Source organism: Chamaea fasciata, unplaced genomic scaffold (assembly GCF_029207755.1).
Source record: "Chamaea fasciata isolate MVZ Bird 193981 ecotype frontalis unplaced genomic scaffold, bChaFas1.0.hap1 SCAF_7, whole genome shotgun sequence".
Lineage (NCBI taxonomy): Eukaryota > Metazoa > Chordata > Aves > Passeriformes > Sylviidae > Chamaea > Chamaea fasciata.
Window position 1 is genome coordinate 52,822,473 of NW_027094092.1, and position 70,855 is coordinate 52,893,327.

General features: G+C 46.7%; 2 protein-coding genes across 2 annotated transcripts; both read left to right on the top strand.

Moving 5' to 3' along the window:
- The first annotated feature begins 2,314 nt into the window (after window positions 1-2,314).
- On the top strand, window positions 2,315-24,087 carry EXOC3L4 (exocyst complex component 3 like 4). Its single transcript, XM_066188864.1, has 12 exons — window positions 2,315-2,630; window positions 4,184-4,574; window positions 7,208-7,859; window positions 10,427-10,544; window positions 11,531-11,656; window positions 12,903-13,003; window positions 14,370-14,465; window positions 16,452-16,566; window positions 18,537-18,659; window positions 18,941-19,093; window positions 20,488-20,609; window positions 22,726-24,087. Exons 2-12 carry the CDS (start codon window positions 4,241-4,243, stop codon window positions 22,886-22,888), a joined length of 2,103 nt encoding a protein of 700 aa, XP_066044961.1. The 5' UTR covers window positions 2,315-2,630; window positions 4,184-4,240; the 3' UTR covers window positions 22,889-24,087.
- Window positions 24,088-38,416: 14,329 nt separating this feature from the next.
- Window positions 38,417-56,099, top strand: TNFAIP2 (TNF alpha induced protein 2). Its single transcript, XM_066188865.1, has 12 exons — window positions 38,417-38,495; window positions 44,230-44,578; window positions 46,214-46,841; window positions 48,134-48,248; window positions 49,488-49,613; window positions 50,335-50,435; window positions 50,524-50,622; window positions 50,804-50,927; window positions 51,890-52,012; window positions 52,886-53,041; window positions 54,118-54,239; window positions 54,658-56,099. Exons 2-12 carry the CDS (start codon window positions 44,242-44,244, stop codon window positions 54,797-54,799), a joined length of 2,073 nt encoding a protein of 690 aa, XP_066044962.1. The 5' UTR covers window positions 38,417-38,495; window positions 44,230-44,241; the 3' UTR covers window positions 54,800-56,099.
- The last annotated feature ends 14,756 nt before the right edge of the window (window positions 56,100-70,855 follow it).

Genomic DNA, 70,855 nt, shown 5'->3' on the forward strand with positions numbered 1-70,855 from the left:
TGTGCAGCCTCCGAGCAAGGCTTTGCCTCATCCATCATCGCCAATGCTGTTAAAAATATCAGGCCTCTCTGCTGCAATAAATCACTGCAGCTCTGGGGTCTCCTCCACCCACACAGGGTGAGATTTCAAATGAAACCTGCAGAAAGGGAGGGATCACAGCACACCCCACCAGGGCTGTGCCAGCTGGGCTGCCGAGACTGTGAGGGGGCATCCAGCACAGCTTTCTGAATCTGCATCATACCAGTATTCCTCTGGAGCCTCAGCAATATGTTTTTCTCCTGGCCTTTGGAGCTGATTAAAACCTCGGTGCTGTGGAGGTAATTGCAGGACCCCCCCAAACCACTCTCCCTGCCCCTCATCTCTGCCGAGGAGCACTGCACCTCTGGAGTCTTACACTGCTCCATGGGTGTTATTGCAGGAAAAGAAAAAAGAAAGAAGACAACAAATATGATCAAAAGACAGAGAGAAGAGATGAAGGATCAAATAAACCCCAAACCAAATATTCCAAAGGGTCAGAAGGCAAAGCAACAGCTGAAAGCCTCACAGAGGTTAGTGGGCACAGGGCACTAGGGAACTGTCTGACAGCAACACCCCTGCAGATTTTGATGCACCTACAACTTGACAGAACACTTTGCAAAAGCCATGATTGAAGAAAAATGGTAAACAACTGCAAAACCTAATGCATCTTCAAATTCCCATGACCTTCTGTGGACAGACACCTAGAAACAGCATTGCTCCGATGGCATTTCCAGGAACAGGAGCGCTCCTTGAGAGCTGCTGCTTGGAGAGAGCACCAGAAAGGGTTGAAGGGAGAGAGGTGACCTAGACTGTGGGATTCAGAGCTCCCTCGGGGTTGTGTTTATTAACATCCCAGCAGGCCCTGATGCTAGCTGTGTTTAGGGGTAGTTGACAGCCCCCAGAGAGGCCCAGATCAGACCCCATCCATGCTGGACTTGGTGCCTGCTCTGGCAGCACCCCAGTCTCAATGAGCCTGTCTGTACAAACCAACACCATATAAATATTTTGTGGATGAGGTAATTAAAACCTGGATGGAAAGAGGTTTAGTTGGAGTTTGTGTCCAAAGGGGCTTTCCACTTCTCAGCCTGTGCCTGAATAAATATCTCATTCCTTTGTTCACATTGTCAACCTGCCAGGTGGCAGAATCATTATCAGTAATGGTTTTCCCCAGTTACAGCAGGGCAGTCTGTGCCTTACACATGACTTTGAAGAGCCCAAGGACAGAAAACTCAGCACTGCACTTCCTGGCTGAGGGAGGCTTCAGGAAGGACTATGGGGCAGCCACAAATGACGCTCTGCCCAGATTTCTCACCATCAGGGCAATTTCACACCAAGTCTATGCTGCCACACTTCCTTGTTTAATAGGCTCATAATTATTCCCATCCCACATGCTTTTCATCTCCTGGACACACAGTCTCTCCCAGAAGTAGAGGAGATTGTTATCCTCTGTTCTCTCCTTCTGTTCTCTGCACAACACAAAGTCCAGATGTCATTTATTGCCTCTATCCATCACTAAACCCTCTGATGTCCCTTATCACACTGACAGGTGATATGCTGGCAGGCTCCTAAAGCAAAGAAGTGCACACTGCCCGTGGCATGGTGGCACCTCCTGATTTACCCCTGCTGCTTTGCACCAGGACCTTGGACACCTGGCAGCCTGACTTACCTCTGTCTGGGCACTAAAGGACCCCAGGGTTAAATCATTTTGCACAAGTCAGTGACAAACCAAGTGACTGTGTTTAATGTTGTTTAAACCTTCAAGGCCCATTTTCTCGTGCTATTTTGCTTTGAGTTCCCTCCAAGGTTCCCAAATGCTCTGAGAATGGAGGGATCCAGGGCTAGCAACCCCACGGAAATAAGTGCCCACAGGGCAAAGTGAGGATGTGAATATATAAATATTTAACCAGGGGACACATTACTCCCTGTCCCTCACCCAAGTCTGGCAATCATTACTGGGACCAAGCCACCCGTGACCTGCAGAAACAGGGCAGGAGGGGGTGAAATGCAGCCATCCCACACAGCAGCTCTGGCGCTGCTTTTGAACCCCCCTACCCAGATAAGTGGGGCTTCAGCCCACCAGGACAGGACCTCATCCTGAAATCCTCCTTCCACTCATTGCCCCAGGGCATCTCAAGGAAGCAGCTCACCCCATTGGAGAACCTCTGGTTCGAGGCCTCATTTCCACTTGTAGTGTAATAATTAACCTGGAATTTTTGCTCCACCTCTTCTTTTAAATGCTCAGACAATAGTGAAAGTGAAACAGTGCCTAGTCTTTTCCAGAGATCAAACAGGTGAAGGTGCTGCAGCTCCTGGGCAGGTGCAGACAGGCCTTTTTTTTCCACTTTGAACAGCCCTTTTCAGAGGGTAAAGGAGAATGGAGAGCAGCACCGTTCCCAGAGGGAGCCCCTCGGCCAGCGTATGTGTGAGGGACAGTGCCCCAGTCAGCTAAGTGGGTGAGCTGGCCTGGACCTCTGTCCTGTAGAGCTGCTCACCTGCCACTGCTCCTGCACTGGATTTCCTGTGGCACTGAGCTGTTTCTGTCTCAGTTTCTGTGGATCACACCTGTGCTATCCCAGCTTGCTGCAGAGGGGATCACTTCAACCACGACTGGGGTATGTATTCCTTTCCTTTCTCATGGGCTTACACCTTCTTTTCCTTTTCCCCTGGCTCTCTCCACCATGTAGGTCACCCCTTTGACCATTGCTGCTGCTCTGCTCTGTCTGCAGAACCCCCAGCCAGAGTCTGAGCTGAGATCTCAGCCTCCTTTCACTGAAATCCCTGGGCGGTGGTGGGGTGCCCTCCTCTCTCCCCCACCCTCTGTTTGGGCTGGGATGGGTGAGCTCCTGAGCAAGGCAGTGAATGGTTAAATACTCCCTCCTGTGAGAGTGTGTGAGGCAGGGGCTGAGCCCCACAGCTCAGCAAACCCATGGGAAGATTCTGTCCCTGCAGTTCACAGCCTGTGAAATAACCATGCACAAGGAAGCAAAACTGACTGAGGAAGGATGAGATCTATTTCCAGAGTCCCAACATGTCTATTGACTGCAATCATTTTTCAGTCTCTGGCTTCTGTGGGTTGGACAGACCCAAGACAGGCAGTTCCTTTGTCACCTCAAGCAACAGCTGTTTCTAATAATCTGAACTGCTCACTCAGCTGCCTTAAGCCTGATCAGAAGAAATGTGGCATTTTCCATCCTCAGGGCACTGCAATGTCCAATGGCTCTGTGAACAGGCTGTGTCAGCTGGTGGTTTGATGGGAGCCCTTTGCAAGGGAGAGAAGGCAAAACCTCCCTCTTCCCTCTTCCCAAACACCTGGGCTAGCTCTCAGGATGGGCAGAGGGGAGTTTGTCTTCAGCAGGGCAGGAGCTGAGCAAGTGCAGAGGCTTCGGCTGCAGCCCAGCAGCATTGACAGGAGCACTTCTGCTGAAATCTGGGATCTACTGCTGCAGCCCCTACAGCTTGTGCAGAGGTTTGTTTGACCTTGGAGATATCCATCCTTGGCATGTTGGGATGCAGTGCTCTGCAGGATGAGTGATGTGAACCCTTCCTGCCTTGTACTGCCTGCTGTGCTGTAACCATGACGATTCAGAATGCAGAGATATCTGTGGCTGTGGTGGAAGGGCCTGGAGCAGCTATCTGCTGAGAACCACTCACCCCTGGGCCACCTTCAGCAGCAGCAGCTCAGGGTTTGAGCAGGGCAGAAGTAGCAACAAAACCCAAAGTTGCCATATTCACATCAGAAAATGGAAACAATCCAGTGACATTCAGGAAGATTATTATTCCTGCATGGCTGGAGATCAGAATAGAAGATTGGAAATCCATAGAAGAATGGAAAGTAAAACCGTATCTGGTTACCCACTGAAACATTATGTTTACACAAATTTCAACATCTCTGACATCTCATGATTCCCTGGTGCTGGAGAAATAGTTGCCACTTGCCTGGTTTATGGAGTTAAGTGAAGCTTTCCAGAGCACTAGGTGCAGGCCAGCATCTGCTGTCTGTGGGGAAAGAGATTGTTTCAGCAGCTACAGGCTACAACATCTTGCTCTGTCCTTGTATTTAGGTGCAGGAAAGAACTGGGAAAGATTCTCAGTCCAGGACTGACTTTGGAGGCACAGTAATACCCTGTTAAGGACATCTCTAATTCTGTTGTTTTATGCATTTCAGTGATTGCCGTCAACCTGTTTGGTAAACCTCCTGTTTCAAGATAAGATAAATAGAAATATGGAGTTAGACACCAGGAGTGTGACCTTAGAACCAACCTCTCCAATGAACAGTCCAGGGGAGGAAAAGATGGAGGTCGCTTCTGAACTGAGCAGCCCAGATGCGCAGAGCGGGGACAGTGGGTTCTTTGAAAGAGGTATTAAAACAGTGCTCAGCATCCGGAAATCAAAACGAAGTCTGAAAAAAGAGAGAGGGAAGGAAGATACTGGCACTTGGAATGCAAAAAAACTTCTGAGAACACTCAGGAGCTATGAGGAGAACAAACCCACGACTTGTAATGGTGTTGAGAAGGTTGGTGAACTATGTGAGCCCATTGAAGCAAAACCTCTTTCAGGTAAGACATAAAACCACCAGTGCCATTTTCTTGGAGGATAAATGTAACATTAATTTACAGTGTGCAAGGCTTGGGGCCAACAGAGATGCTAAAGAACTGGGCGTCTCCTCACAAGGGAGAGATAACTGCACTCCTTGCGTGGACTCATTGGATGTTACCCGGCCCAGCCTGGCCAAGGCTCTGTCACTGAACATGCTGCTCTGTGGCCTCTTCTGCTTTAGTTTAGCCATATCAGCAGCCTACCTGTCAACCTGTCCGTGTGATATTGCCAATTACCCCTATCAGTCACCAAGCTGCTGAGCACAGTTTAGAAACTGCTGGTCTGACAATACCTACAAGTGCAGTGTGCTATTGCCTGCATTGCAGTCCTGGACAGTTTCTGCTCTTCAGTTCTCAGGCCAATGGTCCTCTGTGGCCAGGGACTCCACAGTCATCCCACTGTGCTCTGTAGGGTGCTGTAAGGCCCAGAGGGCAAGAAAGATGGTTTGGCTATGATCTGGTTTGGAAGCTCCACTTTGCTTCCTAATCTCAGAGACTGTCTTGCAAAGAAACTTCCACAGATATTTTGCTCTCTTGCATTGACTTTCTGCCTGTCCTCACAACAGCAGTGCTGCATTTGCTTTTTGTCTTCCTCAGGCTGGTTGCTCTCGTGTTTTGTCAGCATTTTATAGATAGGTCTCAGACAAATTATAACAATTCACTTTGGCATAGCTCTCATCTTTCCCCAGGTGTGAGCAAACTGCAATGACTTTGATCATGGTTTGAGCATTGCTGCCCTCCACCTTCTTAAGGCAGAGGTGCTACAATGCATTCACCTGGAGATAGACTGAGGTGAAACAACATGACTTGGCCTTTCCTCAGTCTAAATTTCTTGAAAGAAATTCTTGGTGCACTGCATAGGGTGCCACAGGGATCAGATGCATGGGCTGACACTGCCTGATACTGCCTGTAATGTGCTCTACTGTGCTGGGAAGTGATTTACTGCTTTGCATTGATACAGTGTGGGCTTGGTAAGCTGGATCTGAGCCCATCTCATAAACTTTGCTAGTCTGATATCCGAGGGTCATACATGAGGAGTGGCAGAAAATGTTATCACAATCTTTCTGATCTCCTGAAATAAACAAGCTGAGAAATTGCACGAATAAGGTCCAGTCTCTACCCAATAGCTTGTGTTTGGCCTGGACTAGAGCAGCTCTGTTGGAAACACATCCCATCCTGGGATAATGTGGCAAGTGATGGAGATTCCACCATGTGCACCATTAAGCAGTATAATGGTTAATTGCCTTTCAATTGTCTTCCTTCAACCACCAGCTGGCTGATCTTGTATTGCTGAATTAAAGATCCATTTAGCACCCAACATCACCTCCCTGAATAATTATCCTAGATGGTGATTAAATGGTGTTTTCTCACTTTGATAAACAGAACAGAATGTATTCCTCTAGTCTCTCAATGCAAGCATTTGTGTAAACACAGGTTTTATGTTACTTTATCTAGAAGAGACTAAGTTAATTGGTAGAATTTCCTTCTCTTCTGAGTGCAGAAGCAACTGTAGCACCATTTAGGCACTCAAATATCTGTGTGCTCCCTGATGCATCAACAGTTTGGTTATTTGGTATATTTTTGTCTTCATACAGATACTCTTATGCTACAGAGATTACTTGTTATATACGGTATAAAACCTGTGTGCAGACAAGCCTAAGGGCAGAAATTATGTGCTATGAACCAGTCCTTCTTTGAATGCTCTCCAATTTTTCCATACCGTTTGGTATGTGTGTGTCCCAGAAGCAGTGGCCACACATGCCTAAGGGTACCCTTTCCCTTCTCTTTAATATTTTTCTGATGCTCAGTGTCAGAGTGGGATCTCCTGTTCAGAGCATCTGTTACAACGCCGGAGGCAGTGAGAGGTTCCCATGGTCTCTCAAAAGCTAACAGTGCTCTTGGATCTCCTCAGCACATGGCAAATACTTCTTATCTTACTGGCAAATAGGCAGTGGTTCTCGCACGAGCAAGACTTTGCAAAACAAATGGGAAACTCAGTAGACCTCAGCCACTCTGGGGGTGGCAGTATTGGGTGACTTCCCCCCAGCCAACACCAGCCAGTTCTGGCAGTGGGTGCCAAAAGCAAAGGAGGTGGAGAAAACCCACATGAGACCTGAGTACCAGGAGCACCACAAATCCACAGGTTTAGATGCACCTACAATGCCCATACCTCCCCAGATTACTGAGGGACAGGAGTGCTCAGCACTTGGGAAAAAAGCATCACTGATGTGAGGCTGTGCTTGTCAGGTGGCACCTGTCTGTGGGCAGTCCCTCTGCTAAGCCTCACCAGCCACTGCTCGAGGCCTTCCTGCAGGGCTATCAGCAGGTTTTTTGATATTTTCTGTCTCTGTGACCAGCTGTTTAGGGATGTGGCTCAATTTGCAGTGATTGCTTTCCCACTGTTTTCCTCTCCTGTGTCAAACAGGAGCTGGAGAGATCAGGAAGGCCCCGAGTCAGTCTCAGAGGCACTGCTGGGACCTGACTATTCTGAACAGCTCCCTGCAAGACTCCCTGTTGGGCATCTTGTCCTGTTACCAACCTGTCAATAGCCTAATGCCTGCTCTATCCCAACCCCTTCCCCCATGTTTCTGCAGTAATGGAAATCAATGAACTCATTCAGAAAAGACAACTTTTGGAAGCATTTGCAAGTATCAAGTTAATGGAAGATGAGACTATCTCTGAACGGGATTCTGAGAAATACAGTGATAACCCCCAGGAGCTCGTACGGAAATCGAAGGATGTGGATTTGCTTTATAACTCCATGACAAATGCAATCCAATCCATAGTGGAGGAAACACTGGAGGATCCCACTTTACAGCATACCATGCTGACCACCATGGTGACTTTAATTGCCCGTGAAGAAGCAGCTCATCCCAACACTGACAATGCTGCTCATCCTGGGTCAGATTTTCTCGGCAGACCCAGAAAGTGGAGGGAGCAATGGAGGGAAGCTATCAAAGAGAGTGCAAGAAAAAGAGTCCTGAAGGCACCCACGCCATCAAGGAAAGAAGCAACTTCTTGGCTTGATCTCCATTTACATTTCCTCCAGGAACACCTGAGGAAAGATTTACTGAAAATCAAGTCATCAATAAAAAAATGCTATCCAGAGGACTACCAGGTGTGTGACACATATGTGGAAGCTTTTCACAATGCCATTGCCGCTCATTTGCAAGAGCTCTCCCAGGGACCACTGGACTTCCAAGAGCTGTACACCTTACTTGACTGGGTGGCCAACACCTACCACAGGTGAGCTGCTGTGTTTGCCACAGGGATGCCTCCTCCAGGGAGCCATGGGGCTGTGGGGTACTCCAAAAGTACCAAGCCATTCTCAGTTTTCCAAGCAAGCAAGAGAGATGCAGTGAGTACAGTGGAACCAGATAGCAAATCTGTCAATACGTGGGGACAATGGTCTGTGGATTGGTGCTTTTTACAGATATACATCACTCAATTTTCCCCTCCCTCTCCCACTTGCTGCTCCCACATGCCAGGAAGCTCCTCCCTGCATTTGATAAACCTGCTCTGATAAACCTCCTCCTTTCTGCATATATTTTGTGAGATCCAACAGCTGTTCAGTGACTTTTCCAGGCACAGGTGGGACCTGTGGGGGAGTTCTTCCTCCTGTTTAATTAAAATTATGATGTATTTGGAAATGGGCCACGTTAACCCCCATGCAGGGGGTCAGAGTCTTCTTAAAGAGGAGTCAAGACTTCATCGTGGGTAATTAGACACATGAAAACAAAAGGCTCTGTCTCAGATGAGTCTGCTGGTTGAATGGGAGGGGTTTAAGACGTAGCTCCTTGCAGTTCAGGGATCTGGAAAATAAGCATGTGAAAACAGTTATGTCAAAGCAAAATTGTGTCTGTCCTGGGTAGCTGGTCTCCAGGTATGGCCTGAATCAGATGTTCAAGGAAGGGACAAACACAAACCCACTGGCAGCCCTCAAATAAAACAAAGAAGGAGTGAAGGCAGGAGTACCAACACTGAGCCAAACAGTGGGTTAAAATGGTCAGAAAGGGGGCAGTGGCAGAGCAGGGCAAGCAGTAGCATACTGTTGCCCAGACACCCCTAGCCTGAGGTAGCTTTTGGGTAAGAAACACTTGCAAGTGGTCTTTGTTTTGAACAGCCCTCAACAGGTTTCTTCTGTGAACTTATGCAGTTGCTCATAAAACCCCACGTGGAATGTGATGACCGTAAAGATGTACGTAACCTCCTCAGCATCACAAATCCCCGCAGATCTCATCTGAAGGGAAATTCCTGCATGGCCCCACCCCAGCATTGCAGGAGAGCAGGGAAAGAAATAAGCTTCAGCAGTCAGGTTCTGTACCAAGGAAAAGTGCCCTTCTTCTATGTTTTTCTATGTTTCTCTAAATTGCTGTGAAAGGTTTTATTGAGAGCTTGCAGTTGTTTTGGGCACTGCTTGCAATCACCTGGCTATTCTGGGCTGTTTCCATTTGATTTTCCCATTCAAAAAAACTTCATTGTCTCTTGGAATAAATAATCAAAAAGGAAGAGATTGACTGACCCAAACTTATTATTGATGTTACAATTCAAACAAATGAAAAAAAAAGGGGGGGGGGGGGGGTTTGGGAATAAGCCCCTTGAGTATACACTTGAGACTGTCCTTTCAGTTATGGTAGAGAGTCCATATTTAAATTTGTGTTGTGCTTTAGAATGAGCAGCAGGCTCTGGCAGCAGCTGGGTTGTGCAATGCTCCTCATGTGGAGATGTTCCTTTCTGGGAAATCTGAACCATGACCAAGGAAGAATTGACTCCAGGACACTATCAGCAGGCTGAACTTACTTTCTGCTGAGCAGTCACTCTGCAGCAGCCTGACCATTACAGTCTTCACTTGTATCTGAACCCAACTGTGGGCACAGTGCTGGTGTGGCAATGGGAACCCATTTTGGTGGCTGAGCAAATGTTCAGGCTGTGTGTAGGACATTGCAGCTGTGTTCCCAGATTAACAAGATGACAGCTCAAAACTTAGGATTCACCTTCATGAAGTGCATGAATATTTTCTTCTTTCTCTTTTCCACCTTTACTGCCCTGCAAGATGCGGTGCCTCCACAGTCTGTGGCAGGTTGCAGGAGTAGCACATTCAGTTGTACAAGCTAATGACATTTTTCCTGCCCCAGAGAGAGGAACACAGACACTCCCTCCCTTCCCCTGTTTCTGTGCTAATCAGTTGGCCTGATTACATGTCAGTCCAGAGAAAAGTGAGCAGCAAAGTCATGTGTCAGCTGAGCCCTCTTTGGAGGCAGGCTCTGAAGCTGCACATCCACCCACCACTTCCATCTGCAAGGGAACACGGCTCGTGTCCCAGGCACGGGAGTGCTTCCAGGTCCTGCTCTGCCACTGCCCTGGATCAGGACAATGCACAGGGACAAATCACAGGCTGACATGAGCTGTGATGTGATGCTGTCGAGGAGGCAAGGAGATGGGCTAACTCCAAAGCAACGCCCTACTACAGGAATTACCCTGAAAGGCATTTTGCAAGCTTCTAGTCGAATGAATCAGCTTCATGTTGTTTATTTTAAAACGTAAATTCTCATAGCACTTTTCATGTCCAAACAACTCACAAGTCTCATGATTTCTGAAGTGGGCTGGAACTTTAGATCATTTTGGGTTTGAATAATTAGGATTCTGAATAGAAAGGAAAAATTTTCTTGTTAAACCTTGAAAACAAGCAGCACAATTTAGGCTTTAAGTATATTTCTCATGGCTTAATAATTATGTAGCTCATGCTGCATGAATATTCCATCAGTTTATTCACACTCTGAGGCATTGTAATTTGTTCATTTGATTCTTTCCAGTGAACACTTTCTGGGTCATCCTGAGCTCAAACCAGAGGTTAAGACAGAAAACCTGTCCTTGCTGTTGACACCAGCTAATTGGGATAAACTGAAAAACGACTACATTGCTTCTGCAAAGGTGAGAGTTTTGACCTAGTCCCCACGTGCCCCCCAGGGAAGGTACTGGAGGCCCAGCCTCCCAGACAGAGGTCTTGGATGACATTGTGGTTTCCAGCCCCACCAGGTGTTGAGTCCTACTGGCCCCACACAGAGTGGCCTGTACTCTAAAGCAAAAAATTTCTGAATACCATCTTGGGGACCCAAGCAGAGCCAACAGGACTGTACCAGACCCAGTCAGTATGGCAGACACTTACTGAAAGGTCATAGCTGAGCTTCAGAAGATTGTACACACTGCAAAGTTAGGGGCAAAGGCATTTTAGCAGCTACTGTCACTGTGTGGGATCTCCTCCAGCACATCTGATGTTTGCTATTGGCAGACTTTGGGCATCCCCACTAGAGGACACACTCATGGTCTGTGTACTCTGATGAAGCCACTTCCCGGTTGTCTTCCTGTGGTCCTTGTCTGGCATGCTGTGTAAGACTTTCCTGGCTCTTTGCTGGGCCCAGACATTTTCTTGCAAATCATTTCTGAATCAGGGCACAGCTCAAGGTGAGCTCAAGGTACCCAGCTGAATGAAATCAGTATTGCTCCACGGTGCTGGTGAAAGATTACTTTGTTTCACCTGCAACAAGATTGATTTATCAGCCAGGACTGAACAGTGCTCCTGCTTACCTGACCGGCTGTACCCTGGAAAGGACTGGTTTGATCTTTAATCCTGACCCGGTGCATTCCATGTGCTGGAGGACTTTGCAATCAAACAAACAGCTGATCCACTGTTTCCCTGCCAAGAGAATGACTCTCCTTTGATTTGGGAGTACTTTGCACACACATAGCACAGCTCTTGATTCCTCCTGAGGTCTGGAGCAAGGCCTGTGACTCTGCTTACCTTTTCATGCATGAGTGGTGCCCACACACACGTGCTGAGCAAAATGCAGCGAGGTGCTGTACTCGTGTTTGCTTCATTATCCTGAGCTGCATGTTTCCTTCCTGTGTTTAACATTTAGGGGAAAATCAAAAGTTATTTTGGAAACATCCTGAGACTAGAGGTCAAGGAGAAGTGGGAGAAGGAAGTTCATTCAGAAGAGAAGGAAAACCTCTACCACGCCTCACTCTCTTTTGATATTCAAACGGTATTTAATTAGCTGAGGGAAAGGGGAGGGGGTGGGGGGTCTCTCTGGCTCCAGGGGAACTGGATCGTTTCCTTCTGGGGTGGAGGTACCGCCTCCTGCGATAATTTATGTAAGTCACACACTGGCAGAATACATTAGAGCAGAAAATGACGTTTATTACAACTTTTAGCTCTCCCGCTTGCCTTCTAGCTGCAAATTAAACCTGCTGTCAATTGTGTCAGCAACATAATAGGCAACTGATTTTAAAGTCCCTAAACCTCTTTGATTAGGAAGAAGAAAGAGAATTGGAAAAAAGGTGGAAAGAAAAGGTTTCTTTGAAAAACCTTTGGCTTAAAGAGCAACTTTGTCCCAGGGCTGTGGAAGCTGGGGAAAGGCTGTAGGCAGTGACAGCCACTCCAATTTAAATAGTACAAAAAACAAAAGCCCCTACTAGCTTTAGGGACTACGGGGTAAAAAAGGCAGGATTAATTCTCATCACTCAATTGGTTGAGTCACTTCAATTAAATAATACTAACAGAAAAAGTGAGGGAGAGAGAAAGACAGAAAAATCAAAGTTTTGCCTGCTGATGTGACTCTTTTTCTATAGAGGAATATTACACATTATGTGATCACAGGGAAGGCAGGTCTCAATCGATTTAGCAGATGGATAGGATGCCATGGGAAGTACCAGAGTAGGACTGCAACACACCTCAGTCCTGAAGTGTAGCTGGGGTTGTGGGAATGGGAATCTGGGAGGAGTTCTAGTGCAAACAAGAGTTCAGGGTGATGCTTGACCCTCTGTGCTGCCCTGGTATCACTCCTGAGAAGAGGGCTTGTGTGGACCCTCAGGGATGGGGCTTATAGTCACCCTTATCATGGGGTCATACACAGGGACAGCTGAGCTCCCCTTGGGCTTTGGTTTGGGGGTTGATCCCTCCAGCAATTCCCCCCAAAAGAGGAGGATGACACCAGGACACCTTGGAGCTCCAGCCAACACTGCCTCTAACTCACACTCAGACAACAGAAGGGCATGAGGCCATTAGGGGTGAATGATTACATCACAAATCATTTGGTGCTTCTTGGCCCATTTCGCATTATAATTTTTTAAACTCACAGAGATTAATGCAAAGCTCCTGGCAACAAGTTAGCTGTTTGCTCCTTTGCTAGGTGAGCCATTCTTACTGACCAAAGCTGCATGAGATCCTTGTGAAGGATGTTTCACCAGTGCTTGTCCCACTCACTGGAGTTTCTTCATTCCCTTTTCTAGATCTTCGTGCAGCATGTGAAGTCATCTAGAGATATCAGCAGAAGCCTGGAAACAAAAATGCTTGAGTTGTGCATGGTAGAGCTGCTCGAATTCATACCAAGGTCATCACTGCTCTGGGCAGCACTTTCTTTCTAAATGAGTCCCATGCTGGTAAAAAAACAGGAAAAAGGACTGGACTGGACTAGACACTGGTCTGGTCAGACACTGGCACTGAGCAGACACAAGGCTGCTCCTGGGAGAATTAGAGATCACAATGAGCCCAGTAATAAGCAAGCTGCAAAACAACTTGGAGGGAGTAATAAACAGACCCAGATGGGACTCTGTGAGTCCAAAAATCTAATGTCAGAGTTCTGGGAAGTAGCTGCTATGTGGAAAGGGATGGGACCACTGCAGTTCCATCCACCCAGGACTTTTGTGACAATGGATGCTGGTCACTTGCAGCTTCAGTCATGAGCAAGCAGTGGTTATGGACCCCTCACACCAAAAGCCTGTTTGCCCAAAATATCATCTAGGTATCCTGGGATGAGTCCTGCTGAGTGGTTTTCTCTGGCATCCCATGGTAACAGGCATAAAAAATGGCTGATGAGACCCTCTCTGTTACACCCTGGCAAAACACACAGCTGGGCTGCCTCCTGAGTCCATTAAAATTTACTCAGTGTCCAAAGGAAATTGCTGAAATAATGTTTTTACTTTTTTTCTTTGTTCTTTCCCCACCCCCCCCAATCTTTTTTTTCCTTTTCTTTCTTTCTTTTTCTTTTTTTTTTCCTTTTATTTTTTTTTTTTTTTTAACTGCGTAACATGCAAGCTGGAGCAGCCAGGGTTCTCAGATTAAGGGAACATTGAAACTTAAGCTTTTACTTAAACAAACCTGAGATGCAAGTGGCTGGGGCCAGCTCAAGCAGGTTTCTTTACCCTGACAAAGAGTGGGACCACCAGAAAAAGCCTGCCTGAGCACACAGCCTCCTGCCTTCAGCATGGACCTGGCTGTGAAACAGCTGTCAACCCCATGAAATTGGTGCTACAACCACCTAACAGCCATGCTGAAGTTGTGCTGCCCTATTCCTATACATATTCTGTTATAAAATCAGCCCTGTGTGCTGAAAAGGCACATACTATTGCCCCAAAAGTCAGAGAAATGAAAGCTCAAACTTATAAGCCTGTTTGCCATACCTGCAATTAAACCCTCAGCATGAGGAAAAGTCGGAAATTTGGCCTCCCAACATCCCTGGCATCTCTCCAAAAGTGCTGCGTACCTGCTCAGGCAAGCACATCCTAAACCCATAATTATCTGCTATCTCTTCCCCTCCACTGCACACACATGTTATGGCAGCTGGAAAGAACTTGTCTGCATACAGAGAGGACAGGTTGGGCCAGCCATGGGTGTTTCCTGACACCACCATGTACACAGAAGATGAGGCATCCTCAGTGCCCCTACTGTTAGTGTTACCTGGGTGTATTTTCTTACAGGTTTGAGCAGGAGTTCATGGAGTGGAGCACTGCCCAGGACAGCCCCATCTTTGTGCCCTATCTTGTTGCCTACATCAACAGCTTCCATGACCTGGTGTAAGTCTGCTCCCCCCGAGCCGAACTACTGCATTTCTGGGGTCTGGGAGGGTGGCAGGATCTGGAAAGGAAAGATCAAGCTCTCCTGGAGGTGCCCTGGTGGGTGCTCAGTCTCCAGCCCTTCTAATCTCAGGGGAGGATTTCCCCCAAGGGATGCAAATAAAAGCCACAAGGGCGAAGAGACAGAAATATGGATAGATGCAGTTCTTGCATGAGTTTTGAACTCATTTTCAGAGCATCTTTTTCATCCTCAGGGGTGTTTTTTCCCCATTTTTTTTAGTTCTGGAGGTTAGCAGAATAAACTCAGAAACGTGGCCTCAAGGCTGCCTTTGGCACTGGGCTGGAGGAAACTCTATGAAAGCACTCAACCCAAGAATAAATGCCTACCATTGCTGCTGGCATCTGGAACTTCCAGGGCTTTGCATGAATTACTTACTTCAAGCCACGTGTTGGAAAGTGTCTCTGATGAACAGGTGTCATCAGGCTGACTGTCAAAGATCTATAACTCATCCCATAAGTAGGATGGTGCCAGTGAGTGCATGTCCCAGGGTCTGGTCCATCAGCCCCGTGCTGACGCCCAGTGGCTCATCAGCATCTGGGGACATCTTTGCCATGCAGATGTGGTGGGTTTTTTTTGTCAACCCGACAAAACACCACAGGACTACTGCGTGGGCTCTGGCTACCAGAGAGTTTGGGTTGTGATTTCCACCCCCTGCTGCTGCTCCGCTCCGGCGGGGATGCATGTGCCAAGTATTAATGCAGGGTATGCAGGGGATTTCGTGCTCGGTGTCTCGCAGGAGCGGGCGGCTCCAGCCGCAGCCAGCACTACCGCCAGCAAGTCTCTAGATGGCACGGTCTCTCCAGCAATGCTCGCCCCGCCGAGGAAATTGCATTCCCTGCCTCCTGCTGCCCCTGCGGGACATCGCTGCCCCTTCCCTGCTGGGCAATGAGAGGGGGTGAAGGGAGACGCCAGCCCCAGGCAGGGAGCTGGCAGTGTTTGGGTGCTGGGTTTATTCCTGAGCCAAGTTAAACACTCATCAGCCTGGGGTGATGAGTTGTGGGGCAGAGGTAGGTGTCCTAACAGCACGATTTTTGGATGCTGGACTCGGACTTCAGGTGTTCAACCACAGTTATAGTCCTGAGTTCCAGCCTGGGATGACAGGGATGGTGTTGGGTGCTTTATAGCTCTGCCAGAGCAGCCTCAGATATATAAATCTGAGCAGTGACAGAAACCTGCTGGTCTCCGTGTTTACAGCAGTGGATGTGGCACATCCAGGGATGCTCAGACATCACTGGTGATGCCTTTTTTTCGTGGTGGTGCTGCCTCAGTTCCCCCCTCACCAACACTGAGCATGTTACAGTGGGACAAGGATGGAAAGTGAGAAGAAAGCCAGGAGGTCACAATGCCCCTAAAGCACACACACTGGGAATTTCATTAACTTCTCAGAAGTTTTCTTTCTCATAAGGTAAAACAGTGCAGAAGTATGCACAGTCCTTAGGAAATTCCATAGGTTTCCATCCCCGCAGTTACCATCCCAGCTGCTGCTGATAGACATTGTGTGGAGTGAATCAGACAGGCTCTGGGGGACACAGGGTCAGCAGCTTTCCCTTCTCTGGCTTAATTATTCACTTTTCCCCCAGTGCCCTCAGTTCTCACCCAGGTGCCTGGAAATCATTTAGCAGAGGTGTTGCTTGAGTAAACAACTGGCCTACGCAACTGCTCCGCATGGCTGCACTGTCCCACCTGATGAGGAAATCTGAGGGGGTTTTTAACCACAATTACTCATCTATGATTAATTTTCAGTGTACAGGATTGTGCAAAAAGAGCCATTACTTCCACTCAGTAAGTGTTTCCAAGAGGAAGTAATAGAAACAGAAGTTTATTTAAAAATAATATCCAACATGCTGATTCAGATAACATGCTTAGGGCTGTGTAATAGTTAACATTTTAACATTAACTCGTTGGTGATCTCTGTCTCTCTGTAGGTCAGGGTTAGAAAAAACATTTCAAGTCAATACTGAGCAACTGCAGAAGATTTTGGCAGCTCTGACAAGGAACTTCACAACTATATTTTTAACAAAATTAAGAACAAAAGCACAGGTAAGAGGATCTTTGCCACATTGTTTTCTCAATATAAGGGCTATGTGCAGCAGCTGGGGGTCGTTGCCCTTCCCTTGTCTCACCAAATAAACGTCATTTTCATTTTGCAGCACATGACATTATGGTTCCTCCAAAATGCATTTAACACTTGTGGAAAACCCCCTTAAAAAGCAACACTTTCAGCATCTTGGGAATTTTTTGCTATGAGCAATGATACATTTTTCAAGCTGTTAATAACAATCAAAAGCAAATGATATTTAGCAGCTTCCAGTCTCTCAGGCAAAGCAGTGGGGAAAATCTTATCCAAAGTGAAGCACTGGAGAGGCCAGCTGAACACCACCAATGGGACACTTTCCCTTCTATCAAATCATTTAGATTTTCCAGGACTTTGACTTACTGATTCATAGACCAACCATCACAGTCTACCAGAAACCTTTTCAGATGGGACACCATTCGTTCTGGTAGGGGTGGTTTTTCCAGGCTGTTCCCATGGTGACAAAAGACTGAGTGTTCCAGAATGAGAATGCTAAAAATCTTGTATCCTTTGATAAAACCCTGATAAAATTTGACTTGTGTTAAGAGGCCTAAAGGCAATGTGCTGCAATGGAGTTTGTGCTTCTCAGCTGCTGTGCATGAGCCTTTCTGCTCTTAGCCAGTTGGGGTCCACTAGCTCCAGCTGGTATTATAGAAGAGATGGGGGAAATCAAGCCTTTGGTCCCATCCCTTTTCACTTGATCCTAATTCACTTTCTAAATCCCCAAACATAACTTCCAGAAACCAAGACAGTCATGGAACTTCTCCAACCCAAGCCAAGCCCTCCTGGCCAAGGGGCTTTCCAGTGACTGCAGATCTTGTCTTGGAGCCTAAGCAGCAGGCGAGGAAGGCCCCGAGCCAAGGCATTGAGCAAGAGAGCTGAAATGTCGTGAGAACTGAGAGAGGCTGAGGCAAAGCATTTTTAAACAGCTCTCCAGCAGGCTGGGAGCACAGCAAGGGGGGGAGATAATTGGGAAGGAGATTGCCAGGAGTCTAAAGACAGAGATCATGAGAGCTAGGAAGCGAAAAGGGGACATGCCAGAGGAAGAATATTTTGTATTTGGTCTTTAGGGAAGTCTCTTGCAGGTGCCAGAAGTCTTTAGCAGATGTTGCAGTTTCTATATGAAGGTACATTAGCTCTAGGGACCCAGCAAAGGAAAATAAACTGTTGAGGACACTTGGTCAGAGTACCTTGTACCCAGGACAGATGGAAAATAGTGCCATCACCCCCATGTTATCACCAACCATGAGGCATAAAGCTGGAGATGCTCCCAGCTGCCATTCCCCTCACCACCACATCAGAGCAAGGAGCAGAAAGAAAAACCCCAGCAAGGCTTCATACAGGCCTGCAGGAGTACAGGCAGCATCCTGGAAGGGCTGTGAACACAAAGGACTTGATTTCCTTACGGAGTAGGCTGCAGAGGTGATGGATTACTGGGCTAATTTCCAACAGATTCACTACCAAGTGACTTCTCGTTTCCATAGCTGGTGCAAACCCATGTAACACTGGCAAACATGGTTGCCCACCACAGCCTGTTCTAGTCATGCCTGAGTTGCTTGTGATAATCATCTCTTTCTTCCCCAATATATTAGAGAAACATATTTATTTACCTAAAGAAACAGAGTTGATGGATCAGAAGGTGGCATAGAGCAAGGAAATGAGGTATCCCAAATAAGCCATTAATGCCAAAACATCTCCTGCTCAGGGTGTGATGCTTCTCCTCTCTGCACTGGGAGGCCTGCCCAGGAAGGGGAGACATGGGTGTGAATTCCCTGGGGTGGAGAGAGAAACCCACCCTGCTCCTTGTGTGTCTCCATGCAGAGGGGGTGCTCTGTGCTTTCAGTTCAAGCCTGAGATCAGGCTGGGTGCCTTCAGCTAGGGCATCATCAGCTAGTCTGAATATACCTGTGCATTAGTGAGTTGGTCTTTTTTACAGCCACTCCTTAAGAGAATCCTGACCAAGAAATGGATTTTGGCAACAGAAAGGCCGGACTTGCTGGTGTCGGCAGTCTCACAGTTCTCTGAGCACCTGCAGCACATGAGGGAGCCCCTGGGGCAGGTAGGCAGCTGGTCCCATACCTGGGCAGAGGGATGCTGAGGGGTCATACCATCATTTTCAGGATGTGGTAAGACCTGCAGTCTCCTCTGCAACAACGGTTACTCTTTATCACTGTGGGGGCTGCAGATATGAGTGAGTGTGTGCTGATGGTGTGCTGCCTTCCTGTACCTCCTCTATGCCCTCAGGTGCTGCCAAAGACCTGAGGGCTTTCCCTGCTCTCTCTCACTGCCTTGGCCTTGAATGGACAAAAAAACCCATGAGGTGTGCTTCTTTTTAACCAGGACCTTCTACATGAAGTTCATAAATATGTGGTGAAGGAATACATCACACAGGTCATCAAACCCAGGTGGAAAATGAACAGGGAGACACGTCAGAAAGCGAGCAGAAAGATGAGCCTGGAAGCTGCAACCATTCACAGTGTACTCATTGATCAGGTGTGTGAGTTGTCTCCTGGCATCCCCTGGCTGCCCCACCCCCAGAGGTGCAATATTCCCACTCGGCTTCACAGAGACCAGGCAGTAGGCTCTTGAGGAGGACAAGCCGCAAGAAATACAGAAGTGCTGAAAAGAGAGGGAGCAAGGTGGTTGCTGCAGGTTCATGGTGTGGGTTTCCAGCCTGGCAGCCTCTCTGCACTGGCAGCTTGTGCATGTTTAGCCAGCAGCTCTCTGATGGCAGCACCTGGTTTTAAACATGTTCCCAGGGAGCTTTGCATAGGATGGTTCGTGTGGGGTAGGATCACACTCATCCTGTGGCAGCTTCTTCCTGGGCCTCTTCCCTCAGGCCGTGGGATGCACTTTGTCACCAAAGAATCCTTGTCCTGGGTACAGCTCATGGAGCTGAGTCCCATGAGAAGTTCCATCTGGGTACATAGTCTGTGTACAGCAGGGTGTGAGGAGATAGTGGTGACAGTCTGAGTGTTTTGTGACTCGACAACTGTTAAAATCCACCCCCAAAGATGGGGAAATGAGGTTCCTGTTAATAAATCCCTTGGGCCAGATTAGAGTGGCACAACACTGAGTGATCAGTGTGAGATATATAGAGATAGATAGATAGATAGATAGATAGATAGATAGATAGATAGATGGATGGATGGATGGATGGATGGATGGATGGATGGATGGATGGATATGTGTGTGTGTGTATGGCTGGTTTATTTTAAAACAATTTGATTACAATGGAAAGAAGGTATGTAGCCATTTTGGTTATTACCTTTAACAATATAAAAGTATAAAAATATCACTTAAGAAAATATATAAGGAAAAGAAAAAAAAGATAAGAGCAGATAGCAGAAAGGAACAGTATCACCACCTGAGGATCCAGCAACAAGACTTGATTGTTGCAGTTTAGGTGTCTGTTGGTCAACACAATGGTTGCATTTGGTTGCGTCATTAACTTTTAATATTTCCATCTCCCACAACAACATCAGTCTGGGATTTTCAGGGAAGTCAAAGTTGAATTAGTTGGATTTTGTGGAAAGTCAGGCATCCAGGACACTAAATCCCATCTCAGAGATGAAGGACATGAAAGTATCAGGCAGCAGGAGGTGAAGCTTCTGGCATCTACTGCTATGCTGCACCACAGCCTCAATGCCCTGCTCAGGGTCTGGCTTGCTTGGGTACTCGTGGGCACGGGGAAGTGCAGGGCCAGGCCTGGGAGAGCTCCTGGGGGTGCCTTGCCATTGCCACCCAGCACCCTGCTGCCCGCCTGAGGCAGCCTGTCCTGCCTGCAGCAGTCCTGGCTCACTCCAGTACATCCCACTGCCGTGCCCGCACCATCGGAAAAAGGCTGCTGCTGTCCCTGATGTCCCCATGTCATTCTTTATCCACAGGGCTCTGATGCTGACTGGCTCCTCCCAGCCATAGATCACATTGCCAATATCATTGGGGAGGAGAAAAAAGACAAAATCAAGGCATATGTCAAGGAGCTGTGCCAGGATTACCCAGATATCAGGTACGTGAAGCAGCAGATGCCAGAACTGTTGGGCTCCATCCCAAAAACCACCAACTTGCCCTGTGCCTGGTCCAAGCTCTTCAGCTTCTCTTTGTTTGTGGCCAAATGTTAGAGACCAGGATGCCTACACCAGTGGGAATCTCAATTTATTTTTCTCTCTTTATGGCTGCATACTTTTTCTTTCTTTCTTTCCCCTGTGTGCTGTATCTTACAATGCACACAAATTTCAAAGCCTTTTCATTTCGGAATGGAATGGAATAGAGGTATTTCAATCTATTAGGAAAGGACTTACAGTGTTAATCCAGTCCAACTTCCTGATCACTTCAGGCCTGACCAAAAGTTAATGTAAATTATTAAAGGCATTGTCCAAATGCCTCTTGAGCACTGACAGGGTTGGGACATCAACTACCTCCCTAGGAAGCCTGTTCCAGCACCTCATTTAAAAAATGCTTCCTAATGTCAAGTCTAGAGCTCCCTTGACACAGCTTTGAACCATTCCCATGCATTCTATCACTGAATTCCATTTTATTGCTCTAAATGAACCTTATTTCATAATAAAGCTCCAGTTTGCTTTCCACTGCATCACCAGTATCAGCCCTGTTTGCCAATCTGCAGGCTCCAGATGTGGAGCAAATAGTTTGTCTCCTGTTTCCAGGCTCAGACCTCAAAGTGTGGAAAACATTGACACAGTTCAGCTGCAGTTTCTGAAATGGCCTCAACAAAACCATTAAATTTTGGAATAAACTACAAATTCTTTCTTCTATACTTTCCATTTGCTGTTCCAAGGCTGCATCTGGAAAATTTAAAACTTCTGGAAAAGTAAAGAAAGTGACTAGCTCTGTGCATGGCTAAGCAGCTACAAATCAGAAGTTACCTTTTCTTCTACAGCTCTTCTTTCAAACCACTGAGAATGAATATCAGTGGTAGAGATTGCAACAAATTCCATTTCATCAGAGTAATTTCAGAAAAAAAGCCCCAAAAGTTTCAGCACTGGATGACATTTGTGCAATCAAAATAATCCATAAGATTTAACTAATTGCTAGAATACTGAAGTGGACCCTCAAATACTGAGAAAAAAAAATACCACATTAAATATATTCACCTCTCCCCAAAACTGAGGCTCAAAATTTTTCCTAACTAGATTTAACTTGGGTGGTTCAGATATTCTTTAGGCCTATCTGTGTGGAGGAATTCAAGACCTGGGACATGTAAAGGAACAATTGTACCTGAGTAATTTCCTAGGTGAACATACATATCTTAAAAAATAAATCCCTACAAACAAAAAACCAAACAAACCCAAACAAATAAATAAATCCCAATAAGGGTTTAATTCCAGTGGCCAGACTAAGCTGAAAAAGAGGCAGTGCCTGTTCTGGGGAGGATGGGGGAGGTAAATGATGGCTAGTCATCAACGATGGCTACTTGAAAACCATTTCCCAGTCAGAAAAGCAATTCACAAGGCTGTGATTTGTGGTACTTTTTCATCATTAGCCTCAGACCCAAGCCAGGTTTTAAGGCTTGTCCTCTTGGTTTATTTAATTTCTGATTTTCCATTATTGAGTAACATTATTTTTAACAATTAAGTTCGGAAAATGAGGCGGAACCTGCTGGACCTGCATTGCTTCCTGTTCAGGTCCCTGTTAATTTTTCCCCTGAGCTCTCAGAGACGTCGCTGAATTTGTATACACTGAGATTACTGGAACAGGGTATGTTTCCAAGTTGGCTTTCCAGCTCTAATCTAATTAGTGCCTATCAGCTTCCTAAATATTAGCACTTCCATTACTCATCTCAAAATAATCATTACACAAAAGGTCCACAGCCTCTCTGGAAAACATGCAAAGGGCATCACGGGTGTGGAGAGACAGGAGGAAATTCCCTGAAGCACCAGCAGCAGGAGGCTGTCTCACCAGTGTGGTGTGGCAGGAGCTACTGCTCGCTGCTTTGGTACCTCCAGGGGCTACAGACTCCCATCCTGGTGGCTCCCCCAGTGTGGTGAGGAGTCAGTCCCTGCCACTTTGCTATAGCCTTGCTCTGTCTCCAGCACAGCTGTTGGTTGCTCACCACTGGGCTGGTTTTGCTGACCAGATCTGAGCCAGGTGTTGTTTGGTTTCTGCAGGAAGGATCACGTCCTGGCCATCCTGGCGCTCCGGGGGCTGGGGCGTGCCAGGAGAGCGGCGATTTTCCGGCAAGTGTGCCCTGCACAGGAGAGCTCTGACGGAGGGGAGGGCTGCAGACTCTTCGCTGAAATTGATGTTCCAGTAATCATCAGCTGCTTCTAACACAGGACCAAGGTCAGCATCCTGCCTCCTCCTACACTGCCTCTACACATGATCCAGAATCTGCTAATTCATCTTGCTCCTCTGCAAACCCAGATTTTTGACTGCTATGGAGAAAGGAGTAGTTTCCTGAACTTGCTACCCCACGTTCAGAACCCAAAGGCAACAGATGCACCAAGACACCAGCCTCCTGTAAGAGCTCCTGCACAGCAGCCCCAGTCTAGGCACGGTGTCCATCTCATGTTCCATGTGGATTCTATTCCTAGGAGGCTGCTCCACTGTTTGGTACAAGATTGAATGTATTTTCAAAGAGCAGAAGAAAACCGAAAACAGTTCACTCAGAGCTATATTAAGGCCTCAGCACTATATTAAGGTTTGGACTGTGCTCTGCATAATTATATAGCAGCAGAGCAAGACCCTCCCTCATAATTAGTACCCATGAGCAATCGAGGGGCAGAACTTGGGCAGGGATGTGGTAGCATCCAAGTTTTATTTCCTCCCCCACAAATCAGCTGTCTGAGCTGGCATGACACAAGGTTGTGACGTTGTGACCTGAGAGCACAAACCACTACCTGCCTGGGGAGGAAAACACTGGGTAACCAAACCCCATGGCCAGGACACACACATGGAACACTCTCCCCTCCAGGGTGGCCCCTCAGGCATTTCAGCAGATTTTCCTCAGTCGAGGGCTGCCTTGCAAAACTCCTGTTGGACTGAAGATCTGTTCATGCCATCACACCTCCGTGTGTACAGACAGGTCTGGATCAAATATGCCATGTGGAGGGAGGCTCCAAGTTCTCCTTGACTTGGGGAAAGTGCCACCGTGCCTCTAGTCCATTTTCTTGTGTGTTTAAATGCATTTTAACAAATCTGTTACAATCTGACTGCAGTTTGAAACCAAATGTGAGGTGGACAGGCAGTTCTACAGATGAGATCCTCATCTGGTGTAAAACAGCATCATCCCACCGATGGGCACGGATCACCATAGGATTAACTCCATGAAGGATCCAAAAACATTACATCCAGCATCTGCAGGGGAGACTGAAAGAGACATTCAGCCTAAAGCTGTATAAATCTGATTTTATTTAATTCAATTTATCCTTTAGGTTGCCCTCCACAGGATTTAATCTAAGACTTTACAGAGATGTGTTTATGATCTATTAAAATGATAAATGTGGACATGGCATAGCCTTGAACACTATTTTTTCTGGCAGCAGAGCTTACAGCATCAGCAGTGAGTCTCTTTTGTTTCCTTTGCTTCAGGCTGCACCACTATAAATTTCAGCCTGGGTGAGCAGCAGGTGCTGGTGACAGGCCAAGGGAAATGTACTGATGGATAAAGAAGCACAGAGTGCACCTTTAATTCACAGTCATCATATGAAACTTTTTCTAAGGTAGACTGGTCACTTCCACAGTCAAAATGAGGTGTTTTTCTAAAGGTGGCTTTAAAATATCAGGTATAAATTGAGAGCTTAAAGCATGAAATCCTGGGAGGAATTTCTGCCCTGCATCATTCTTCAATACATCTCATAACAATTCCCACAACCCTCAGCTTGGTGACTCCCTGTATTTGCTATGAAGAAGGAGAAGTAAAATATTGTCTGATTCTCCTATTGGGTGTGCAGAACACATGAACACTTTGGAGCTCCCCTCTCCTGTCCTGGGGACATGGTGCAAGCAGGGAGCCCTGTGATTACACCCTCCATGGGTCTGTGAGCTACATTTCCCCTCCCAGAAGCAGGGAAGGGCATCAGTGCTGAGAGACTCATATTTATTGTTAGAAGGATTGACTGAGCGGGAGAGATACAAAGGGGATTTTGACTTTAGCATGCTAGGTCTGAGACTTCTAAAACTGCACTCCTGGAGTGCTGGATTTGAGGCACTAAAGCCTCAGTGAGAGATTTTGTGCATCAGAAATTTCTCTCTACAGCATATGCATCTCTCATCCAAGCACCCCACGCAAAACAGCTGGGGCATTTTCCCCAAGTGCATTATTTAAATGTATACTGGGGTTTTCAATCTCATCATTTTACTGGTAGACCTTCCACAAAACAACTGCCTTTCCTCGGGCCACAGCTGCCCGTCCCTGGGATTAGATAAGGTGCCTGGTTTCCGCTTTCTAATAAAAGCAAGCTGCTCCCCTGAAGTCATGGAGGAAAGCTGGGCACAATGGCCTGCCTTTCATCACAGCCTCCCCTGGGACACTCAGATCCTGCAGCCTGGCATCCTGTGAGTGAGTGGCAGGCACACAGCCAGCTTCCTCTGGGAGCTGCTGCTCTCCGTCTGCTTGCTCTTGAGCAAACCAGTTTAAGGTTTACCCCATTATGGCAAGGCCATGGTTCAGCCCTGCCCCAACAGCTGTGCAAGTGGAGAGGGGGCTCCAGGATAGGAGAGGAGCAGGGGTGCCACTGGGCAGGGGGATGCTCAGTCTGGGCTGCAGAGCAGACCCTGGAGCCAGCTGAGCAATGAAAAAAAGAAGGGATGTGCTTTCCAAAATGAGCTGCAGCTGTCCAGCTGTATTCTGTGGAAGACCCAGTGTTCATTACAGCCATATTTCACATTCCAAAGAAAGAGAAGAAAGGCCTCCCAGGGCTTTTAAATGTGGAATATCCAGCTCTTGTAGGAAAGTGCCAAGAAGCTCAATTATTACCCTGTTAATTCCTTCTACTTGTTGTTTCTCTGTGAAGAAAAACACCATCATCCCTATTCCTATCCCAGCACAGAGTTACATGCCCTCCAGGACACACTTCTCACTTTTACCCCAAATAGCCCAAGCTACTACATGTAGATGCACCTCTGGTGAATAATGCTGTCTCAAAGCATCAAACTAAATGAAAACGCCAAACTCTCTCCAGGCTTAGCTTTTCAGGAGTGAATGTTGCATTTGGGATGTCGGGGGGAGGCAGATCTGGCACAGCTGACAGTGCTGTGTGGGTGGTGAAAGATATTTTTTTTTTGTTTCAGAGGTCTCTGATGTTTCACAATACTGTTTGTTACTGGTATGGGGTGAAAAGCAAAGGGCAGTGACAGCAGCCAGGGTGCATGAGCTGGCATTTGCCATCTGAGATCAGCCATTGGGTGCCACCATTTCACCAATTTTGCTCTGTGAAGTTGTTTTTTTCCTGGAAGGAAGATATGGGAAACAGAGTTACTTGAAGCAAGAAAGGAAGAGTATCAAGACATTGCAGTGAATGCCCAGGAGGCTGTCTCTCAGCTGGGGATCATAATCAATCAGCCAAAATATTCCTGAGAAGAGCCTTTTAGCGCAACACCTCTGTAATTTTTAGCTCCCTGTCGTCTGGTATCTTTCAGAAATGATCTCTCAGTTTAAAATATTAAGAATTATCAGTAAGAAGAGCAATGATGTCTTGCATCCACTTTACAGGCTGGGCGATGTGGCCTGGCACCACCCCAGCACACACAGCTGGGACAACAAGAGGTGCCAGAGCATTATTATCTCAGGGATGGCTGAAAAGTAAAGTTATATTAGTTTTGGGCTTCACTGCTTTAGTAGTTATATATCACGCTTCTCCCAGGTACTGGTGTTTAGCAAACATTTATCTTCTGTATTTTGCAACTTTCTCCATGAAATCTTGCTTTGGTTGTATTTACTGCCCCAAAGCCAGTCATTTTTGTTCTTTGGTACTGGGCAGATACAGGAGTGCTCTGCTCAGCATCACCGTGCATTTCCATCCCTTAAGGATAATTTTATGTAATGCTGCTAATGACACCATGACATTATTACTGGGATTGGCCCACCTCCCCCATAAAACCTGAGCAAGAGAGCAGTCAGATTGCTGGAGCACTGATTTAAACTATTTGCTATCACTGTTACAGCAAAAAGACAATACTGGGAAACGGTGAAGGCCGATGTACAATAATGGGTAGCAAAAGTGGATTAACTTTTAAAAAATTACAAGAACTTTCTCTAGTCCCAGTTTGAGGACACTGAGCACATGGACTTTGCCTCCCTGCCTTCATTCCTGTCACACAGAGCACTGCAAATAGCCTCAAATACTCTTCCAATGTAGTACTCTCAATTTGCATTTGTAAATTCATACAAAGTCATTAGAATACATTTTCCCAGAAAAGAATATGTAAGACAGAGAAAACTCTGGAAAAAGGCTGTTGCAGTATTTCTGCCATCTTCATACTACCTGAGAGTCTTGAATTGTCAGTGTAAGGCTTTCCTGCAAGCTGCACAGAGATTGTAGCTCTTGCTAAATGAGGCAGAAAGAGTGAATGGCAGATTAAAGGTGAGCACCTAAGTCCCAAGACATTTTACCAGGCACAGTTTATGTTTGGCCAAGCATGAAATTGTGCCTGGCAGCGTGACTAGGCCCATAGCTTGAGCTCCATAATGAGTGTGGGACTGGGGACATGCCATGGCTTCATTAGGGGTTGCAGGATTATGCCTCAGTTCCCAGGACTGTGGGGAGACCGGCATCAAGCGAGACAGAATTGCTTTTGTGTGAACAAAAGTGCTACACAAGTGCAGAAAAAACAAACCAAGCCAGAAGATAGACGGGGGGCCGCACTCAGCCCCTGGGAAGGGGATGGCAAACTGCAGCTGAGAAAGAGAGGCTGAGAATCAGAAGAAAGCCCAGAAAACAGAAATGATTTCACAAACTGCATTCAGAGAGAAAGAGAGCTTTGCTTAATATTGGTTAGTGCAGAGCAGTGGCCTTCAACTTTTTTCTCTCTATGGATTAAGGAATTACTTCCATGGGAGGCTCAGAACACAGATGTGATAATTGTCTTTCAGTTGGTTAAAAAATGGCTGCAAAATGGAAGGAATATGCTCCTCTCCATTTTCTGTGGGGGTCAGGCATAGAGAAGCTTCTACAGAAGTAAGTAGATCCAAGTTAGCAGCAAAACCACCACTACTGCTGTCAGAGCTGGACTGCTGAGGACAGCATGTCATCGCTACCATCAGGGCTTTTACAGAATCACAGAATGGTTAGAATTGGAGGGGATGCCAAAGATCAACACATCCCAACCCGCCTGCCATGAATGGGAACACCTTCCACTAGACCAGGTGGCTCTTATCCACCGGCACTTCCTGGTGAAGCACTTCATGGGTAATCCCAGAACTGAAATGAAAGGAAAATCAGACTAATCACAGAAGTCCAGCACCTTGACCAAGGCACAAAGTGCAGGGGATAATTTCCTGAACAAGGGAGCTCACAGCTTACCAATACTTTTTTCCAAAACTTAGGGGAAAAATATTTCCTGAAAGAACTGTGCTATGAATAGAAGCTCATTGAGTGGATAAGAGGCAATCATGGAATTAATCATCAGGGATTCATGAGGAGGCACAAGACCAAAAGTCTGGTGGCCTTTGTCTCCAAAAGCACGTCATACACTCGTGGACCGTCATCTTCCCCTCATAGCCTCAGCTAGTGCACAGGAATGAATTGCTCATGCTTTCATCTTGAGAGCTCTTTAAACAAATGGGCCTTGAGCCTCCAAAGCAGCAGCAAAAGCCCACGGTGCCTCTTCCCCCCAGTGATCTCAAGGCTGAATCCACCCTCTGCCTTGCTAAACAGCTGTTAGTCACCCTCTGAAACAAAGACCATTCTTGGGATGATGGGAGTGCTGTCTGTGAGCAGATGTGGAGAGAAACAACAGCCCAAAGGCCAAGCTGGATCTGCCTGTGGTAAGATGTTCTCCCAGCAAGCTCAGGAAGGAGCTGTTATTTGGAAGCACCACATGGAATTCCACATGTGACATTTCAGCACTGCCTGTGGGGAGGAGGCTGAACCTGAACACAGCATTTCCTCTGCCTTTGGCCCTGACCCTTAGGTCTGGGATTTCTCATTTCCACTAAAATGCCTTTTGCAAGTGATTAAATACTGAGACAGCTCAAGGTTGTGTCTCCTAAGTGAATTAATTTTTTAAAAAGAGGATTTCTTTGTCTTGCAACAGGGCAGGAAGACTTGAATGGATGTCTAACGTTGTTCTATTAAACCAAAGCAGAAGAAAATCTTGAGTTAAAAAAACCTGCCTACAGGCAGGCATGACAACTCACAGCAATATTATTCTATTTCTCAAAGTTATTCACAATCCATTGCAAACAAGAATTGCTATGTCTCCACAATCAGTCGACCTTCAGCCTTGGCATGTGGATTTAGATGCCATTGTTTTAGTCACAGCATGAAAAATGAATTGCATTGTTGCTGTTCCAGCTGTATTTCTGGGAAAATGCTTGCATGGGATGTACCAAACAGAACCCTCAAAGGAGTATTATTTTTCTCAGTTAAGAAATATAAAACTGCCCTTTCAACCTCTGATGAGTGAAGCAGCTTCTTCCTGATGCAGGTAGAGAGAAGCCTGAAGGAGTTAAAAGCACACACATGGGGCTTAACTTTACATACTGCATCCAAATTATTGAGCTTGCATCGGAGCATTGGGTTTCATATCCAGCACTCATATTTATTTACTTTAGATATTTTTCTCTTTTCTCTGAAGGTGATGTTCAAAATAATTATGAGAACCCTCTGGCCACTGTGTTATTGGGAAAAATCCTAGGAGCAAAGCACCTTACCCAGCCCTATGGTGCAGGTTGTGCCAAGGCAGGGAAGACAAAAGAAAAGATTATTGCCCTGAAGATCCAACAAGATTCCTCAGATGTTTTTTTGAGAAAAGGAATATTTCATGATCAGTGGGAATTTCAATCATCGGGAGAACAGTAAATCTCATTCAGAAATATGTCCCTATTTAAAAAAAAATGAAGGGCTGGTCTCTACTCCCGGTAAACTTGGCAGCAACAACTCTGTTTCAACAATGAAATATAAGCAATGAGCTTCTTACTGAGTCAGAAGGCTTGACAGGCTGTCCTCATGGCTACTTGGATTTTCCCTGGAAACTTCCCTCTGTGCCACTCATCAAGCCCAAGTTTGCTTAGGCACAAGCATAATGCCACAGGAGAGAGGCCAGGAACAGAGAGGGGAAAATCTTGAGGACCCACAGGGAAGTTCAAAACAGAAGCACTTTTGGTGTTTCACTTTCAAGACCTCAAACAGAAGTACTGCTTTTGCAGTTTCCCAGGTGCTTTCCCCCATTACTTTCCACCACCCTGTGATGGGGAGTTTATGGGCAGCCTTTCCTGCTGGGCAAAAAGAGAGGCCCCAAGGGAGAGAGAGCCCTGGGACAGGAGAGGTACCTGGGTTGGGGTAAAACAACTGCAGGGAAAAGAGGTCATGATTAGCTCCACCAGGCCTAAACATGATGCTGCTGCCATCATGAGGGCCAGTTGGGATTTGGTCCCATCCTGTGACCTTTCCAGTGTTGCATTCCTTGATCTAAAATTAGGCCTCTCATTCCTTGCACACAAGCCCTGTGCCAGTCCGGATACAGCCGTGGGTGACAGAAGAGGATCCACCAACTGAGCACTGGTGAAAAATGGCATGGCCCAGCCCCAGCTCTTAAATATGGATGAGCACACTCCTCCCACACCATGGGAGGTGCTGACACAGCTGCCACCGGGTGGTCTTGGCAGTTCCTGGGCTCAGCTGACAGAGGAGGTCTGTCAGGACACCTATGCAGCACAGCTGTGCTATCACATCTGGAGCACTGAGCCACATTGCAGAGAGCTCAAGTGTCTGATGCTGCTCAGGATGTGGCTCTTTGCACCATTTCTTGTAGCTTAACTGACAAGGCAGTTCCCATTTGCCTTCCCTCAGCCCATGGCTGTGCTAGCCTCTGAGAACATACAAGTAAAAAGCATTCCCAATTTAGAGACCCCTATTTAATGCAGTGGCACTGTAAGAAAAGCAATTTGAATCTTGGAAGAGCACATACAGATTTTTCTGGCTTCACAGAGAGCTGCCCCTTGTGTCTTTCATGCTGAACCTCAAAGGCATTAGGAAGCTTCAAAAAGAGAAGCAGCGTTATAGAAAGAAACAAGAGTAAGCTGATATAAAGAAGGGACTACAGGATGCTGGAGCACCTTAAAAATGGGATGCTAAAAATTATGCTGCTTTTCTGTCAGAGGATCCCTGAACTATCTCCAAAGCAGCCGTGTTTTTCAGAACATTTGAGATACAGGCAGTTGTGAAGCCCCTACAGTGGCCCAGCCAAGAGCTCTTCCAGATCTGCTCTGAACCCCAAGCCCAGTGCCGTAACCCCACAACAAGCCCTCCATTTCCCAACAGGAGTGTGATTGCAGGAAATGTGAGCTCCCACTCTTCTCAGGTGAATTGTGCTTAGGTGACTGAACTTCCACACAGGAAGAACACTGCTGGTTTCCTTCAGGTGAAAAGGAAAAAGCTACACCCTTCTCTCACCACCTGTTGTTCCTCCCCAAGCCATCACATGCCAGATGTTGAGGATGCCCATCAGACTGCAAGCAGCATCAAACACAGGGACAATAGCACTCCCTCCAATCCATGGGGGTTGGTGAGTCTTTCCAGGCTATGAAGATGCCTGGCTGAAGGTCCAGGAATAGCAAACTGGCTGCCAGGTTAAGGGGACTTCCCTTCCGGCATGTGATGTCTCCTGCCCACTGTGAGCATGTCAGGGACAGCTGCCCCCAGCCAGAAATCTCTGAAATGAATCCCTCCTCCCTCTCCATGTCAGAGCAACCACAGAAATGCACACCTCCCTTGCTCAAATGCCAGGGGAGGGTGCCAGGGCAGCCTCAGGGACCGATGCCTCCTCCACCAGAATATCACAGCAAAGTTGCCAGCAGCCTCATCTACAACCATTCCGCAAGTAGAAATACCAGGATGGGGATGCAGACCATGCTTGAATACAAGCCGTTCCTTTGATGAAGATTTAGGACATTCCTGTCAGGTTTGAACTCCTGCTCATTACTCAGGCATGTAGTACCTCTAATGCTAGAAGAAACCAAAATCAGGAAAGCTCTCTGTGGTTAGCTTGGCCCAGATATGACCAGAGCAGACAAAACTATCTCATGTGACGCTGGTACCACTGGTAGAAAAGTTCCCCAGAGGGGTTCACACTGCTGATGTTATCACAGTTTTGCTGTGGATCAGACCTCCAACACCAACTCCTTCAAACAGGCCTAGGAAAAAAAAGTGTTTTCACTACTTGGAGAGGAAGACAACAGAGGCAGAACTACGACAAAAGGATGAAGATAAACTGCCGCTGTGGATGTGTCTGCTGAACATGGTTCTGCTTGGCTTTCAAACCTGGATTCAAAAAATCATGAGCAGATCAATCTTCTCAGCACAAGGTCAAGATTCTACCTGTGGCAATAGGTTCATGTTGGAAACAACAAAGTATTTTGCAGGAGGAAGGAAACTTCTTGGATCTGAGAATATTAGGTTAGGTAAGTGCTTTAGCACTTAAAAAATATTCCATATTGGTTGGCTTCAAGATCTTGTGTTTACATGTTGCTTTCAAGCAGTCAGATAAATACTAGAATTGGCCAACTTGATGGTTCCCTATAACCTCAGACTGAGCTTCCATAGGTGTGAGTGAAACATCTACTCCCCACCTACCACAAAACATAGCTTGCACATGGAATTCTTTGGAAAAGGCCTCAAGCAGACTTCAAAGACAGCAGAGATCCATCCCTTGGTGTGCTTCTGTGCTAATTTTGAAAGCCAAAGGATGTTGTACTTAAAAGCTTGTAACTTAACACATACATAATCATCAAGTGTTGTGAGGCACAAATGAAAACAAAGTTGGGCCAGGCAAGTAGTTCGTTAAATAAGAGGCAAAAATGAGAGGTTGTATCCTGAGGTCTCACAGGTGTCTCAGACTGGCTAGCAACAACACTCCCCTCAGACTGAAAGGTTTCAGACTTCAACCCCAGGAGGTACTCTCCACTCACTTGTGGGCCCTAGGGCATCTAGAAGAAGTCCAGTTAGTTGCAGTCTGGGAGATTCTCACTTCACTGACACATACAGAAACTGGAAGAGGAAATAAAACGTCATCCTAGTGGTTTCTGCTATTGTCTGGGAGGAGAAGTCCAGGGTAGCCAATCTTTGCCCACCACTGCTTGGATATGTCTCTTATACAAAGCACGGCCTGTCACAGGAACTTTTCCCAAGTGGTAAGCACTGTGTGACACAATCTGCTGGTGATCTCAGCCCCATTGCCCGGGCTCTGCTCCTGTCCCTCACCACCACCCTGTTCCTATACTGTAAGGCCAGCATTTGGGTATATACACGTAGCTCTTCCCAGCCTGGTTGCTGATGCAGAAAAAGAAATCCTTTTTATTAATTGTAGTCATCATAAATAGAGGAGAGCAAGACACCGCAATCAGTTGGAAATAACATTGTTGCAAGCTGACCAGAATGATCAGAGTTAAAATGCTCAACAGTCTTGACAGCTAGATCCACCTCCAGAGCTCCAACCACTTTCTGGCTGCTCTGCCCCAGCTGCTGAGCAGTGACAGTGCGTTTGGTGCCACCAAGTTCCTCCACAGCTTACTGGCTGGTCACATCCCTGCACTCAGGGAGAAGAGCTGGGCCCCTCATGACCCAGCTGACATTGCCCTGGCCTGCAGAGCTGACCCAGCCTTCAGAACTCAAACTTTCCTTCTTTTGCTGACCTCAAACTTCATAAAATTTTTGAAAGAGCCAGGGAAATTGTGGCAGGTGTGATTTCTTGGTCATTTATCTCACATTTTAATGAGGACCCCAAATCCTCTTCTGCTACCCCTTTTTGCACATGACCCCACTTCTATAAAATTATTGCACAGTGAACAGAAATAAAAGAGCTGTTTCCCCACACAGGAGGATGAAAAGCAATCAGCTACAAGCAGCTCAGGTCACAGCACATGCAATCCCCACCACATGCTGCTCCACATGCTTCCCCCAGCACTGCAGAGAGGTCAGCCACCCTAGAGACATCCTTCCCCATTCCCCTCCCCAAGCTGCTGCACACCCAACCCCACCCCACATGGAAAAGGTGCTGAATATTACCTGACCCTGGTTTTCCAGTCTAACCCCACACGGAGAGTATTTTCTGACTCTCCCAAGCACCAACTCAGGCACCTCTACATAGGCTTTGTGTGCCTCACCAGCTTCAGGGGACAGCCACATATTCCCAGCAGAAGCTGACAAGGAGCGCCTGCTTATCCAAAAAGCTACTACCAGCCACCTGCACCCAGACCTGCTGCTTTTCTACTCTGAAACATGCACAGCTGGAATTGCTTAGTGTAAATGAGTTCAATTCATAGAAAATCCCACAGGAAAATTACTATCTTCCCTGTCTGGTAATAAAGGTAATGAAAACAAGTTTGAACAAAAATCTCAAATACCTTTCAATGAATAAGCACATTGAATTAATGGACTCCAGGAAAAACATCTTTACCCTCATGACAATCTGCTTCTTGACACACCTTTCGCTGTCAGTGAGGATAACAGCTCTTCAACACCCTGAAAGAGGAAATTAAAGCCACACTTCAAAAATAATCTCCTTATAAATGCTCCTCGTTGATAGTATCTTCGTTTTTACAGGTAGATCTCTCATTGTCCAATGCAAAGAATTCAAAACTTTTTCTAATAGAAGCACACCCCATTTGCAGGCTCCTGCTCAGCTAAATGTGGATATTAGCACTGGCAACAAAATTGACTTTGCTGCTCAACCGAGAAGGGGGAAACAATCCTGTGAAAGACATTGCTCAAATCTAAGGAAGCAGCTGCAAAATAAAGTTACAAGTCTCTGAAGCACGTCTTGCTTTTAAGTGTAAGTTTCAGGTGAGAAATATATCCTGTGTTTTAGAGAAATCAGGAGTAAACCCCTGGATTCCAGGGATTGCAGACTTCAGTTAACTTCTAAAACAGCACAAACTATAAACACAGAGTATCAGTGTAGTCCTATGCAGTACACTGAGTAGGTACAGAGCACAGAAAGTTCCTGTGCAGCACTGGAAGATGTTCAGCCTAGTTTAACTTGGTTACTCCCCAATATTAGAATGAGTACAAATACCTGTCTCAGGAATCAGGTTACACAGACAAGCAATGTCACCCTGGTGTAACAACAGGAGGTCAAAGTGCTGTGATACATTTGATTTGGGTCAATAAGCACAGCCAGGGGATGACATTCAAGTTCTAGGTTTTTAATTTAAAACCTAATTACAAGATGCTGCTTGTTCCCCTCTCTAGTGGCAGAAATGTTCTGACCCCACTGAGGTTAACTTAGGTAATGATGAGATCCAGCCACAGGTCCCATCACATTAATCGAATTTGGATCCCACATAAATCATTCTATACAAACATTGATTCAAGAAAACGACTGAGGATGCCCACAGATCTGCAGCTACATTTGCTGCAGATGTACACCAGCTGAGCAACAGACTCCCTTGGAGTTCCCTCATCCCTAACTGCAAGAGTCTCCTACACTCAGGGCCCCCAGTCCTAAGCTGGGGATGAGACATTTGTCTGAGCCAAGTGCAAAGACCCTCTGAATTTTTAAAGAGAGGTTTCAGTGTGTCTGAGATGTGCCATTGAGCCACTTCCCAATGCAGATTCCTGGCACATCTGTGATAGACACCCCTGCATCCTTCAGGGATCACATAATTGAGGATGTGAGGAACCACCTCCAGGTTCCCCCCTGGATCCTGAACAGCATCCTCTGCTTTGAGACAGTCACAAACACTTCCTTCCCAGCCATGCCCAGAGGTGTGTGTGAGTGTGTGTGTGTGTGTGTAACAGTTGGCCCACACTAGCCACCCTGGTTCCTCCCTGGAGCCATATCCCTTCACCTCTTGCATGAAAGGGTCATTGGATGCAGCATCAAGCTCACCTCCAACTGTCCCCAAACCAGCTCCAGCTGCAGATTTCAAACCTTGCCTCCTCTCCCTTTCACACTGGCATTGGAGGAGGTGATGAAATACAGAGGAAGTTTAACACTCCATGGCCAATTCTTGCACTGTTTCCAATGATTTTCAGGGTCATGTGGCACCCAGGATTTCCGTCCCATGACCATGGTTATTTCTGGTCACTGGCTGTCAAGGAGAAAGGGGACTTAGTCCCGGGGCAATCCCAGAGGGGAACCCTCCACCCAGCACAGCCAAAGGCTGGCACGACACGAATCAGTGTTTTCAAGAGACCGGAGATCATGGGTTTGCCCATTAGGGCGGCCCCTCTGCTTCTGTTTCCTGTCTTGGCAGACATTGCTGAGGGTGAGGTTTTCCCCTGCTATTATGGACGTCTTAGAAAAAGAGTGCCAGAGAGGAAAGTGGCAGTGCCAGCAGATAGGATGCCTGCCAAAAAGCACAGAGCAGGGGAGGCATCTGTTTTCCAGCATCATACCTGCTCAACTGGGCACTTCCTTCCAGCACAAACCATGGCCCCAGACCATGTCTGCTGCTAGGGGATGTCCCCACACAAGACCTGAATAGCCCCTCCAAAATTGTGTGGCCACACAGGTGCTGAGCATGGGCATCAGGAGTACCAGGTAAGCTCATCTTTCACACTCAGCTTTAAATCCCTGGACCATTTTTTACATTTTTGCATTAGACCAAAGCTATCAGATGTAAAACAAATTGTCCCAAGCACAGTAACCAGGCACTTGGACTTTCTACCTGCCCCACTCCCTGCCCCACAGCAGCTTCCCAGGAAAGAGTGAGGAGGTAGGCTCTGCAGGACCACAATATTTTGATTTTCTACTTGCAGGGCAACTGCTTCAACCCAGATCTCACCCAGATGTGTGCAGAAGGTGCTTCCCATTGAAGCTATCTAAGCAAGGGACAGCATAGCCCTCACAGGCTTCACAGACTCTCTGCAAAGGCTCTCCACAGCCATTGCTGTCACCCAGGCACCCCATGGCTGCCCTCCAGCCAGCCCCTGCAATGGCAGCATACTTTCCCACATAACAGACTCACTACACTCCAGGGCCAGGGATGCTGGTGGCTAGAAATCAGGAACAGAAATAAGGAAAACAAGTCACAGAATCATGGAATAGTTTGGGTTAGAAGAGACCTTTAAAGGTTATTCAGTCCAACCTCCCTGCAATGAGCAAGTACATCTTCAGCTATATCAGGTTGCTCAGAGTCCTGTCCAGCCTGACTTTGAATGTATCCAGGGAGGGAGCAACTGTCACCTCTCTTAGCAACCTGTTTCAATGTTTTACAACCCTCATCATAAGACATGTCTTCCTTTTCTACAATCTAGATTGACCCTTCTTCAGTTCCAAACCATTACTGCTTGTTCTATTGCAACAGGCTCTGCTAAAGCCTCTGTCTCCATCTTTCTTATAGCCCCCCCTTCAAGTACTGAAAGGCTCAAGAAGGTCTCCACCTACAAGTGGAACACAGAGTTTCGGAGGCTTCGGGGTAAGGAAGGAAGCCTGTATCTTCCAGTCTCTAGGCGGAAAGTCAATGCCCACTCTGAAGGTGCTGGAGGGTATTCATGTCTCCTGGGAGTGCCGTGAGCCCTGCTCTGGGAAAGGCACAATGCAGGACCCAGATACAGGTGGCTGTGCTTTCAGGCATGCACCTCACCCCAAACTGCCTGCTGGTAGCAGTGCCCTGCTCAGAAAGCAAAGCTTACAAGAATCATGGAATATCCTGAATGGGAAAGGTCCTACAAGGATTATGAAGTCCAACACCCAGTTCTGCACAGGACAACCTCAAAAGTCACACCATGTGTCTGAGAGCATTGTCCAAATGCTTCTTGAGCTCTGGTAGACTTGATGCCATGACCTGGGGAGCCTGTTCCAGTGCCCAGCCACCCTCAGGGTGAAGAACCTTTTCCTGATATCCAACCTAAACCTCCCCTGACACAGCTTCAGGCCATTCCCTTGGGTCCTGTCACTGGTGACCATCAGGAAGAGATCAGTGCCTGCCTCATCTCTTCCCCTTTGTGAGGAGGCTGTAGGCTGTGATGAGATCTCCCTAAGTCTTGTCTTCTCCAGACTGAACAAGTCAAGTGACCTCAATTGCTCCTCATACGGCTTCCCCTCCAGACTCTTCACCATCTTTGTTGCCCTCCTTTGGACACTCTCTAATAGCTTTATGTCTTTCTTATATTTTGGCACCCAAAACTGTCCCCAATACTCGAGATGAGGCCACCTCAGCGCAGAGCAGAGCGGGACAATCCCCTTGCCCGGCTGTGATGCCCCCAGGACAGGGTGGCCCTCTTGGCTGCCAGGGCACTGCTGGCGCTCATGTTCAACTTGCCATCGACCAGGACCCCCAGGTCCCTTTCCCCATTTCCCAGGCTGCTTGCACACCCAGAGATGACCACCCCAGGGGCAGAACAGAGCACTTTTGGAGGCATCTGCTCTAACCCGGACGGCGCGTTCCCAAGCCTTCAGTGGGACACATCACACAGCTGAACCCTGGGGCAGCGAGCCTTGGGGCACCCCAGGGTGCCGCATTCACCGGTCTGTCGGGACTGGACGCCGGGACACAGCTCCTCTGCAGGGAGCGACCCCTGGGACCAGGCACCCCGCCGCGGGTCGCCTTCCCCGCCCGGAGGGGATTTCTCCGTTCGCTTCGTTCGGGAGGAGGTGCAACTGGAGTTTCCCAGCAGTCGGGTCCCGCCCCCGCCCTCCTCCCCTTATAGCCGGGCTGCCCCCGCGCCTTTTACAGACCCTGTGACAGTGTGACAGTGCCGGTGACAGTGACAGGGCGGCTGTCCCCCGTCCAGCCCCGCCACCCGTGCCGCCGCCCGGGAGCCGCCGCAGAGTAAGTCAGTCAGTGCTCCGTGCCGCCCGCCCGGAGCTCGGCTCTTTCCCCTTCCCCTCGGGCTGGCGTCTCCCGCTTCTCCCGAGCCGCTGCCCCGCTCCGGGCTCGCTTGCTGGGGAGCTCGGGGGCTCTCTGCTGGGGGTCTGACAGTGGGGAACGAGTGGCAGATGCTGAAGGGTGGGTTGCCGGACATAGGGACAGGTTTCAGCCCCACCTTGTAATTACCAGAATGGGGAATAAATCGGACCGCTGGCAGGACGGCAGCTCCAGGCATTTCCCAGGGCTGGGCGCCACAAGGATATGTGCCTGGTAATTCTATTGTGACAGCTGGGTCTGATTTCTGATGCTTTGCCCCTGAATTTCAGGGCCCAGGCTCAAGCAGTGACTACTGTAAACCATTCCCCCACTTCCTACCCCTCCGTCTTCCAACACCTTCCCCAAAATCCAGATGTAGGTAGGTATTGGGTGCCAAAGCCAGATCTGGCACTGGGTTCCAGATCCAGCGTGGCACTTCTGCCTTCTCCTCTTTGTCTCTATTTAAAGGAAGTGGTTTTCCCCCAAACCACAGGAAAGTAATTGGATTGTGATTCACTCAGTTTGGCTACCCTGAAAAAACACCATTTCAGAGCCTGAACCCTGGATGGCCCTGGGCAGCCTCTGTGACTTGTACCCTGCCAGGGTCCCTGTGCCAGTTTCTTCATTGCTATTCTTGCCCTTTTGTGACTGCTTTTTTCCTAGTGAGAGATGTCCCATAGCTCCTAGGACCTGCCTTTTCCCAGAGCACTGAAAAGCCTGTAGAAATTCCCTTCTATCTTTGTGCAGCAACCCTGAATCGACTGCATCAGCTCCTCAGCACAAATTGAAAAATTCAGCCCCGGGGTTAGGACCCTTGGCATGTTCAAAGTAGAATTTCTTTTTGAGCTTGCTGCAAAGTGAGGAGAAGACTTGCTGTGACTGGAGCATATTCTCGATCTAGAAGCCATGGTGCCTTGATTTGACACCTAAGTTCAGAGCAGAAAACCTGAAGAAACACTCATTCTCCAGAGTATCTGCTGCCAGCTCCCACCAAGGGACTTTGAGGCTTCCCAGCTCTGATAAAGCAAATCACAAGGAAGCAGAGAGCTCAGGTTTGGGTTCACTTCATTCACTCTCTCTACTAAAAGATGCCTGGAAAGCCAAAGAATCTGAAAGTGCAGAGAGAAGCTCCTGGGGAATTTGTTTATCTTCTCAGTTGCTGTTAGCTCTAGCAGTGAACTTTGCAAACTCCAGGCCTTAAAGAAGGATTTGGCTTTGGAACTGTATTATGAAAACAGAACTCTAGACAGCAGCAGCTGGTTGCTCTTTCAGCAGCAACAGTTCAAAACTATGCTGCTGAGATTTGAAGCAAGAAGAAAAAATGAGGTTATAACAGTGCATTTTCTCTGCTTTTTCTCAATAGCAGTGTAAATATATAATTTTCTCTTTCTCTGTTGGAAAGATTCTCATTAACAACAGGAAATGATGGTTTACTGGACTGTTTTCAGGTGTGTGTCAGTAATTTAGGGAAATCAGATTCTCATTTGGAAATGACTGCTGCACTGCACAGCTGTGCATAAAACCATGCACTACACATGTTTTTATGCTGGTTTAAAGCATCTCTCTCATGCCAGGTGAGATGCCCTGGCATCCTCTGCCTGCTCTGCCACTGCCATTCCCCTGAGTCTCTTGGGTTCCTCATCACCCCCAGCCCTATAGGGGTGCCTGGTGATGCTGAGGCTCATGGGCTGAGTCCTCTGGGGAGGTTCTGCTCCTGCCTTGCCTTCTTTACTGGAGACAACTTTTGTTTTCCCTCAGCTCCCCATTAGGAGCATAACTTGGCCACCATCAGGATACTGCTAGACCACAGATTGGGTGGTGGGTGTCTCACAGGGGTCTGCAGATAGGACTGTGGATGTGAGCAGCACAGTAAAGGGTCAAGGTGGGGCTCTGGGTGGCCCAGCTCTTCTATGGACTGTGATTTCCCAGACAGAGCTAGGTGGGAGCCCCCGGATTCACAGTGTCTCCATTCAGTACTTAACCCAGATAACAAAAATGGTAGGAAAAAAATCCCTTACCTCCTAGGAGGGCTCCCAACTTTCAGAGATTGGATCTGGCATCTCTGTTGACTCTTTGCTTTGATGAATTAGCAGTTTGTTTAGGTGTCGGCACATGGTCTGAGGTACACTAAACTCAAAATGTCTGCACTGCTCTACTGCTTCGAAGACGGCTTGGCCCAGTGCAATTTTCTTGTGTGGGCAGGGATAACCACTTTTCCTCAGGGAACTGATGGGGAGAGACATGGCTGATGCAAATGCAGAGAATAAACTTTGCTAGATAACTCTGGATTTCTGAGAGGCTGTGGGAGAGTGAGAGATACCCACTAAAATGAGATATAAATCCTCATGACCTAGGATGTCAGCAGGCTGGAGAGGACCAAAAATCCAAACAAATGTTTGTTAGTACTGGCAGCAGCTCAGGAAAAAAAAAGTAAAGAAAAAGTTCTACAAAGAATTTCAGAATAGGGATAATTAATAAATCTGTTCCCCTGAGTGCTCTCTAGCACACTGTGGGCTGCCCCTCACTGGTGAGATCATTCTGTATGAAAGCTGTTTCCTTTGAGGAGGAAAAGGAGAAAACAGGAAGCCACTGTGCCCAGAGTCTTTGCTGGGTCCTTCTTTTTTCTTGTCTCTGCTCCAAGTGTTTCACTTGCCCTTGCAAGCCACCCCAGAAAAGCTCCAGCTCAGAGGTAGGTGCTGTGATCAACAGAGAGTTCACTGTATCCCACTACAGCTACACCAGCAGTCACAGCACCACAGTCCCAGTGCTGCAGGGTGTCTGGACAAGGTGGCAGAGGATGCTCTGTGAGCTGTGCTGCTCTTCTGGTTCAAAACCAGAAGATAAATGTGCTATGTCAGAAATAATTGGAGCTAAAGGCTCCTCTGACACAAACCATGTTGCCACGTAGCAGTAATGAGGGTGACGATAATAACAGTAAATTAGTAATAACACGGAGATGGGAACAATGTCAACTCTTGACCTCAAATCATTACATTTCCTAAGACTTGAATTTGAGTTCTGTGCCTGGGAAATGATTTAGCTTTTCTCCTGCTAAAAATAATAGGAGCCTGCTGGAATTTTAGCAAGCTTTGATTTGTGAGAAGAACACAGGCATAGAGGAGCAGCCTGCAGCTATCCAAGCCAGAGCCAAGCTCCTGGCATGTCCTGCCTGCTGCATTGGGCAGGAGCACATGCTGATGGAGGCAGGAGATGCAGTGCTGGCCCAGCATCTCTTGCTTGTGCCCCCCAGACATAGCCAGGACCACCTCCTTTTAGCTGAGTATTACTTGTAGAAAGTGTTGGCACTTTTTTTCCATAAGTTTCTTAAAAGCATTTCTTACAGTAAGAGCTTGGCTATCTAACAATAATGAGAAGAGATGGACAGGGAGCGTTTGGTACCCCTTGACATTAAGACTGGGTCTGCATTTCAAGGCAGAAGTGGGAGCTTGGGTTTACTGGTATTTCCTGCTGCAGATACAAACACAGGCCAACCACCAGTGGCACATGACAATCACTGGGCAAGAGTTCAAGTGGGCCAAATGGGAGAGAGCATGGCAGCTTTTGCATCAACAGCCTTACCTAGGTGCTTGAGGCTGGCTTTTTTTGAGCAATACGAGGACAAAGTTCTAAAGGACATTTAAAACTCAGCTTTTAACCAGTTTAATCATTCCCTTATGGACTCTTGTATGTGTAGTGTCACTTTGATGCTTTTCAAAGATACATTGCATTCATCTTGGCATTGAAGAAGAATCAAAACTGTTTGAAGTCCACTTTTGTGATCATCATTCACCAAAATGAAAGACCTTAGCCCTTTGGAAAGGGAGAGGTAGTTTCTTTGGTTAGAAAACAAACAAAAAAGAAACCAAATAATGCATTGTTTGAAATAAGAGGAGAGAGATAAAGGACTCAGCTGAATCTGAGTCTGTGCTTGGACAAACAGGAAGGAAGGGATTTGGCAGAATTAATCTAAACACGGTGTTGTATTGGGAAATGCAGGTTACGAAAAGAGCCCTACAAAAATTAAGAAAGTTCTAATCACTTACAGAGCATGCCTGTTGCCATGATTTTGTTGTTGTTGTTGTTAGTTGGCTGTTTTTCTGGGTATTTTTGTAGTGGAAGTGTAACAAAAAATGAACTCTTTTTCACTGCTTTCAGGATTCTAGTGGGGCATCCTGGAGCACAGCTGGAGTGAACTGCAGGGAGTTTCCTTCTCCCTCCCCTCCTCAGTACATGTGCTAGGGAGATGTAGGTGCACAGATTCAGCCATGGCACAGCTGCTGGCTAACCTGGGATTAGCTCAATTAGTTAAGAGTATGGTGCTAATAATGCTTTGGTTGTGGGTCCAATCCCTGTATGGGCCATTCACATCAGAGTTGGAATTGATGATCCTTGTGGGTCATTTCCAGCTCAGACCATTCTGTAACTCCTGTCAGCTGAGCCCTGGTGCTCAGCCCCCCTTTGCTTGCTCATGCAAGCAGAACTCGTTCTCAAATGAGTTTTTATATTTGATATGTTTAGAAAGTAGTAGCATTACTAATCCTGAACGTGGCCTGGCATCCAAAGCAGGGAGAAGGAAAGCTCTCAACAAATCCAGGCTCTCACTGCTCTCTGTACCACTCAGCTGCTACCACTAACTTGATGCTTCTAAGCTCTCCAAGCTGCCAGGAGCCAGCAGGAGAAAACACAGAATGAAAAGCCACAGTCTTCCAACGAGTTTTCCCAGAAATAAGTATCACGTTTTGTATCAGCATGACACATACCAACATTATAAACTTTACAAGGGTATTTGAAGATCACCACATTGTGGCCTTATAACTGAAGCCAAATTCTTCGTTTATTTAAAGTCTAATTTTTCTCCCATTACTCAGTACAAGTAAACCAAAACTTGCCTCAGAGTTCTTCACACAGATGTGCTTTAGTCTCCTAGAAAGTCACTTTAAATAAAGCATTATTAGAATAAGGATTGGAAACTATCAGTCTTTATTTACTTATGGACATTGCATAACTATAATCATTATACAAATGGTTATAGTTATGCAAATAAATATTGTGCAATATGTTGAATTGTAGAGGAACATAATTCTAAATATGAATTCTGAAAAGAAGTTGTAACAATAACAAGCTTCTGTTGTTAATTATTTGTAGTGTAGGAGTGTTGGTGGTAAGGTAGGACTCTGCAGGATCGTGTCTGTTTAAACAAGGCTAAACTACCCTGATTGTCGTGCCTTGATCCCACTTACCTTCAGCACAGATCAGGAAAAAAAGTAAGGTGGGATTTGATCCTCACACCATGTAAGAGTATGAGAGTTTTGTGGTTGCTTTGAAGACACAGGACATTTATCCCACCCACATCATGCATGTGCCCATGCATGCTCATGTCCATAGTCACACAGCATCCCATGGGAGAGCCTGACAAGCTCAAGGTCTGCAATCAAGGTATCTGAATCACCCTCAAAATGGCTCTTGATTTTCTCTAAGTTAGACCAGAGAGCTGCTTCCATTCTCTGCATTTCCTGGGATGGTGTTGCTCAGGAATTCTTCTGTGCTCACACTCTCCATGTTGCCCCCACTTATGCCTTGCCACACTTTCTCCTTGGTATTTTTCTTCCTAACTGTTATAATCTGACTATTTCCTTTTTTATTTCTCTGAAATTTACAGGCTAGAAGGAAAATGATGAAAATGTTACCTTTTTTCCAAAGTGGTCCTTTTGGAATACGCAGTGGATCAGAGGGTTGCATTGATGCAAACAGGCCATTTGAAAACACTTCAGCATCGGTAGCTGAGCAAGTCCCTGCCTGTCCTGAACCTTCTGCAGATGAAATCTGGTCCAGGGAGGAGAAGATGAGAGAAATGCCGGGGGCAGCCTGCAGAGCTTCACGTGCCTCTTCCATCACGAGCAATGAGAGTTGCATCTCTGCCGGGGACAGCCCTGAGAAGGGGAACAAAGGAATAAAGGGAATGCTTAAAAGTGCATTTAAAATAGTTAAAAAGACCAAGCCACCCAGTGGTAAGTGCTCCTCCATCCTCCTCGTGCCACTTCATGGGCCATAGTTACCTCTAGAGGGGCTGTATGAGACAGGGAATTGTCCCCTAGGAAGACAAAGGCACCAATAGATCGAAGTAACTTTTCCAAGAAGCCTGGGGAAAATTGGGCTGAGGGAGACGTGACCTCAAGTCCTAGTCCTTTAATACCAAGGGCATAGTCCTTGAGGAACTGTCCATTTGCAGGTTTTCTGTCCAAAACAAAACCTATTTCTACCTCTTATGGGGACACAGACAACTGTGGGTGAGTGAGAAACCAAGGTGTAACTCTCAGCTCTGTTCCTCCATCTCCTCCTACAAAGTTTCATTGTTTTAGTACAAGTTATTTCATTTCCAGAAAAGCCTTTACCTGTCTAATTGGCATCTCTTTCTCCATGTGTCCAAATGCTTTCCCTAACTGGTGGTTTTCCTTCTTGCCCTTGAATTTGCTGATGAAAACAGGCCTTTTGTACTTGTGTCCTTACTGCTGCATTTCCCCATCCCCAATGTATTTTTTTTTAAGCAACCAGATGTTTTAAAGCAACCAGAATTGCAGAAAATATTCCAGATGAGACACCACCAGTGTGTGGTACAATATATCCCTATTTTCCCATCTCATCTGGATATTTCTCACTGAGTACATCCTGGGGTTGTAACTGTCATGTTCACTATCATCTCTCAGTAGGGACTTACTAATTCTCCAGGCATCTCTCTTCCTCCTCCATCTCAAGCTGATACACATCCAGCTTGTAGCAGAAAATCATATTTGTTGCTAAGTAACTTTTGTTCTATTGAATTTGTATCTTGTGTTTTGTGCTATTAAATTTCAGCCCATTTACTATTGAAGTTATCCTATTGTTCCTGTAAAATACACCAAGCCCTCAGTTTCGATAATGTCTCTGAACTTTGTGCAATCAGGAGATGCCAAAAGGGCACTCCCCGCTTTTGTGCCACAATCTCTGAGGACAAATGAAGATGAGTTTCATGAGTAATGTAAGCTTTCTCCACCCAGGGTCCTCCATGTAAACATTACACACCTAAGAAATCAGATTTTGGCATATAACTTTTCCGTTTTAACTAATAATTTCCCAGGTTTTCGTCTCAAGTGACTGACTAGTTCAGATAAGATAGTTCAATTTTATTTGTCTTGCTTGCTAAATGTGTCCTCCGAAACAATTTCACGGGTCAGGTCATGCCTGATCTATTTCTGGAAAACCCATGTGGTATTTCCTTTAGCACATCTTTAGTTACATCTTTCCATCGACATTATTTCTAAAGCCATGCTTCTGCCTTGAGATCATATTAATGGCGAGGGGGATGAGCAGTAACTAACTAACTAACTCCACAAGGCTAAATTTTGAAAAAAAAATATAGGTGGCTCATGAATAGCTGTTCATATGCAACACACTGGTGATGGGTATTCAAATTTCCATTGCCCCAGTTACAGGCAAGCTAGAAATAATCAGATCTTTAAATAAACAGATTTCCTATATGGTGTAGGAGCCTGAGCATTTTGGAAGTAAAAGCATTTTTAAAAAATATTCCAGAGCCATCATTTTTTATAAAACAGAAATCTAAATCTTCACTCTTGGTTAAAGAAAGGCTGTTCTTTTTTCACCAGTCAAACAAGTCATGGATCTCCTTGGAGAGCAAAAGCTTTGTGATGCCATTCAACATCTGTTTGTCCTGGAGAAGAGCCTGTCTAGCAAAAGTGAGGAGGGACTGAACACCAGTCAGAAAGACATTGAGTCTGTCTATGAAGTTCTGAAGCACAAAGTCTTCAGCACCTTGAAAGATTCCGTGCTGCTTGCAAAAACAAACCCAGACCTGCTGCAGCAGGCAGTGGAGGCTCTGAAAGAGCAGGAGAAAGAAGATCAGAACTACATGTCAGAGAATCCACCTGACCAAAATACGCAATTTAGACCTAGAAAATGGAAAGAGCTTTGGATGGCTACAGTAAAGGAGTCGGTAGAGGCTCGAATGAAAGACACAAGCTGCACTCCTAGAAATGAGAACCTCTCTATAGTTGGCCAGAACCTCCTGCACATGGGAAAGACAATGAAAGAAGATTTGACAGTGGTTGCCAAGTACATTAACAAGCTTTATCCTCCTGAGTTTAATGTATTCAGCATATATGCAGAACTCTACCACAATTATTTTGCCTCACAGGCAAAGAAAAATGCTGAGTCTCATCTGGAAGACAAGGATATTTACCTTCTTCTCTCATGGGTGCACAACTTTTATCCAAAGTAAGTGGGCTTTTATACATATTTACCCCTGGCAATCAAAACAGACTCATTGGCTGCAAACCCAGGCATTTGCTTGATTTATGAATTGGTATTACTGCAGTGCAGTCCAGCACCTGGCTAAGTTCTGGTGTTACTGATGATGTGCTGATTTACACTCCTTGCCAGAACAGCCAGAAGGGACACACTCAGGACTGCTAGTCTGTAAATGAAGGGCCGTTCCACCATTCTGGCTTCTGAGCAACAGACATACATGCATATGTTATGGGCTTCACATGTGGGGTAAATTGGTCAGGTTCATTGCCTTGATATCTATTCCAGTTAGACCTGGGCCCACTCTTGGAAAATTTGGAAATTTCAGCCCATTGTACCAGAGGGCAGACACTAGATAGAACAACCTGAGATGAAATTATCCTGGGCATGGAGGATGTTGCTTAGGTGTTACCCACAGTCTATGTGTTCCTCACCTTTAGGAGAGCCAGGGTTGCACCCCTGTGAGAGGACGCCATCAGCCAAGGCTCCCCATAAACCCTCTTTGTTATCAAACTGAAAATACTGCTTTTTGTGGCTAATAGTACTGGGTGGTGAATTGAGGGCTTTCACTTCTTAGGTGGAAACCAGTAAAGACACCAGCAATGTTTCTTCTGTTATAAAGTCATTCAACCTTCACCTCCACTGTTTACTTATCATGTTTCACTGATGAGTATAATGGTTCAGCGTTGATCCCGGAAGTCTTCCACAGCCAGTGTTGTGCTCTAGGTCAAGATATTCAGGCCTGAACCAGCCTGTGCTTGGAAGTGAGCAGTTGTGAGGAGTAGGGCTCAGCCAGAGCAGCTCAGCCCAGCCCTGGAGACAGTGTTGGCCAGAGTAGCAGCTGCTTTGAGAGTGTTACCAGAGGCCATGTCCAGGTGTCTGCTGAGGGACCACCTCCCAGCCATCAAACACCAGCTTTTCACCTGCTCACCTCTCTGTATTGATGGAGAGAAGTCACCTCCAGGGGCTAGACTCCCCTGCTTGCTTCAGCTGCCCCATCCCCACCAGCACACAGTGACTGGTACTCAGGAGTTTGTCAGACCGTGACTCCATTCCCAGGGTTGCTTGTGGTCCCACCCTCACAGGTCTCACCTCTGCCACATTCATTTAGCTTCTCCAAGTCCTGCCTGGACTAAGGACAGTGGACATTTCCATCTGTTTTTTCACTGACATTCTCAAGAAGTGTTAGTGATTTGCATCAACAACTGTCTTGAATTACACTGCCCTTGGAAAATGCAATTGTTTGGCTTTTTTCATTCCAGAGACATGAGAAAAGATAATGCTTTAGCCATGGAGTTGGATAAAGTTAAGCTTGGAAGCCTTTTGCCTTCAAGTCTGAGCAAAGAGCTTGAAAATAAATACCTTGACAGTGAAGAGGTAAGAAAGGTTCAGTCACTCCTCTTCTTCCTTTCACTGCTCCCATATGACTCCTCAGAGAAGCTGTGACTTGTCCTGCACTGCTTGTGTGACTTGTCACACACTTCTTCACCAGTGAGCCACACATCCTACACACCCTTCCAGGGAGAAGCAAAAGTGTTTGTTTTTTGTTGGGGAACAGGTCTCCTAGATGGGACTTGCAGAGCAAACTTCTGTTTAGCCCTGGGAGCCATAAGAAAAGAACTGCTCTGTTCCTGTAAATCATGTGGTAGGAACAGGGGGAAAATCCAACAACAGATCTTTATGGGCAACTTGCCAATTTTCTGATAAATCTCCAGAGGGATTTATGATCCCTCTCACAGGAATCTCTGAAGGATCTTGGATTACTCCTGGTCTCTGCAGAGGTGCCAGGCCTTGGATGAGTGCAAGACATGGAGATCTGGTCTTGAAAAATCTGTTTCTTTGATGGAGAATCGCCTGGTCTGCAGAAAATAAAAGTTGCTCTGGTTTTTGTATCACCCTTCCCTTAATGGAAACAAGAAGCCACTTTTACAGTACTCCCATAGCTTAGTGCTTTTGGCACTTGGGGCTGGAATTCCCGGAAAATGAGAAGATGAGTTCCAAGTTTAGATGTAGTCAGTGATGGTTTGCATATGGGAGAGGTGGTGTGAGATCTGCAAAGCGCATGAGCAGGGCACTGGGGGACCAGCAATACGTGCCAGACACTGCACAGACCATTTCCAAAGCCTTACGGCAGCACAGAGGGATCAGAGCAGAGAAAACCTGAGAGCACTTTGTTTCCCTCTCCAGCGCTTGTGTGGCGTCAGAAGAGCTCATGAAAAAGGATTGCAAAAGCAGGTAGCTCTGAGTGTGACACACACACAGTGCGTGGTTGGGGGAATTTGGGCTCTGGCACATGTAGCTGCTGCAACCTTCCTACCCCCTGATCCCCTCCCTGCCCTCCTGATGCCTCTGATGTGGAGGTGTGATGAGACCTTCACTCCTACCTTAAAATACTCAACTCACTATTGCGTGAGGTATAGTGAGGAGGTGGTCCTTGTTGCTGTGAAGAAGTCATGGATCGGGCATCTCCTAACAAGGAGCCTTTATTTCCCAGCCAGAGCTGAGGAAAAAGTCTGCTGAGCCAGGCAAAAGGTGGGTGGGTGAGTAAAACCTGCAGAAGGCAGGATCTGTTGCATCCATGTTGGAGTAAATGCCATTGTTCTTCTTTCCCTAAAGGTTACTGTCAAAAATTCACTGAGCAGATGTTTAGATAAAGAAATCCAAAGATGGAAAGAAGACAAGGAACCAGAGAAGCTAAATGGGCATTTTCAGAGTGAACTACTAGGAATATTTGTTATCCAGGTAATACAGAGCTATAAAACAATTGCATCCTTTACCTACTTAGGATTTGAGACCGACTATGGTCAGTGCAGAAAAGGAAAAGGCCAAGTCATTTGGGTAGAGTGGTGTAGCAGAGGTAGGTGGTACAGGGAGGTTCAAAACCGTGGTCTGTCTTGGGCCTGGTGTACCATGTGATGGAGGCAAATGCCTCTATGAGTAAAACAAGAAGAAAAACTGCCTTCATTCTGCCTATGCAATTTCTTCTGCATCCCCAGCAGCAGAGAGACAGGAGACAGGCTCAGTTGATTGAGAAATGGGGTGTCTGTTTCTTCCTCTCAGGGAAAGTGCCACAGGCAGAGCTGCCCCTTGCCCTCCTCTGGCTGCAGAGGATTAGTTGAGTTTATTTTTGTAAAACAAACCTCTCATATGTTGAGGTTGTTGTGATTAAATTGTTTATTTAAATGCAATCTAATGACACTCAAAAAAAGCAAAAAGGAAAATAGAAACAAAACCAAGTGTCAAATTGCCTACTTTCTCAACTGTTACCTACATTTTCTTCATGCCCCTTCCGAACTTCTCAGCTAAGTATAGCTGCTCTGTATGGTCCCTGGCTCAGTTGCAGGGGGGGATGCAGAAGAACTGGGTGCAGTTACCTTAGTAAAGGATCTGTAGCCTCTTTACCCAGTAAACGTGGCCTTTTTGGAGCAGGAAACATTTAAACTTCATCTTGCTTGTTTGATAGAGCATCTACAGCAGCCAGAAGCGAGCTGAGGACATCAGCAAGGCCATGGGTGAGGAGCTGTCCCATCGGCTGCTGAAGGAGCTGCCAGCCTTCCTGAGGAGGTGAGGTGGTGAGGGGCTGTGGGCAGCAGGGCTGGCCAGCACCTGGGCAACCACTCACCCACCTCTCCTCTGCCCATCTCCCCTCCAGCTACAGGGATGCCTTTGAAGACTTCAAGGAGAAAAGCAAGAAGCACAGATACTACAAGCCTATACTGATTGCAAATATTAACAACTGCTGGAATTTTAGGTAAGGGTCCAAGAGAAAAGGTTTTGCTCCTTCCTCTGCAGGCAATGTATAGAGGGAAGGTACTCCAGAGTGAGCAGAGGGAGGTCCATCTGCCTGCAGAAGGTTTGGAGACCTCTGAATTTCTCTCTCTCTCTCTCCTCTGAGGATAGACTATTCTGACCTGGGTGGTGTTTTTTTGCAGAGAATACACAGAGAAATACATGGCAGAGAAGGACAACAGTAAAGCCGATATCCTCAGTACCCTCACCGATATTGAAAACAGTGCCTTTGATGTGCTCCTTCAACAGCTCTTTGCCCAGCTGAAGGTACCATATCTTTGCCCCACACCCTCCTGCCCCATGGCTCAGCTGATACCAGGGCAGGGCATGTTCTCCTGCTGTGCTATCTGTTCCTTAAATCTCTGATTCAAATCAGCCAAGTTCAGAAGGGACAGGATTGGTCCTAACCCGACCTGCTTCCGGTAAAATCCCACTAAGCTCTCCTTGAGCTAGTCCTCAAGCCTGCAGGCAAAATGGGTGCAGTGACAAATGCGTGACTGTGCAGGTGAACGTAAAATCTGCAGATCACATCTGAGACCCTGGGTGCAGCAGGGAGAGTTCCAACCTGCAGCTGTTTGCTCTCCACACTGTGGGAAACCATCAATAATGGCATAAATCGCAATTATGCAGCTTTTGGCTTCCCCATAAAGGTGACCTGAAGGGCATTTTTGTACTTTTGGCTTCCTTTTTTGGGTGTTTTTTTTTACTGTTTAAATATATGTATAACACAATCTTTTCAAGATAAGCAGTTTTGGTGGAGGAAAAGGAAGTGTAGAAGTCAGGAATGTTCAGCCACAATCTCTCCTGCTTTCTCTGTAGAGCCTTTTGGAAGGCACAAGAGAACAGGGGTGCGGTTTTTTTCATATTTATTTACTGTGGCTGAGAAAAATTATGATTGAAAACATCTCATAAGGATTCATTTTTTTCCCCTGGTGGTACCATAATTCTTTAATCAGACAAGACAGTGAGGAAGAAAAAAAAAAGGCAGAAATAATAAAAACACCTCCAATATTCCAATATAAACCTTTCAAGCCCTTGGTCTTCTTCACCATGAAGAATCAACAAGGGGATACAACCCCTTGTTCCCCTGGCCCTGTAAGGCATCACCACACACCCCTCCCCAGGACTACACCCTGCTCTTACATGGGATACTCCACATGTAGAAATGACAAATATACATGTGCATAGAATTTGTTTGAGGTAACTTAGCAGATTTTCCTTTTTTTCAGCCAATGTTCAAGAAGTTTACAGAGAATAAGTGGGACTGCAGCAGTGAAATAATGAATGAGATCATTAAAACCACCAGCAAACACATTTCAGACTTCAAGACCTTAAAGGACCCATTTTACCATGTAAGACTGAGAGAAATATTAGAGGGATTATGGGATGCTGAGGCTGCATTTTCATCTCTGATCCTCTGTGGCTTGAGTTGCCTTGACCCCTGGTGGGCTGGCCTGGCATCAGGAGGCCTCTTGGGCAGGGTTTCCATCAGCACGCAGTTTACCCAGATAAGGCACATAAATCTTAACCCTCCTCTGACAAAAGCAGGCTCCTTCGGCTCTGCTGCACTGTTTGCAGAGCAAACCACCCCTCACGTAGAGAAAGTACTTTAGAGACCACCCAACATGTGGCTTTATTTACAGGTTTGGTTTAGCAATCTTCAAATACAGATACAGATGCAGTTGCACTGTGGTTCAGTCTCATTGCTTCTTTGATTGCCTTAGGGACTGGAGGAGGTGGATGCAACTGGGACAAATCCCAGAGAACTGAGCCAGAACCACATCCTCACTGGTGCTAGACTGTATATGAAATAACATCATATAAGACAATATTCGATTTCCTGCCTTTGCCTTTTTAGTAGCTGAGACAAATTATGATGTTTTATGTGTTAGAGAGAGGAACAGGAAGAGCAGCATGAATTCCTGTTACTCCTCTAGCACATGGAGATCTTTTCTGTGCTTTAGACTCTTCTCAGAAGGAAACAACACTTGGAAATTCCCATACTTATTAGAGCACAAAGAAATTCCCAGCATCTAGGATGTGGTGTAACCAGTCTTAGGAGGTTGGCAGCTAGGGTTGTTCCTGCTGTGTAATCAGCAGCAGGCATTGGTGGGGCGTGTCTCACAGCACCCAGGATGGTTTTGTCATCCATCCACACACATGGTTTCTTCTGTCCCCAAGCAAAAGAGAGATGGATGATGATTCCCTCCTCTCCTTCCCACCAGGCTATTGTTGAGAAGATCCATGCTCGTTTGGTTAAAGAGTACATTGTGAGGCTGCTGAAGAGGAAGGTCAGCCTGAAAACTCCAGCACAGCAGCAAACTCTGGCCCAGCACATCTCCAAGAATGCTGCTGACCTGGAAGCCTTCTGCACCAGCAATGTACGTGAGTGCTCTTGCCACGAACACATCAGCATAGGGCACAGACATGCTGAAAAACAGGAAAATAATTCTTGGAACTTTTGTTAACCTTTTCAACTCAGCTTAATTTCCTGAAAGGCAGGACCTTAGGCAGAAAGAGGTCTCTAAGTGCCTGTAGCCAGAATAACTCCCCTGTCAGCAGCCTGCCCCTCCCTGCTTGGAGAGACAAAGGAGGATTTCATCTTCCTTTGTCCCATAGTCAGTTTCCTTTTGAAGGTTTATATTAATAGGGTCAGAAGACTTAGATAATCTTTTCCGGTTTCAGTACAGTGTCCATGGTGTCTGGGTTTCCTCTCACCCTTGTTTTTCCCCACACTGCAGCTTTTAGGTCAGCCAGGGGCTAAAGCAGGCAGTGTGGGGTCTGTGGTATGCAAGGAATTTCTTCATGAGAGCCACAGCTGGAACACCCCTCTCTGTGCATTGAGATCATCTCCCTCCTTCCATGCCTCTAATTTTGTCTGCAAAAAAAGCTAACAGCTAAGCCAAAACCTGCCCTCTACCACCCCATGCATGTTTGACTGGAGAAGGAACAAGTCTGAGTTTCACATAGAGTGGGTAGGAGGTCAGGCTAGCTGCACCTTGGAAATTCCAATGGCCAAGAAAAAGCTCCAGTTGGGGCTTCTACCTGATTTTGATAATGCCTGGAGATGCTAAAGGCAGGCTTGTGTTTGGAGCTGGGGCAGAGCAGCACGTGGCAGTGACTTACCTGGCCCATCAGACTTTGTACACACATCAGGCAATGCAGAAACCCCAGGAAAGGGAAGTGAGCAGAGAGAATCTGCTGAGGTGGAAGTGGAAGTCTCAGTATTAAGACAAACCACACACCACTCGTGTAAGGGAATTAAAAACCATCAAAAAGCTAATCCAGTTTTTTCCAAGGCTGCCTCAGGCAGAAACACCACTGAAAACAATGAGGCACCTAAAATCACTGATATGTCCTTTCCACTTGCCAGGAAGCAGCCTCAGGAGGCAGCTCCTGAGATGGGGGGTGGTTTCCACTCCCATGATATGCTGCTAACCACTTTCTCTTCTCACAGGGATCTCAAGCCACATGGCTGAATTCAGCACTCCCCAAACTGGCTGAAATAATCCGACTTCAGGATTTAGGTGCTATTAAAATTGAAGTTGCAACACTTGCCACAACATACCCAGATATCCGGTAAGAGATGCTGAAACAGATTTGCAAATACTCATAAGGAATTTTAATTGAGCCAGAAAGCAGTCAAATATTAATATAGGTGAGGTTCATATAGCCTGAGCCTATAAACCTGGGTGGGAGCTGCCTTCCAGGGTGTGGCAATCCCAATCCTATCAGAAAGCAAAGGAAGATGTGAATAAAAGCCTTTTGATATATTCCAAATTCTGGCCTGATTTTCTCCTTTACCTTGGAGATTCGCTTCCCTGCCTCAAACATCCCAGGACAGTGCAGGGTCTTGTGTAGGACTGCCAGATGCTGAGCTGGCAGCCACAGGGGACATCAGCATGCGGCACAGGGTGGGAGCCACATCCTGGTGCAGTGGCCCTGACATGTGGAGGTGTGTGGGAGGAAATAAGACCTGCCTGTTTCTTTTCCACAGGAAGAGGCACCTGGAAGCATTCCTGCACATCAAAGCCAATTTGTCACGCAGTGAACTCAAAAGCATCCTGGGCTACTTGGCGGACAGCACAGCATCCACACAGCCCAGGGCCCCGCTCTTCTCCAACATAAATGTGTCCTAGACCAAGGCATGCCTTGGCACTGCCCTGTGCGGGACTGTGGGGTGAGCTGGGGATGGAGACCATCCTCTGGAGTGATGCATGGCACACACTGCCACCTTTTTCTATGGAAAGTGCCTTGTCCCAGTCTGGTGCTCAGCATCTCTGTAGGAATCATCGTCCTCCATGTGGGGCTGGGTGCAGGGTGCACCCATGAGAGGTGCAGTGCCCACAAGGACCAGGGCTGCTCCTCACACCGGTCATGGATTCCCGCTGAGGTCTTCTTGGTGCCACCACATTCTCTGCCTGGACACTGCCCTGGTGCTCTGAACTCCATCTACCTCTCAGGGCGCCACAAAGGCCACATCACAGACAAAGCAGGCACCACCTGTGTAGCTTTTGTCTTCTAAGGAAAATTAAGGGAGAGAGAAACTGGAACCGAAATTAAGAGATGTTGGAAAAGTCCCATGTGAACATGCTTGCAGTCCGTCTGCCTTCCTCAGAGCTGGGCAGGGCAGCCCTTCTAGGCTGGTGGGAGAGGCATGAGGTTCCTCGTGAGGAGAAGCTGCAGCTCAGCCGTGGCAGGGCTCCTGCCAGCCCCCTTAGAGCAGCTGCCTGCTCTGACCCAGGGCAGCAGCAGTGCCCGGGGCCTTGGGGTTTCCAGTGGAGAGTGTGCTTCTTTAACCTCTGTGAGAACACCTGGGCCCCTGGCAGCCAGCCCCTCTGCAGTGACCCTATCCAGTGCATCTGCACGGAGGGACTCCTGCTAACAGAGGCTGGGAGCAAGCTGCCTATTGCAATGGATTGTGTGGGCTAAGCCACCATCTAGTAAGCACTTTGGATATTACTGAAGTCCTCCTTATCAAGGAGATGACTTTTCCAGGCCCCATTAACAACGCGGGCTTTGAATAAGGTGTGGAACTGGTCTCAAACACCATCAATACATACTGAGCACCCTGTATGTGTCACCGTTCTCTTGCTCACTCTTTCCCCTCTTGCTGTGAGGTAGATACGATGTGAAAACACAAATGGTCTCTTGTGAAACTGTTTTGTTGCTTATAGCCCATTTTTTTGGGGAACCTAATCACTTGCCAAAACAACACTGTGTATATTTGGAGACCTTTCCCTTCTGTTTTCCTCTATTTGAACTTTTGTATCAGTCTCTGGAAAGTTAGTCCGGAAGGAAGATGCCTGATGACTGTGCAAACTATATAATGTATTTATATGTATATGCAGTATATCACCGGTGTATTTTTACACCCAATTTTATTTTTTCTCAGTTAGAGATACTAATTTGCAATGTTTATAATAAACAGTATTCAAATATGCTAGAAAAGGGACTAATTTATTCTGTCTCTGGCTGTTTCCTGTGTTGCCACAGCTATGTCCTTCAAAGGGACATTTCTCCCAGCCTGCTCCAGTGAATATCACCCACTGGTTCCAAGTAGGGGGTGTTGCTGGACTGTAGACAGGCTGGAAAAGCATTGCTGCTGCCCCTGTAAGACATTCACTGTGCATGGTGGGCTGCTGACTAGCGGTGGCCAGTGGCACATGCTCAGAGGAGTCTCCTGCCAACAGGTCTTGTGGCAAAATTATGCCCTGAGTGAAAAACAGTACTTTGGTTTTAGTCTGCTGCGTGGCCACAGGCAGCACAAATCACCCTCTCCTTCCTTGAGCACACTCACACAAAACTGATATAGACACATGGGTTAAAAAATTATTATTTAAACACTCATCTCAGCTACAGTTTAAAGCCAAATGCCAAAATGTTTTCTGACTGCTGAGCACTCATGACAACTGTCACCTATTGGGTAACATTTTCTTTCCCAATTAGTGAAAGGTCATTTTATTGCTATAAAAATACGTATTTTGATTTAGAGATCTGTTAAAGGCCTACAGAAATGCATCATACAAGTGATTGCACTGATCTTTGAAAAAAAACCCAGCTAAGTAAGTGCCCAAAGGGAAACAGTATCTATTTATATATCATAATTAGCATGGGTAGGAGAAAATGGTTTTCATACACATTTCATAAGCCATATGGAAGTGCATTGTGCAATTCTCTTCATCCTGCTATAAAACCCCAGCTTTCATCTCTAATGAGCCCAGAAAACTAATTTATTTATCTTCCCACATGACTCGACATTTACAATGGCATTTATTTATAGGTGGCGTATTACACATAGCCAGGTAGTTTCAGGAGGTTGCCCAAAAGTCTTCTGATAACAGTGTTAGTTCAATATGATAAATAGCACTTCTAAAAACTAAGTAAATGAAGTTTTCTGAGGGCAGTGTGGCTGGATTTTTATCATGCAACCTCTGTTGATGATGCTGATGCTGATGCCTGCCCCTCCTTGGAGGCAGAGCGGATAGCTGAGATTAAAAAATAAGATCCATTTTACAGAACAGTTAAGAAAGCTGGTTCCTGAGCACAGCTGCTGTGGCATTGCCACCTCTCCCTGCTTGCTATCATCAGTGTCCCCAGCACATCAGTGCAGAACAGCCCCTACAATGGGCACAGGCTGAACTCAGACATACACTTACACACACTCCTGGCTCCCAACCCATCCATCCCACTTGGCACTTCTGTCGTTTGACAGAAGACTTGCAATTTGCAGTGCAAAAGATGCAAGGACACAAACCACAGCATAGCGGGGGTGACCTGAGGCATTGCTGCCTCCTCTGCTACTGCAGGAGCCACTTGTGGTGTGCTGAGTCCCCAGGGACACCTGGGGAACCTCTGCCCTTTCTGCAGGGGAAGCCAAAACCTTCAGAGAGCCCACAGACTCTCCTCAAGTGTGAAAAGAAAAAAAAAAAAAAAAAAAAAAAGCAGGAATATTTTGTTAAAGCCTGCTGATAAACTTTGGGAACTGCTGACCTGGAAATGAAGGGTTAAGAAGCCAGAATGCCAGCAATTCCTTCCCTTTGAGCCTGGATCCTCCCTCTAAAATCCACTGAGAAATGGCAAGACTGGACTTAAGGCCACAGGATTTACTGATGCGCTGATTTTAAGAGACACACCAGAGCAAAGTGGTTTGGTAGGTGGACTTTTCCAGGTAGACAGTCTTGGCTTCAGTGACATGCCTGGGTGACACATTCCTCACCTACTAATTGTTGTAAAGCAGGAAATGTATGTGCAATTAGATCTTCACCAAGGATGTGGCAACAATTTGCCAACATCCATTTTCAAATCCTGCATTTAGCATAGCTAATGTGAACTTTATCAGAAAAAAAAACCTGGAAACCCCGATCCAATAGGAAGAGACCAGAAGCCTGGCAACGCATGGAGCACCCCAGAGGAAAGGTGCTCCTGCAGTGAGTGGGACAGCAGAGCCTCCTTCCTGACAGGAATTAGGGCACAGGGGCTGCAAGTCCTGCATCTCCCAGGATGGTTTCACTTGCTGCTCTATCACTTGCCTCCTGCTTGTGTCAAAAGCCAGTACTGGGGACCAAACAGGCAGAAGCACCAGGAAGGAGGGATATTTTGGGAATGAGCTAGAGGTAAGTGAGCTTAAATGTGGCTCCAGCAAAATCATGCTTTCCCGTGCAATAGATTGAAACCCACAAGAGCAATTGCTGCCTTCCTGCGTGCCTTAGAAGAGGATGTGGCCACACCACACTGATAATCCTGAGACACAAAACGGCTTTCCTGTAGCCACAATAATAGAGACGGCAGTTAATGTTGGGGGATTTCAACAATTACTCATCAATGCAGGAAACACAGATTTCCACCCTAGCAAAGAAACAAGTCCATAGTGATGGGAAGAGAGGTGAATCCCACTTCCCAGGAGGAAACCAGAGGAAATGAAATTGAGCACACACACACATTAGGCTGTTCATGGGCATGTTACAGAGGAAAAGTTAAATGTGTTTTCTTAAAGCAGTGTGAAGTTTTTAAGACTACCAGGAGGTGAATGTTCACACCTGCTGGGCACCATTTCTCCTTGCTACCAGGGGCTTTCTGCTCTAGAAATTAGGTTTTAAAAACCCCTTTTGAACTGACCAGCTTGGAGGCTTCCTTACAGAGACATTTTTCATATCTTCTCTGGGTCTGTTCCTCAGGTACTCAGTTCCTTCTTTCCACTCTCCACAAGTCTCCTGGTATCTCCCAGCACTACACAATGAGGCCCTGGGACCACATTCTTCCAATTCTCTGAACCTTCCAGCAGATGGGACACACCAGGGCAAATTCTGTAACAGGGCCCAGAAAAAGTATCATTTGAGATCGAGGAATTCCGTGCTATTTATCCAAAAGTAGTTTTTATCCAAATTGGACAGAGCACTTGAGCTGTAATAACTCTCATAATGGACTAATAAAAGAGGAAAACTTATTATTTAGCAGAAAAGCTGAACTCTCAAAAGTACTTCTCTCAGAAGGGAGGAGGTTATAACAAGCCCTTAGGTAGAACAATATTGGTCCTGGAGTCTTCAAGAGATTTTGAGCCCTATCCCAAAGGCGTGAGGCCAACCCCCAAGTCCCACTGGCAAGAGCAGTGTAGCTGAAAGCTCAACCAAGTGCACAGTTTAGAGAAAATAGCAGGATAAAGTTAACAGTGCTATGTCCTGGTTAGCAGAGGGCTGTTTCTGCTCTTTGGTTTCATTGCAGCCCCCTTTACTCTACACCAAGGCTGTAAGAAGTGGTGAAAACCATCCAAGCTGTGGGGCAGGGACTGTCATCTTCATGCTGCAGCACAGCAGACCCCTTGCCTCAGCCAAGGTCCCATCCCCAGCTTCACTCATTGTGACACAGCCCCCTTCCCAGTCTGCTTGGGGACATACAGAATCTAAAACCATGGCTGAAGCTACCCACTCCCCTTGTCCAACATGTGGGGAGTGTCAGAGATATTTCCAGTGTCCCAAGGGAGACATTCACCCCAGCAGGATCCTGGCAGCCACCCACTTGTGACAAGCTTGTGTAGACACTCCTGGACCACACCAGTTTTGAGGCAAGTGGGTGTGAAGGAATGTCACCTTCAGAGGTCATTGCTGTCCTGCCTGGACACGGGTGGTTTGCAGAAAGCAGCTCTGAGCAGCATTGTGTCCCTTCTCCAGTATGCAAAAAGACCCCTCCTAAGATTTCCTTGAAAAGAGTTACTGAAATAGAGGAGGAATCTCTTGCACATGCTGCATGAGCTAGACCTGCTGCTGGAGCAGCCTTGGCAGCTTGCAAAGATATCACAGGTAAGATCCTCAGGTTAGACCTGGAGCTGGCAAAAAAAACCCAGCATGAGTAGTAATCCAGATAACCTTAACTGTATGTCAGTAAGTGAAACACAGGAGGCTGCAGAAGGTGGGAGAGCAGCCTTCAAGTATCTGCCATGCCTCTGGCCACGGTCAAAACTCTTCTGTAGCTCTTTGTTTAACTGTCCAGCTCAGCATCCATCCAGATCCATTAAAAATATCACCAAGACTAAAGTATTACTGTGGAATGCGTGAACTGCCCAAGCTCCCATTTTTGTTTGATTTGATTCCTCTATGAAGCTTCTCTCAAAGGGCTCAGATTGCGTTTACTTGGGGAATATTTTGTCAGATCAGCATGTACAGCATGAAATCAATAGCAGCTTTTGAAGAAAGACCAGATTCATGCGTTGTCCAGAACAACTTCTTCAGCCAACTTTTCTTGGGTGGAAACCACACTTAAGAAAAGGACAAGTTCTACCTTCCTTTGACCTACCTCAAAACCCTCCCCTCAATGTTCCCTGTAGACCACAGGCAGAACCCCATCTCTCCATGTAACATTATCATTGTATAAAAGCCTATTTCTGTACAAAATAACACTATATCTATCCAGATATGATGTTATTCTTTCCAGAGTAATTTTCTACTATCTCACATGAACAGCTCTATTCTGCAAGCTTCAGCTTATTATTCAAAATTATAAATTGCCCATTTTCATACATTTCAATATAGCTTGAATTGAAAAGCAAATTCCTGCTTTCAGTAATACATGAGCAATGCTTCCAAGTTAATGTGCAAATTATCATGAAGAGAATCAACACACAGCAGATTTCTGCAATCTGTTTACCTCTCTATACACAGAAATATCCTCTATAGGGGTGCTTTCCAGGCACAAATGGAGGCAATACAATCTGTAGGTTTTTGAGGGCAGATAACTGGTGTTGTGCTGAATACAGAGATAATTTCTTAGTCAAAGACTCAAGCATCACACATGCACAGAGTGCCCCCACACAGATGCTACTGCCATAACAACTGTTTTTCTTATAGACACTCTGTATCAAGCCTTTGCCCAGTTTCAGCCCTTTAAAGAACAGTTTTCTGGAAATTCAACCCTTTTCATCCACAGAAAATATCCTGGGCAAAACAGGATATTTGGTTTGGCGACTCAAACTGTGAAGTCTGGGACCCAAGAGCTGGTTATACTGATGTGTGAAATCCCCTTTCTCTTCCCATGCTCTGCCACAGTGTGGGCTTAGATGAGTCCCAGCACGGGTTTTGGTCATTTCCTTCTGCTAACTTTCTCTGCAACGAAAATATCAGAGAACTCAGGCCATAAGAGCTCACAGTGTTGTAGGAGCTTTAACGTATTATGACAGAAATGAAAACAACATGCAGAAAACTTTTCTGTCCTGTCCAGGTCCATGAACCATCAAGAACCTCAGTGTTCCTGATATGCAACTCCTGCCTACTGTAAAAAATTACTCAAAACCCAGAAAACATGCTATCATTTTACAGTCTCTACTATTGTTGCTTCCAGTATTCAGGACTGCCAAATGAGCAGTCCTGAAATTCTGAATTCTCTGAATTCTGAAACTTTTGCTGTACAAATATATGCAGAGTATGCCCAAAAGGACAAGGTGAATGTCAACCACTCAGAGGCTGAGGTGGCTGCTCTTTTGAGCCAGTGATGAACTATGTGGTCAGTTTTTTAGGTGTTTCACCTGTGTGTCATTGGGGCAGCTTGTTAGGTCTGAGGCAAGAGGTGTTCTTCTTTAGGACAGACTGAGAAGTCACCAGGGCCAGGGGCAATGTCACCTCTCCTCGCAGCAGAGCTGTTTGTCAGAGAGCTGCTGCAGGAGGAAAGTCTCTGCCTATGTGTGTAAGATGGGAAACAACCAGCACTGCAATCAAGTGGTTGTCCATCTCCTTGATATGGAGGGAACAAGAAGAGTTCCCAGGAGAAATGTGATACATGTCTGGACATCCTAGGAGGATGTCAGAGGAGGATGGCTATGCTGTGGAAGGGAAGGGTGACCTAGCACCAGCACCAGGAAAAGAACCCAGAGCTGGTCTCTGAGGAAAGCTCTTTAAATACTGCCTCTGTCAGAGGATCCTGATGGGCACAAACCACAGCACAGGAGCAGGAAGAGGCAGGAAGCCTCTCTCTGGTGGAGCATTCCTGCAGGTTGTGACTCTGGCAAGCCTTTTGTGCCTTTGTTTCCATCTCTCATGAGTACAAGCCATGGAGTTCTCAGGCACAAGAACAGGTTATGAACACCTAGCTGTGCTTGTGCTCTGACTTTCACCTGGTTTGGGTGATTGCAGCATGAGGTGACTGGGTAGCAATGGGCTATCCCAAACAGACCATAGCATTCCATCTCCAGAGACACAGCACTCAGGGGCTGAAGCACTGTAACACAGTGGCCCAGCTCCCCCAGATACTCCTCGCCAAGGGCATGACACATGAGATCAGCAAAGGTATCTCCTGAGGGCCTGGGTGTGGGTCTCCAATAGACAGTGTGAGCTGGGGGCAAGTGTTTGGACACAGGCAGAGCCACAGGAGGGACATCAGAACTGTAAGTGAAAGCCAGGGAGACACAGTCTTCAAGGTCAGATGATGACTAGCCTAGGACATGTGGGTCTATATTTGGCAGTGATGCAACCAGCTGGAAGCATATACTCATTCTCCCTTGAACCATAGGCAAGGCAATGGCTGCCAGAGCTCACTTGAGCACCGTCAGTGACAGATGATATGTTGTCAATGTTTAGACCATCTGACTCTCCTGTGTTTCTCTTCTCTTTAACACATTTTCTTTTCTCTTGGAAAAACACAAGTGGAGAATGGGGGTTTTTTCCCTTCCGCCATACAGTACCAAGCATGGCAAGACATGGTCTGGTGTATCCACAATGTGAGGCAGAGACTTCTCTTTCCAGAAAGAATTTCTTCATCAACCTGCAAAGCTTCAGTTCTGTCAGCCACAGCTGTGCTGCAAACAGAAGTCAGTCTGAGGCCAGAATTCTATTGAGAGTGAAGATTCAGGTAACAGTGTGTGACAAGCCAAAACTGAGCTACATAGCAGAGCACAGAGCAAGAAGTGCCCTACCCTGTCCTCCACTGCCCCTCTGCCACAGGAACCACAGCCCTGCAGATGCACCTTCACCAATCTGTAAATGATCAGTCCCACAAACAGCATCTTGTCCTAAACTCAGCCCTGCCTTCAGTCACAGCACTCAGAAAACAGAGTCTCTCATTGAGCTGCTTGGCCAGAGCTCTTTCCTAGCCTGATTTTAGCTGTCATCTACCCAGATCAAAGCATTTTCTTTAAAGCAGAGGCATGTGTTTCTCTGCATAGAGCTGCTTTCCCATCTGTCCTTCATGCAGTTGAATTAAAATAATGCCACTAATAAAGGTCATCAAGCATCACTTATCACCTCTTATAGCCAGACCAAACTGTCTAAATGTAGCACATTATGAAGATTGTGAAGAGGGAGGAGCAGGAAGATGACCACAGAACCAGAGAGTGTTCACATGCACTGCACAATGCTCTGCACAGGGGAAGAAACGTCCCTGACTTACACCAAGCCAGAAATATGCTGAGCTGTGTCTGCTGGGGTCCCAAGGAACCACTCCACGTGGGCATTGATCCTGCTGGCACAGGATCAGCTGATGGACTGGAGATCATGGGGTTCAGCAGCCTCCAACCCCATGGGGTCCTGACAGATTTTTCTACCTTGCTTACCTCTGACAACAACCCACCTAAGTCAAGAAGGAAAGGAAATGGAGGAATGAACTGTGTTTGTGCGGCATGGAGAGCTGGTCATGGGGAGCTTGCAGAATGCCCTATTGAGGTCTGGGGCCCACTGCAAGAAGAAGTGAGAACCAAGCTGCCTCTTGAAGCCGATGTGAGGGACACAGGGTGTTGGTCCCAGAGGGGGCCTGGTGGCTCTGGAATGCAGGAACTTTCTCATTGATCACATGGAGGAAACAGATAATTCATCAGTGGTGTGAACTTTTGAAATCCCCAATGTGGTTGCTCAGCTGTGATGAGGAGGAAACCTCTGCAGTCGGAGCCCAGGTAGCAACTGTGCATTTGGCTAAAAACCTCCCAAGAGAGATCATGATGGACAAAAACAGGGACAAAAACACGGGCTCCACTGGGAGCCCATGGCAGCTGAACATCCCTCAGACCAGCAGCTGCACAATTGCTGCCCTCAGCCTCCTTGGCATTGTGGGTGCTGTGTTTACCCTGCAGAGAACCAAGACAGATGGCAATTTCATCAGCCCAGGAATGCACATGCCCTGTCAGCCCTCGGTGTCATGTTTTCTCTGCTCTCTCACTTTCCTTTCCTGTCCAACACACCCTCTACCCTGTATCACTGTGGGGAAGAGGCCATTTTGGTCCCCAGCCAAGCTACCTTAGCACAAGCAGAGATGTCCAGTGTCTCTGGCAAAGCAGTACACACATATATCATTGTGTCCCGGTCCAGCTGACATCACAATGTATGTCCAACGGGTCGGCCCACATCAAGCCAAAAATAAGGACATAAGCATTATTTTTACTGGCTTTCCTCCACACAGTTGAATTGTGTTTGCTTCACTTTGAGTTTGTTTGCTTTGACTTTTCCCTCATTACAGGAAAACATTTGCAAGAGAACTTTGAGCAATCTCAAGTCTCCTTAACAATGGCTGGGAGAAATCAGATGCAAACAGCCTGTATAGTTTGGTCTAAAACCTGCAAGTTGGCTCAATATAATACAATCCATATTTCTATACTTGGTTTTAGCTACACAAGTGATTTTGAGTAATTTTTTTTCTGCATAGATTTAAGCTCATAGATAATCTAGACAGGACTGGCCCTAAAAATCTTTGCTACGAGGTGCTGCCTGCTTTATATCTCCAGTGCAAAGCACTTGTCTGGTACCACTGAAACATGCGTCAGCTGCCAGTGTAAATGGAATTAAGCCAAGCCAAAAAATTCTTCAAGAAGTGGACTTCATTTTTTTTCAGACCAGATGCACAGTAACAGCCCTGCAGATATCACACTCTGCTCCCACCAACTCAAATCCCACTGCTGTTTCAGTGGGAGAAGAAATGGGAGAAGTGTTTCAGTTCTTGCCCTTGTCCCTCCTTGGACCATCTATTTAGATGATCCCTTGTGCCCAGGATAAGAGCTCAGTGATGAGTGCTTTTTCCCTCTGTGCACTGGGAAAAGGGGGTGTTCTGCATTTTAAAGAGCAGGACATGAAACACATATGTGGCTGGTCCTAGGACGTGTCACGGTCTCACAGCTGGTTTTTGAGCCCAGGCCCAAAGGTCCCTGGGCACTCTTTGGCCACCAGACCAGCTTAGATTTTCAATCAGGCTAAGGCAAGGAGTTTGGAAATGGAGCAAACTCCCCCATCACCCTCCCTTCTGACATCTACTGTGCACCACTTGGGGCATTGTGATGCAAAAGGCACCAGCAGGGGATGCAAGATGTGACTTGGAAAGTCCCAGCATTGTACGTTGCTGGGGCATGGACCATGGACGTGGCAGAGAGCATCCCTGTGGGAATTCTTTGTCTCACATTCCTTTGCTGACCACCATGAATGGCTGGGTTTTGTTTGCTTTTTTCTTCAGCTGTTGCAAAACTGATGTGGCAGGGACAGCATTGCACATGAGGAATGGACAGCTCATGAATAGTGCAGACCACTCTAATCACACTTCATGGATGGTTTCAGTTGTTCTGGACCATAGCCATTCCAGGACTCTCATCAGACGATGCTGTTACCATACACTGCCACCAGTCTTGTTCCTCCCTCTCCTCCCAGCACCTCTATCATCATCCTTGACCAGATGTATGATGGAATCTGTGTGAAAAACAGAGTCAGCCTGGAAGGGCCATTCCTGCTCCAGCATGATGAAACACACCTCACCACCCCTGCAAAAGGACCTAGAGATAACATTTGCCCTCTGCTCTTGCTGCCCCACTTGCCTCTGCTGCCTATCTGGTGCCAGTCTTCACCTTTAAAATCAGTCATATCCAGGGAATAACAGAAATTATGGACACAGGAATCAGAGAAGATGTAAAGATCCTGCAATATCTTGTTGGTGCAGCAACACCACAGCTCCACCACAACAGGTCACTTCCCCCGTACTTTCCCACTTGCTCAGTGGATAACTCAAATTTTTCACTTTGTTTCAGTTTCCCTGAAACAAGTTTGACTCGGTCCAGTTTCACTTCTCTATCTGAAAGTTTCCAACCTCGAACCAAGTCGAGAGAAGAATTCCCAGGGGATTTAACATCAAATTTTCCATTCTCCCTGACCACATCTGCCCATGTTGAGACAGGAGGGCTGTGGTACTCCCTGGGCTGCCAGACACAAGCTGAACCTGCATCTCAATCAACACAGGTTAATTGGCCAGAAAACAAGAGACAACTATTTGTGCTGGGAAAAGACCAGGGTATGGAAGGCCATTAGGTCTTGAAACACTGTATTTTCCTACAAAAAGTTAGCTCCAAAGAGTCAATGCTTTGAGGCAGAATTTTCTTCCTGGAGCTCCTTGGTGTATTCCAGAAAGGGGCTGGTGAAGGCTGGATGTCACAGCCCTAAAGGTTTTACTTCAATTGTAAATTAGCTTTTCAGGCTGGAACAAGCAAGTTTTTAACTACCTTACGGAAAGGAAGGGACGTAGAAAGGTCACTGTGTGCTTGGCCAAGGAACAACCCAGCCAAGCCAGGGTGGAGGAAATAACCCAAATTCCACCCCATGCCCCAGGGCAGCTGGCCAGCTCCACTCCTGCTCAGGACCCACATAAAGAAACTCTGCAGCTTTGGAACAATTTTGTTTCTGGGGGCTCCTGGAAATCTGGCAATTTAAATCACTTTCCTATATTCAAAGTTGTCTGCATTTCACTCTGGAAGGCCTCCCTGGAACCCATGGGCTTTGCACTGTTGTAAGCCAACATGGGACACACCAAGAGAAGGTGACTGTCACATGAACAGTGGCCCCAAACAGGTGCACTCCCTCCCACTTACGAATGGGTCATTTCCCCAACACAACAAAAATTTCTGGTTTTATCATTAAGTAACCCCAGAAAAATCATCTGTTTGCCTCAGCTATCATCCATGTGTCATTTCCACAGACACGCTTACTCTCTGCCACAATGTTCCCCTCACATATTGATTTCTGAATTTGAAAAAAGGCAGGATCTAAAGCTGGGGACCCTCTCTGTACTCACAGCTTTAGCTTCAAAGCCCATCTGCTTGAAACTGAGCGAACAACCTGCAGGATCACCAGGAGGAAGGAGGAATGCCATTGTCATGGGTGCTGTAGGTTCTCCCCATGGGTTGTCTTCCAGACCACATCTGGGACATCCTTAGTGTAAGACAGCAGCCTCACAAGAAAGTCCCCACCTGCTTCTCTGTGATTCTCATGAAACAAAATTCAAAACACTGGGGATGACAAGGAGGGAACCCTCTGCCCTGAGATGCAAAGCTCAAATGTAATGGGTGGAAGGAGAAAGAGAGGGTCTGTGATATGCTTGGACAGACAGGTGTCAAAGACTTAGGAAACATGGCAGATCCATCTCCTTTTGCAGCAGATTCAAGTGGGAAGGGCAAAAACCCATTGGGTGTGCCTTGGAGGACCCCAGAGCATCAGTATCTACATTGCAGTGTGGCTCCATGCCCAGGAAGTGTCCTTCACTGGAGCAGAGACCAGCAAGCTCACTCTGGATGAGGGTCTGCAGGGTGGCAGGCACAGACCCTGCAGCAAGGGCAGCCCTTGGATGCCTTCAAATAACCTGGAAGACACCCACAGAGTCTGGGCCTCTGTGTCAGGTGTCACCAGCACCTGGCAGGCACCTTTCTGACCTGTCCCATGGTAATTCATGGGGGAAGAACCAGCCCACCTTGGCACCTCAGCAACCCCCAGAGGTTCTGTGGGGGGAGCAAGGGAACACAGGGAAGAGGCTGTAGCCTACTGAGGTTTCCAAAAAGCATTTGGAAATTTCTTGCCACAGGCTCGGAGAGAAACAGGGAAGCAATAGGTGAGTGAGAGGCTCTCACAAGGACAAGTAACAGAGCAAAGATGGGAAATAAGCTGCATTTTTCATGTTGGAGGGCTGTTCTTCTATGCAGGGTTGTGCTGGGATGTCAGCAGAAACCTGGGCAAGGTGGACAGGCAGGTGACAGCTTTTGCAGATGACACCAAATGGCTCATGGCAGTAAAGGTGACCTTATGATGCTTAGCAAACAGGTGTTCAAGTAGCAGAGGAGATTATGTAAAGGGAAGCAAATTCTTGTTTGACATACAAAACAGGGGAGCCAAATGAGATCCTGGGCATTAGGTAACATTTCTAGCTCAGTAGAAATGTTACCTAATGCAAGGAAGAGAGAAGAAACCTCAAATTGAATGTGAAGAGTTACTAAGAGAGGGGAGAAAAGCAAATGAATCTGGAGCAGAAAATCATGTCATAACAAAAACTCATGGCAGCCCCAGCTCAAAACTTTTGCCATTTCAGTCCCTCCACCGTGAAGAGGTGATAGCAGAGGAGAAGGTGCAGAGCAGAGACATGGCAGAGCTTCTGTATGAGCAGGACAGGACTCTTCAGGCTGCTGGAAATGGGCCAGCTGAGGATGTGAGTCTGCAGCATAGTGGAAGACTAAATAGGATGAAAGAAGGAAATTGTCTCTTCCCACACAAGAGGTATCAGATGAAGACAGTAGGTGCATAACCCTAAAACAGAAAACTGAAGCTTTTTTTGCACAAGGTGTAATTAGGCTGCTGCAGCTCCTGCTGCAGGATACTGTGGTTACTAAAAGCTCAACAGAAAGCAGGAAACACTCAGGGATGGAGAAGGGACAGGAGGAAGAAAACAACATTGAGGACTCTCAAATATAGACACTACTCTAGTTCAGGAAGCTGAAAAGTGTTGGGGTATGGGACAGTATAAGAGGGTGGACTGTGCCTCTCCCACCACTCCAACTATATCTGGGCATGTATTCTTGACAGTGGCATGAAGAGGATGCTGGGCTGGAGAGATGTTTGGCTTCAGCCATGCTGCCATCCTGTACCCGCCCCCAGATGACCCTGATGTTTGAGGTTTGTGGATTGGGTCATTTGGCTCCATAATATCTGGAATTTGTGTTTATTTTAATAATTTTGCTGTAGTGCCCAGAGATTCAAGAGAAGCAGTGAGTGACGCTGTGAAAGGTCAACCTCAGACATTGCCAAACCTCATTTTCAATTCCAAAAGCAGTGTAAGAAGTCACATTGGTAAATCAGTCTTCTCATATTTCTTCACAAAAATCATCTTCTGTTCTCTTTCTTCTTATCAACCAGTAGTAAAACAAAACAAAGATGATGCTATGTTAAATATAGAAAATGTCTTTACAAGAGACCCTTTATAAATTCCATAAATTGCATTTATTAGTTCCAGTCAACTTTACCTCATAAAAAAATCCCAAAACTTTATGCTCTGGACTTAATGGGAGCCTGGAACTCTGCCTCACATCCTTGTGTGCAGCTGGAACATGTGTTTATTCTTCAGTCATGTCAACAAGAACAAACATCCCAAGCAAGCACCACTTCTTGGTTCAATGACTTGAGAAAGCAGGGCCTTGTGGGAAATTCCAGCCTTGCCACAGCCTCTTGGGAGGCCTTGCTTCCCAGGAAGCAATACAAAAATGTAGGTCCTTGATGCCAGCATGCTTCAGACTGGAAAGGACCATTCAGTGACACAGAGGAATTCTTGTCCTTCTATCCTGCTCTTATCTGGTCCCTGGTGGGGACTTGTTCTGTTCCAGATGGTTTGGGGTGAAGAAAAAGACTCCTGTCTTTGAGGAGATGCAAACCCCTCTAATCTATTATGTTGTCTCTCTCTTTGTTTGCCCTTTCTCTTAGTACAACAGGTCAATGTTACAAAATTACAGATGTGTCCTTCACCCCAGCCCTCTGCTCCATCCACCTCCCTGTTGCACCGTGCTTGGGAAGAAACTTGCCCAAGCCCACAGAGCCCTCACCTCCTGTTTATTTTCAGGCAGATGAGAAGTAATGCTTCATTACACATACGCACTCACACAGGCTGTAAGTCCTGGCCACAGGGCTCACAGGATGACACCACTGCTGGAAGGGGGCTCTGGAGGCTCCACTCCCCCTTCCCATTCAAAGCAGGACCATTGCCAATACTAGCTCGGGTCATCCTGTGGTTTTGCCTAGAGAAGACTTAAACAACCTTTGGGCAGCAAGTCTGCCGCCTCTCTGGGCTGAATCCTCTCCCAGAGAAGAAGTTCTTCCTTGATATTGAACCTGAACTTTCCAAACTATAACCTGTGCCCATTTTCCCTTGGTGTATCACCTGCTGATACTGAGAAAATTTTGACTCTGTCACCATCATAACCACCTTTCATGTGGGTTGCTGTCAAATTGTCCTCTATCTTCCTTTTTGCCAGGTTAAGCAAGCCCAGCTTCTGCAACCTCTGTTCATGGTCTAGACCCGTCTGCTGTTACCTCTACTGACCACAGATCCATTACTGGGCCATGTCTCTCCTGCATGCAGGCATAGAGTGGAGACTTCCGTGGAGATCCTTCTGGCCAACAACAGTGCCTTTCCAAAACCAGTGGCTGTTAGAGAATAGGCTGCTGGCCTTGTGTCTGAGCCCCCTGACATCAGCTCCAAGCACAGCCCTGGGGGAGATGCTGGAGGTGTCAGCCCAGGCTGCGGAACAGCCTTTGCTCTTGGTGTCAAAGTCTCAGCACCTCAATGGCATGGCAGTGCTTCCCTGCCTGTGCTGGCAGAGCCTGGCAGTCCCAGGAGAACCTGGCCAGCACAGGAATTGTCTCCAGCCCTCACTGATGGCCAGGAGAAGCACCCATCTGCATTCTATCTGAGGTGAAAGGGAAATGTCATCAGTGCTG

What these genes read in the sequence shown, in the direction of transcription:
- EXOC3L4 (XM_066188864.1), top strand. Translation starts at nt 4,241, where the DNA reads ATGGAGTTAGACACCAGGAGTGTGACCTTAGAACCAACCTCTCCAATG. An exon ending in GTGGCCAACACCTACCACAG is followed by an intron (nt 7,860 to 10,426) that starts GTGAGCTGCTGT and finishes GATTCTTTCCAG; the next exon opens with TGAACACTTTCTGGGTCATC. An exon ending in CAGGATTACCCAGATATCAG is followed by an intron (nt 20,610 to 22,725) that starts GTACGTGAAGCA and finishes TGGTTTCTGCAG; the next exon opens with GAAGGATCACGTCCTGGCCA.
- TNFAIP2 (XM_066188865.1), top strand. Translation starts at nt 44,242, where the DNA reads ATGATGAAAATGTTACCTTTTTTCCAAAGTGGTCCTTTTGGAATACGC. An exon ending in AATACCTTGACAGTGAAGAG is followed by an intron (nt 48,249 to 49,487) that starts GTAAGAAAGGTT and finishes CTTTCCCTAAAG; the next exon opens with GTTACTGTCAAAAATTCACT. An exon ending in AGCTCTTTGCCCAGCTGAAG is followed by an intron (nt 50,928 to 51,889) that starts GTACCATATCTT and finishes CCTTTTTTTCAG; the next exon opens with CCAATGTTCAAGAAGTTTAC.